A 72089-nucleotide genomic window follows, 5' to 3' on the forward strand; every position below is an offset into this window, starting at 1 on the left:
TTTGTTAACCAAATATCAGGTGTTGGCTTAAAAGCAACATTTCATATTTGAGACAAGCAACATGGTATAGTCTTTAAAGTCCACTATCATCCTTTTGCACTAGCTCCGAGTAAGACTAAGTGTATTAGGCTTAAACAAACTAAACCTCTGTGTTTCACTTGAATGTTAGTAGTATCTATCGGCCGGTAGGGTGCGACAAAATAAAATTAATATTTTTTTTTTCGGAACGATTTATTTCGGAATTTTTTTTATTGTTATAAGAAGAAAAACGGCCAAAAATAATAGAATAGGTTAACAGCTTCCGTTAGTGCACTGTAATTAAAGTTAATAGAACATTTCAAACAGCGCTCTTTATTTGGAATTTATTTTAAATAAGTAAAAATCTTTTAAAATAACCAAGTTTTAGTTTTCAATGTTTGTTTTATGGTTTAAAGAATTAAATTAATTAAATTATGATCACTAACTTATTTTATTTCCGTTCGAGCAACGTCTCAGAAAAATAAAACATAAATTATTTTTTTTTTCTAATTTTGTAATTTTCATTGTACATTTCTTCTTTCTTTTTGCTAGAATAAAACTACTCAGAAATCACCACATGGAGTTCCACCCACACCCTAATCATCCAACCATCCAATTTTTGGGTGTCGTATTTACATTACATTTACAACAATTTACTATGATCTTCTTTAGAGTAGGATTCTGTGTTTATTATTTTTTATTTTTTTAACTACTACACATTTAATGTCTGTTTTTTTTTTTCAAACGACGCATGAACGATATAGACTCCAGTGTTGCTCGGATATAGCCATCTCTTGATTCATACCCACATACTTTAAACGAGGCCTCTGTCAGAAGTTGGACGCATCCCTCCACAGCCTGGGTGTGACAGGAAAACATTTGTATTTCTCTGATGGGTGCAGTGTCTGAATTGACAAGTAATAATTAGAAACCGGAAAAATTCGCGGGTTCAATGACCTCCAGGATAGACTCCAATATCCTCTATGCACACGGACAAATGCCAGTTGTTCATTGGCTGCTGACTTGTGAGTCGTCTCGACTGGGTGGCCTGTGATTCGACACTTCTATGAGTGAGGGTCTCTAATTGGCCCTCAGTCCTCCAGATTAACAGTGAACCAATGACAGAAGCAGCACTAAGGTAAAATTATTTGAATTTTAGCCTAACACGAAATTAACCCGCGAATTTTTCAGGTCTCTAGTAATAATATCATCTTCACTTAGGTCCCGTAGCATTGGGGGAGGAAACACCATACAATAATTCCAATTAATAATTTCTATGTAACCGGAAGCTTGAGAGCTTATCTTCGGTGGTACGAAATTTCTAACAGTATTCTTCCTTGGGACGGTTTGTCCTGTTTTTAATTCCTCTGTAAACGAGCTCCCAAATATGTTCTCTTTCATCGACAAGCATTGCCAACAGAACATTCTCTGAGTGCGCAAAGAATGCATTATTATCGGTAGAGACCCGGAAATTTCGGGGATTCCTCTGGCCTCAGGATAGAATTCAAAGTTATAGGTGTGCTCGACACACGTTTACTTTCCCATTAGTTGACTTCTAAGCGAGAACATTTTTATCTTTGTAATTTGGCACTACCTGATTCACTTACTTCTCTCCTAGCTGGGCATCATTGGCTCACGGTCGTAGACGGGCGTGTCCAAAAAACTGCGAGCCAATCATGAACACAGTGAGCTTGCGACTGAATGAATCCGCGAGATTTTCGGGTCTCTAATTATCGGATTGATAAATTTAAATAATTCGTCGGATGATTGCCGTGATGTTTTGGATTGCTTGAAGAACATGTTTTGGTCCGTCAGGAAAATTTTGGCCATTTTTTTTATGGAACCCCACACAGGCATGTATGATAAGAAGATGAAGCCAATTATTTATTTTAAGATTCCGGATGTATTTGATGATCTTATATACAATGGGACAAAGGACGGGGTTCCCGATTTACGAAGTCTTCTGGACAATGTCCCAAGGTGTATGCATTTTAAACGTCCTACAAATACTTTTGGTATTGCTCAACAATTTAATGTCAGTATCAGGAATTAAACAATTTATAGGTACATAAGTATTAGTAGTAGTATTTAATGTTCCTCCGAGCCGAGGAGTAGGGGTTAGCTGGAGCCGGTGTCCGCCATCTTGGATTATGACGTCACAGCGGCCATATTGGTTTACCTTGACCTTAACCTTCAAAATTTGTCCAAGATGACTCCAAATTACTCCAATTTGGCCAAAAACCCTCCAAAATTTTCACTTTTTTTGGGAAAGATCCATCAAAAAATTTAAAAAGAAATAAAAAAATTAAAAAGAAATAAAAAATATTCATATTTCGAAAAAAAAATTCCCGTTTTGAGGGAAAATTTCCTGTTTTAATCCTTAAAAATTCCAGTGGCTTAAAAAGTCCGCAAAAAGGCTTAAAGTTCGCATGTACAAGCTTTCCTAAGTCTCTTAGGTCATAACCTTGAGAATTAGGATGCCATGGCCGCCATTTTGAATTATGTCACAGTTGCACTTTATGTTACGATTTGCCATCTTGAAATTCCAAATATTATGCTAGAAAATTTGGAATTTTTGTTAACATTTTATAATAAAAAATAATGTATTAAAAATTAATAAAAACCTTCCGCCATCTTGGATTATGATGTCAATGCCAACCATCTTCCAAATTCGTAGATAATTATTATTGGAAAAAATTGGCAAAATAGTTAAAATTTATAAAAAAACATTTAAATATAATTTTAATAACATTTTAATAAAAAATGTAAATATATGATGAAGTCCTCGGTTTGAACACAGTGAGGTCATTCGATTAAAAATGAAGACGGATCCTTCCTCCACAGAAGCCGGGTCTCTCGCCCTCTTCGCCGACGTCGCACTTCCATTCGCTCGGAACACCTCGCGGAACTCTCGCCGCATTCACCGTCTCGGAACTCCGTCGCCAAAAACTCTCGCGGAGGCCGGCGTCGCCGCATAAGTGCCTGGGCACCCTCCTCGAACCGACGAGAGCGGCTGTGACGGTTCGCGTCATCCCGAGCTGACCCGACGCCCGAACAGTCAAGAAGGGTGGCGTCCATTATCGCCACTACGCTCTGTGGCTTTCATAATTTCCAAGGTCACTCAGCGGTAGTGCCGAGGGATGACTATGCGCGGGGAGCGGTTTTGGGGAGGGGTGTAATAAGGACCCTTGTAATTCAACCAGGCGTGCGTGGAATATCCTACTTCAGTAAACCGCACGTGGTTGTGCAGGGCTGCCAGCCAGCTCCGAACCTGGCATCGCGTTCTGGTCTCTCCTGTTTGTAACAATATAATTTCTTGTGAATTTATTGCGACAGTTTTTTACAGCTTAACATTTATGCGCGGAAGATTCTTAGCAAATTTTATCTTTTCGTGTCATCGAGCATTAATGTTGTTCGAGAATATCTCGTAACAGTAACGACATCGATGCGCGATAGTTTTTGACGAATCACCAAAAATGGAAATCTCCAACAAGGGCGAAACGTCGTTCATCGAAGTTTCCTTTTTGCAGCCAGCACTGCAGAAAAAAAGTATATTCTGCTGGTGGAACCACGTCAATTGAAGTCTCCTCTTTGTTGTTGTTGACGTTTATGAACATTCCATCGGGATCTGCATCCTCGCTGAAGAGATCTCCGCTGTCGATGGTATATCTTCCATCAAGGTCTTCGTGGTTGTCGCCTGTGATGCCAACAGGATCTCATTCACCATCTTAGACGTTGCCAAAGGGATCTACGTTACCATCGTCGTCGCTGACGTCAGGGTTCCCGTAGACGATGGTACAACTTCCATCGAGTTCAACGTTAAAGACGGCAAATATGCCATCGAGTTCACAAGAATAGGTAATTACACAGTCTCGGACTCATTTATATACCAGCATCCGGTAGAATAATATGTTAGTCAAAACAAAAATATTTACTGTAATAAACGTGTCAAAACAACATTCAAATAAGGAAGCACATTTGGAAGAATATTAGACAAAAGAAATTGGCATGCAACAAACACACACAGTAGACTCGCAGTGGACACACAATAAACACAGAGGACGCGAAGAATACAAACAGTTACACACTGGCAACACTGAAAACACTGCCAACAAAAGCAACAAAAGAACAATTCAAATATTCCACCTCTGGCTTCACTGCCACAACTGCCAACAATGGTAACGCTGTCTAAATAAACCAAAATTGCTAACACTAGCCACAATGTAAACAATAGCCACAATAGAAACACTTATAACAATGCCAAAATTAACATTACAACCATTTCTGGCCACAATGCTATTATTCAAACAATGAAATGCTGGAAACAATGCAAAAATGGAAATAAAATATTCCAAAAACTGAATTTAATGTCAACACAGCCAATAATTTTTTTTAAGTTTCCATATTGTCAATGTTGGAAAATTGCCAGTGTTTAACGTGCTAACGGTTTTGGCAACGATTGAAGTTATTTCAGTGTTGCCATTGTAAGAATTCTATTTTTGGCAAATGTTTTTACAATATCAGCGTGCGCAGTGATGCCATTGTTGGCACGGTTTCCAGTTTTGGCAATATAAGGAGTGTTTATATTGTTGGTATTGTTAGTGGTTTTAAAGTAATGGTAGAGTTTCCGTTCTTACAGTGTTAGCTGTGTTGTCATTGTTGCCAGTGTGGGTAGTGTTGCCAGTGTATCTAGGTTGCTATTTAGGTCCATGTTGGCAGTATTTTTATATAGGCAGTGTTGTAAGTTATGCCTGTGGTAGTAAATTTGACATTGTTTGAATTGTTTTCAGTGTTGCGATAGTTTCCATTGTTTGCATTTTTGTTGCCAGTGTTGTCCATATCGGCAGTGTCGTCACTGTTAATAGTGTAGGCAGTGTTGCAAGTGTCATCACTTTTGCCAGTGATATCAAGTTTTGCAGTGTTGTTAGTATTGCCTAGATTGGCATTTTTGACAGTTTTGCCAATGTTAGCCGTGTCGGAAATTTTGGCACTGTTGCCAGGGTTGTACATGTTGGCAGTATTGGTAGTGTAGGCAAACATGTAAATGTTGTCAGTGTTGGAAGTTTTGATAAGTTTGCATTGTTTATATATCGACAGTGTTGGCAGTTTGGCAGTTTTGCCATTGTTGGCAGGGTAGTAACTGTTGCCAGTATTGGAAATTTTATTTTTAGTTTAATTTGCAGTGTTGGAATTTTAGTCATTATTGCAGTGATGGCATTGTTACCAGAATAATCTGTTTTGTTATATATGGCAGTGTTGCCTATGTTAACAGTGTTTCTAATGTTCTTATTGTTAGCATTTATACCAGTGTTGACATTTTTATCAGTTTTGCCATTGTGCTAGTGTTGCATATTTGGATGGTGTTGGCAGTTTTATTTAGGGTGGCGATGTGGGTTGAGTTTAATTTTATCCAGTGTTAGAATAGTTTGTAGAGTTTAGAGATTTGGCAGTGTTGGCAGTGTTTCCAGTGTTTCAAATGTCGGTTGTGTAGGCAGCGTTAGCATTATTGCCAGGGTGTCATTTTTTCCAGTGTTGCCAGTGTTTTCAGTGTTGCATGTGCTGTCAGTGTGGACATTTGTGGTAGTTTTGCCATTGTAGCCAGTGTTGATATTGTTGGCAGTGTTGAATGTGTTCCATTGTGTGCCGGAAATTAGGCATTTTGTCACCTTTTTTAATTTTCCTATAATTTTAAATTTTTTTGGCAAATCTTATTTTTTTAATTTATCTAGTTGTTAAGGGGGTGTTTTACTCTTTGTTAGGCCGGTGTACGCCACGTGTTTAAACTTTGTGCCAATGGACCGAAGCCCTCTTTCTCAGGGGGCCTATCTGATATTTTGCCATCTAATTGGGATGTGGGCAGCCCGGTTGAAATTTCTCTCGCCTGCAGTCACGTCCCGAGTTTGTAATATTATTTCTCTTCATGACCAAAATTGCATAGAGCAGCTTGTGGGCTGCAAGCTGCTACTTCTTACAGGCTTGCTGAGAATAGCAAGTCTCCTCACGAATGGGTCTCCTTACTTGCTATTTCTGTCCCCCCCTTCCTCGCTCTCCACCTCACCTTATTTCTGAGAAATCAAGTCGGGAGCAGTGACCTGACGTGAACTTAGCCAAGACGATGGCCTAATTCAAGGACCTTTTCCCTGGTCTGACAGAGACGTCCACGACTTCTAGCGGCGAAAAAAGTAACCGCGGGCCTGGTCGCCAGCGTGCAGAGCTCACCCTCGTGACACCTGGTGGCAAGTCAGCTCACCGCCTCAGTTAGTTCCAATTTACGCCGCTAGAGAGCAGCGCCGCGGCACCATAAGGCACTATGCTTTCTTCTCACGGCCTGTAGAAGTCGATTGTTTGTTGCCTTCTGTTCTGGCCGGTGGAGAGCGCGCAGGTCGTGTTGTTGTCACGCCCGCCTCGGGCACCTCCGCATGTTTTCGGCTTAGAACCGAACCTTCCCCCTCCTCCCTAGGGCTTTAGCGCCCGTTTTAAATTAGGAGCTGTGTCCACCATCACGGGACTCAGTACTCTGACCTCGGCTGCTGACCACGTCTTCTCGGCGTCCTCTGCGCTAAGAGGCTTTTCGCGGGAATGGCGATTTTCGGTTGCATAGAAGATGTATTCAGTTGCTTAAGGGATGTGATCCCATTTGTTCAGTAGCCAGGCAGATGTAGTTTTTATAAAAAGTCATGTGTAGTTAAATTTTTTATTTTTTTTTTTATTCTTTAAAAATTTTGGTTTCCTAACGCGCATCCGCGATTTCTCGGTGCGCGTCATCCTGATGTCGGCGCGAGACACCTCGGAAGCCCTGTGTACTCACCCTGTTTGGTGAGTAATCTGGCCTTTTGTTTTTTTTTTTCCCCCAAATTCCCGTTTGTTGGCCTTTCGCGCCGAGTGTGTATGACTTTCTGGAAGCAGGTCTGATTCGTTTTGAATTTGACTTGTGTTTCAGATAGGGTAAAAGTTTCCGGGGAGAGAAATTGCTCCCCGCATGATCTTCGGGACCTCCAGCTGATTCCCCCCTTTAGAAGAGATTTCCTCTCAGTCCGACGTCATCCTGGGAAGACCCGGGTGATATGAGCTTATATATATATATATATATATATATATATTCCACTTGCATAGAAGGAACTAAATTCATTAAAAAGATACCGGCGAGCAGTGCTTTAAAAACGTAATCCTCAAGAACATGTAAAATCAAGGAAACTCATATATATGTATTCGTTGGGAGAATCAAACTTTGGTGCTATACTTGAAATTTTGTTAATGTAATCATTTGTTTTTTAAGGTGTAATGTGTATTGTTTTAAATAATGTAGGGGCGCCCCCTTAACTTTGTTAATTACTAAGATCTTTATTATCATGTCGAAATAATGCTAAAACAAAATCCCTTAATAATAAACCAGGAAAACCTATAGACCAAGCTACCGATGTAGTTTATTTATTTATCAATTACCTTCTTCATTTTAATGATCCACGAACTCCCAAGTTACTAGTTTGCAGGGAGTGTAAATTTTTTTTTTCACCGCCTCGTGCCCCCTCTGGTAATTAATTTTAATTTTCTTAATATTTTGCCCAGCAGTTTCTAAAGTGTTTTTAATTAATTTAAAATAATATAATTTTGAGGCACGAGGGGCGTATCAATTGTTATCTCTATTACCAGAGTCGGCAGTGTTGGCAGTGTGTGCAGTGATGCTTTCGTTGTTAGTTTTTGAAATTTTGACATTGTTGTCAGGGTTGGTAGGGTTTGTTATTGGTTCATTATTAGCTGTTTGCCAGTGTTGTCATTAATGTGATTTTGGTAATGATTGAAACATGTAACTGTGGCGAGTGTTGGCATTGTGCTTCTGTTCCCAATTTTTTAATGTTAGCAGTAATTGCAATTATGCCATTGTTTGCATTGTTGCCAGTGTTGTCAATGTTGGCAGTGATGCCAATGTTTGCCACATTGGTGGTTTTGTAGTATTGGCAATATTGCCAGTCTTTGGGTTATGAGTTGTGCCATTTTTGGTAAGTGTTATCTATGTTGCTAGTGTTATAAGTGTTGAAATTGTTAGCAATGTTTGCATTGTTGATATGGTTGCCATTGTTTTCATTATTTTCATTTTTGTTTATATTGTAATTGTTGCTAGTGTTGCATTTTTGCAATGTTTACAGGGTTGGTATTATGCGCATTGTTTTCTTAAGTAGGCAGATTGTTCTTGGCATTGTTGTCAGTGTAAGCAGATGAAGAATGTTGCCATGTTGGAATTATTGCCTTTTTTAAAGCGTTACTAGTGTTTGCATTGTTTGTTTTGTTGCATATGTTGGTAAGTTGGCAGTATTTGCAGTATTTCCCATTGTTGGCTGTCTTGGCGGTGTTGGCTTTGGTTGCAGTGTTGGCTTTGGTGGCAGGGTTGTCATTGTATAAGTGTTGCAGTGTTTACAGTTATGTTTTTGATTATAATGTGGGCAATTGATGGCATTGTATTCAGTGTTTATAGTGTTGCCATTGGTGGCAGAGTTGCTTATGTTTGCATTTTTGGCAGAGTTGACATTGTGCCCTGTGTTGGCATTGTAACCAGTGTTTGCAGTATTGACAGTCTTGCTATTGATGGCAGTCCTGGCATTGTAGAAAATGTTGGCAGTTTTGTTTATGTGACAATAGTTGGCAGTGTTAGCAGTGTTGCCTGTGTTGGCATTATTGACATTTTTTTCATTTATGGCAGTTCTGGCAGCTTTGGCTTAGTTAGAAGTGTTTGCAATGTTGCCAGTGTTGTATATTGTTTTCAGTTTTGGCCGCTTTTATGTCGCTTTTATGGATTTCTATTAAATGTTGCCAGTGTTACCAAATTTGGCAGTGTTGGCATTGTTTGAGTTATGTCAATGTTGCAAATTTTGGCAATTTAATTGATGTTGGTATTTTTGTAAGTATTGCTAGTGTGTCAATTTTTGGCAGTGTCAGAAATTTTAGCAGTGTTACACTTGTTACAAGTTGAGTAGTGTTATATTATTGTAAGAGTTGACAAAAATGTGGAATTAAGGCCATTTTCCGTAGATTATTTTAGTTGGCAATGTTGCCAGTGTTCGCATAGTAACTAGTGATGGCAATGTAAGCAGTTTAGATATTGTTGTCAGCGTAGGCAGTTTTTGTTTTTGTTGCCATTGTTTGCAGTGTTTATAGTGTTTCAATTGTTTTTAATGTTATATATTTTTACTGTGTTGGCAGTTTTAATTATGTTTGAGTTTTGCCATTGTAGTCAGTATAACCAGGATTGCCAGTGTGAATTGTTCGCAGTGTTCAGCGTGTTACCATTGTTTACTTTGTTTGCAATGTTGTATATGTTATCATTTTTGCCAATGTGGCATATATACCAGTGACACCAGTGTTGTCATAGTTGGCAGTGTTGGAACGGTTTCAATTTATACATATGCAAAATCTACCAAATCTTGTTTTTTTTTTTTTTTTCAATTTCCTGAAGTTCTACTTTATAAAAGATTAAATATTGTAAATAAAGTTTTAACATTAAAAATAATATCTTCTTATATAAATAAATTAATGTATAATATTGGAAATGATAAAAAAACATAAATGGGTGTTATCTGTAAAGTCGGTTTACGAACGATAAATTTACGTGTTAGCGTAATATAAAAATTTTTAATTTGCTGCTTTTAATAAGCCCGCCTTAACCTGTTTGATATTATAGAAGATTTTCTCGCACGGTGGTTGGCTGGTTCTTGCAAGCTCGGCTCAGGCGGAACGTGACAATGAGTCATGCTTTTTCGTGCGTGCAGACAGAGTTCGTCAATTTATAAGACGTTATTACGTCAAAATAAAGCACAATAATTATTCATCACACTGAAAGAACCCAACCTAACATTTAAGGTCGGTAATCTTCAGAACTTTTCGGGCTGTGGTAATGTCTTTCATCCGTGTGAGCTGTTGGCTATCAAGCTAACAGGACCCAGAGCATGTGCACTGCTCGTTTTATTTTCAAAAATTGCGTTGTTTTTAGTGATGCCGCGCGCTGCAATCTCATTGACCTGAGCCTGGTGGGTCAAGGTGGTACTGGCCGGATCAAGCGAGCATTGCATTCGTGTTTCAAATGTTTCAGTTATAATCTTTGACCTGTTTATTTTTTATCCTCTTAATCTTTGACGGCTATCGCATGCTAAACAACTAGAACTTAATTTTTACTGAAAACGTCACATAAATAAAAAAACGATTCATCATTTCGTTGATAGCAATGTGTTAAACAAATTCAGTAGATTTTAATAATATATGACGATTTAAGAAAAATACTAAACCATTACTTAAAAGTAGTCATACAGAATAAAAATAATACAAATCTACAATTTGTGGTTGACCTATAATTTTAAGCAAAAAAAATGTTCATTTATGTTATTTAAGAAAACAATAGAATTTTTCATGTACAAAGATTGAAAACAAGCGAAGATACTTTGTTATTTAGAGATTTTTTAGTAATTTTTTTTTTGCATTATATATAAAACAATAAATTCATTTTTGAATGGTTCGATAATCCGATTGATAAATTCCTGTTGAGTTATCGTAGTTTTAGGTCTTATTTTAAAGTCAAAGGTAACGTTATAGACCACGAGACTTGACAGAAGAGTCTTTTTTTATACTGAAATCTTTCATTTAGACATTTTAAGCACTACAAATGATTAAATTTTTTAAAAAATATACCTTAATTTAGGAAATATTGAAATCGGAAAGTTTCTTGTAGCTTATTCTGAAACATTGTAGTGCTTTTTTAACCATCAAAAATATTTTCTGTTGGTGTAAACAAAATAAATATCTGTTTCTTCTTTTAAAAAAATTCTTAGTGTTTCTGACAACTCCAAACTCAAAAAATAATTGCCTCTGTTTGTTAAATATACCTATTCTGGCATTAAATTTTTATTAAATATTTATAATTGTTTTTTGTATTTTGGTTATGCGGTGTAATAGGGATAAAATTTTTATTATTGGGGCATTAAAAGAAAATAATTTACTTTTATGTAGACAAAACCCTTTACTGTTTAGCTTTATGACACTATACCTCTTCTTATCTCTATACTGCTGAGAAAACTTTTACAGAGGCCTTAAAAATTAATTAATTAATCATATACAATTAATACAAAAAAAAGATCACTTCGATATCGTATAATCACTCTTCATACCAACAAAGTCGAAAGCGTTCATCTAACCTATTATTTTCCAATTAAAAATTCCTTCACTATGTGAAAAAGTCACTTTCCATAATGTATATTAAAATTCTGTATTAGTTGATAGAAAAAAGGATGTTCTGGCAAAATGTATTTCTTATGTGACTACGGCTAGTTGCGTACTAGCCTACTAGCCTAATAGCCTACTAGCCTACTAGCCTACTAGCCTACTAGCCTACTAGCCTACTTGCCTACTTGCCTACTTGCCTACTTGCCTACTTGACTACTTGCATACTTACCTACTTGCCTACTTGCCTACTTGCCTACTTGCCTACTTGCCTACTTGCCTACTTGCCTACTTGCCTACTTGCCTACTAGCCTACTAGTCTACTAGCCTACTTGCCTACTTGCCTAGTTGCCTAGTTGCCTACTTGCCTACTTGCCTACTAGCCTACTAGCCTAATAGCCTACTTGCCTACATGCCTACTTGCCTACTAGCCTACTAGCCTACTAGCCTACTAGCCTACTAGCCTAATTGCCTACTTGCCTACTTGCCCACTTGGCTACTTGCCCACTTGGCTACTTGCCCACTTGGCTACTTGCCCACTTGGCTACTTGCCCACTTGGCTACTTGCCCACTTGGCTACTTGCCCACTTGGCTACTTCTCTACTTGGCTACTTGGCTCCTTGTTTTCTTGTTGGCTTGTTGGCATGTTTGCTTGTCGGTCTGTCGGCTTGTCGGCCTGTCGGCCTGTCGGCCTGTCGGCTTGTCGGCTTGTCGGCCTTTCGGCTTGTCGGCATGTCGGCCTTTCGGCTTGTCGGCATGTCGGCTTGTCGGCATGTCGGCTTGTCGGCTTGTCGACTTGTCGGCATGTCGGCTTGTTGGCTTATCGGCTTGTCGGCTTGTTGGCTTGATGGCTTGATGGCTAGATGGCTTCATGGCTTCATGGCTTCATGGCTTCATGGCTTCATGGCTTGACGGCTTGACGGCTTGACGGCTTCATGGCTTGACGGCTTCAGGGCTTGACGGCTTGACGGCTTGACGTTTTGACGGTTCGACGGCTTGACGGATTTGATTGCTTGACGGCTTGATGGCTTAATGGCATGATGGCTTGATGGCTTGATGGCTTGATGGTTTGATGGCTTGTTGGATTGTTGGCTTGTTGGCTTGAAGGCTTGATGGCTTGATGGCTTGTTGGCATGCCAATCTTGAGGAATCAGCATGGTGGAGCGGGTCTACCGCCATCTCCAGTGTTCGTTAATCAACATCATGTCTTGCTTTGCAAGTGTCGTCTTTTAAATAGTATTAGCATTCATAAAAACTGTCCAAATTCTAAAAAAGTGAAATGACTCGTGGAAAATAAGTATTATAAAAATGTTTCATGCTCTGTTTCAAGCGGGTTTTTGAACTACTTGCGCTCTGTTTTGTTGCACGTAAACAAAGTTATGACGCAAGTTGACATTGAACCCGTGCCCCAGGGCATGACTCTTCTTCAGCGATCACAGATAACAAGGCTGCAGTTTGTAACGGGGACGCACCACAACGCCGAAATACCACAACACTGAACGTACAATAACGCCGAAAACCATAACGCCGAATGCCAAATTGACTACAACGCCGACAGCTAGAAAACTGCTGTGTACCACAACGCCGAATTACCACAACGCCGAAAAATGTCACTGCAGGACTGGCACAAAGGTTAGGTTAGGTAAGCTTTGGTTAGGTTAGGTTAGGTAAGGTAAGGTTAGTTTAGGTTAGGTTAGCCTAGGTTAGGCTAGCCTAGGTTAGGTTATATTGTGGTATTTCGGCGATAAGATACATTTAAGAAACACACACAAATTCATTCAGTTGTCTTTCATTTTGCTCTTGTGCCCCCCCCCACCCGCATAAACATATTTCGTCGTTATGGTATTCGTCGTTATTGTACGTTCGGCGTTGTGGTATTTCGGCTTTGTGGTAACGACCCGTTTGTAACAGTAAACATTGGATTAAAATAGGGTGAGTTGCTGGTGCCGGTCAATGAAGGGACTGCCTGATGTCACGGTGACCAACTTACTTGGATCACCTTGACCTTGACCCAGGCGGCTTTTTTTGGATTCGCCATTTTGCATCCCGTCATTTCGTTTTCCGCCATTTTTTTAATTCTAGAATCTTCTGACATAGAACACGCCATTCCCTAGCATCGCGCTTTTCAATACGACCGCCATCTTGAAAACCTGTAATTACTATCCGATTTTAACAGAATTTTTTTTAAAAATTATGACAATTAATCATAAAAAAAACATTCTACAATCATGAAGTTCTAAAATTTTGCAAATTTTCGTTATTGCCATCATATTAAAAATTTGTATTTTTATGGTAGAAAATTGGGAAAACTTTTAAAATTAATAAAAAATTACCAATAAAGTTTCAATAAAATTTAACCTACATCCTTGGTTCGAACCCGGCGAGGGTAAAATAAAAAAAATGGCGCCGGATTTTCCCTCCACAGAAGCCATCCGCAGACTGAACTCCCACCACTAAGGCAAAGCAGATATTACGTCAGTTGGTATGACGTCATGACAGCCATCTTGTTTTCGTCAGATGTAAGTGGTCATCTTGTATCCGAATTATTGTTTTTCGTCTGTTAGATGGCATTGCCACCATATTAGTTCAATTTTTCCAGCTATATTACAGGAATCATTTATCTTAACATTTGGGTACCATATTGAAAATCTGCAAATTTGTACCTAGAAACTCGGAAAAAATTAACGCTTGTTAAAATAATGATTAATTTGATCACCTTAGTTCGATTGTTTCTTACAGGTGTGGCATGTTATAGCCTACCGACGTCTTAACTCTTTGAAGATCCATTTGAAATAATGTGAAGGTAGAAACTGATATTGTACTTTTAGAAGTGTATAAATTATATATTTCATTTTTATTTGTACATTTTTGTTGTATTTCTCGATTCAGCCATATTTTTAAAAAAATTATTTAAACTAAACTAACTTAATTGCACCAAGCAAGAATCGAACTAAGGTGATCGAATTAATCATTATTTTAACAAGCGTTATTAAAATTAATTTTGGAATATTTTTCGAATTTCTAGGCTAATTATTACAGATTTCCAATAGGGCACCCAAATTTCAAGATGGTGGGCACCTTGTAAATAAATGATTCCTGCACTCTAGTGGGTAAAAATGTAACTAATTTGGTGGCAATGCCATCTAAGAGACTAAAAACAATAAGTCGGACGCAAGATGACGGCCTCCATCAGACGAAAACAAGATGGCTTCCATGACGTCATACCAATGACGTAATATCTGCCTTGGCATTAGTGGTGGGAGGTTAGTCTGCCGGTGGCTTCCGTGGAGTAAGGATCCGTCACCATTTTTTATTTTGCCCTCGGCGGGTTCTAACCGAACATAATTTAATTTTTTCCCCCTTTTTTCTAGCATAAAAAATACAGATTTTCAAGATGATGGCCTTAACGAAAGTTGAAAAGTTTCTAGAATGCAAGATGGCAGAATGTTTTACTAAAATCTTATTAATTAATTATTTTTAATTTTAAAAATCCATTATAATCCAATAATAATTTCAGGTTTTAAATATGGCGGTCATAACGAAAAATGCAACGCTATAGAGCGGGGAGTACGATGACAGAAAAAATTCTAGAATTATAAATGGCGGAAAAACAAAATGGCCTAGTTAATAATGGCAGAAAAACCAAATGGCGGATTCATAATTGCCGCCGGGGTCAAGGAAAAAGTCAAATTCATCCAAGATGGCAGCTGTGAAGTCAGGGCGGTCGGTATTCAACCGACATCAGAATTTCACTCCGCCTTTAGTGCCAGAACAAGCGCGGCTCCAGAAGGGGGGCGGTGGCGGCGATAGCCCCTCCCGAGACCAATTTTATTGATTAGTGTATATTTATGTTTACTTAAATATTTAATTTCATATGTTAAACTTTTATCTCATCAAAAGTTGCATGGAGCTACTAAGGTTCTGTATTTGAAACCTGTAATTTGTAAATAATATTCCAAAGGCCAATATCTGACCACTTTCATTTTTTTTGCAACTACGACCTTTCTTTGTGCGATAGCCCCCCCCCCCCTTCCCCCACGAAACGTCTTCCTGAAGCCGCCGTTGTGCCAGAACCTACTTTTATATTACAGCTGCTTCCAAGTCATAAATAACTTTTAACATTAGAAATGCAATCGCTTAGGGCCTGTGCAGAATGAAACTGTTCTACCAATTCCGTGGAGTGACCGCAGGTTAACGCGAAATAATCGAATTCAGAAGGCCGTACAGAATCCAAACAACGACTTTCAACTAAAGAGTACTCGATCTTTCATTGGATCAAAACACACAAAAATTGAAGTTAGTATGTTGGTATGCACAGTCCAATTAGGCTTGAGCGCTTTGGAAGTGTTCAGTTTTAAAAAAAAGTCGCCTCACGTAAACTGTTCACACACTGGTAAATTCCCGTTATTATTTTTTGCAATTTAAATTGGAAGTAGTGTTTTTAAACATCTTAAAATAATATACATGTACACTGCAAATATTGCCAGCTTATATTAACTTATGTGGGCTCTTGATCGTTTGAAACGGGTTTAGCACGAGATTAACATTTTTATATTTATAAAAGGAGCAGTTTGGTTTTTCTCGATGCATGCTAACAGTTCATGCGGTTCATAAAACTATTAATATATATATATATATTTTAATTTTTGGTTGAGAGATACTTAAAATTTTTCTTTTAAATTACGAAATTGGAAATCACGTTACAAGAAGTCAGATTATAATATAATTAATTTGACACTTTATGATTAAAATTCATATTATTTTTTAAAAAGACAATAATTGTTTAATTAAAATTGGTTAGTAACAAAAAAAACCAAGGTGTATTTCGGTGACTTCAAAAAAACCCTTCCATGTGTACTTCACAAGTCGCAGTACACCAGAAGTGGGTCAAAAGCCAATTTGTGAATTTGTGTAAATTACTGAATGTTTGATTATTCTTTGCCCGTGGTCATGAGGCGGGCGCTATTGACGACGCAGTTATTGTGCAATCTCGACGACGGCTCTCCTAGCGGGCGCGGCGCGAACCAACCACACAGTATAAATACAGCGCCAACAACAGGAGTCGCTATCACACGATCATGAAGACCGCTGCTATAACCCTGTTGTCCGCCCTGCTGGTGAGTGGACGCAACTACATGCAGAATATATATATATACATATACATATACATATATATACACATATACATATACCAATGATTCCCTTGGAAACCAGTTGCCAAGAAATAATCTCTAATACAACAAGAAAATTGCTGTACATTTTACAACACATTGTTAGGTTTATTTTTGCATAGGTACGAATAGTTTAATCTGCAGGGCCTGGAGGGAGAAAATAAATATTTATTTTTGGGCTTACGAAAAAAGGCGAATTTTTTTAACTCACACTCACACACACACACACACACACACACACAAATATATATACATATATAAACATTAATGTTTTAAACTGTGGCAAAAATAATCAAATGTTCATCAATTTCACTTTATTTTTTTACTATGCTTATTTATGTGCGTAGTTAATACTGGAATGGTTTACCAATAACTTTATCTGTTATAGGTATCGGGACACCACCAAGAATAAATTCCCAGTATAACTCCAAACATTTTTTTTTTCTTTTTTGTAGCGATATTGTTTCTTTCATGTGAATGTTCAAATAACCGTAACTTTTTTATGTTCCATAAAAAAGAATTAGCCTACATTGCACTGCATTCCAGCTGTAGCCTAATCTGTGTCATGTAACATGTTTAAAAATTTGACCATTCTTAAATATAGTACCAATGACAGACACTCTTTAAGCATAACATGATGATGGTTCACGAACAAATATCACTGTCCATAGAGCAACACTAGAGTGAGGATACGTACACAGTTGATACTTTTTTTTTCGAACTGTGAAATTTTATACAAGTTAAATGAACGCCGTTATTGTCGACAACTAGACAAAATTTAACTTCGGCAAAGCCAATTATATATCTGATCCAGATAAAAAAAAATTGGATGTCTGTAAAGTCGGTTTACGGACGATAGTTTAACCTGACAACGTCATAACAAAACATTGATGAAATGATGCATATTTTATGAATAAATATGAATCATTTATATTTTAATAATAAAAGAATAAATACTTGAAATTATACTAGCAATCAGATTTTTAAAATGCAATAATAATTAACCTTTTTTTTTGCCGAAATTGTTGTTGTAATAAGCAATGAAAACCACATTAACCTTTCACTTCACTTTATAAACAGTTGAGTGGAAGAGAGTTTAATGCGGCGCAAGCGTACAATGGGCGTAACGGGACACAGCGTAACGGAAAAATGTGCGTAGCAGGACACTTTTTCGTGCGTGCAGCCGGCGTTCATCGATTTCTTAGACGTTGTCACGTCAAAAAATCAAGTTTTTCATAGTATGGCATATAACAAGAACTTTTGAGGTCATATTGGCTGGAATCAACTTAACTCTTCTTTTTTCAGTTTTTATTTTATTTACATACAATTTTGTGTGGAATTGTTTTTTTTTTTAATTAAGGTATAAGAAAATTAATGTATAATACCTATACCACTATTGTTACTTTGTACAGAAAATTACTTGCTTCTAGCGTGCAAAAATATTTTATAATTTAGTTGAAAACTGCAATATTTTCCCCTGAAAATATGTGTTAAAAGGCAATTTTATTATTATAATATTTTATTACCATTTTTGATTTTATATTTTATTATTGAAAGCATTATTTAGCGTTTATTAATATATAACAATTAATATTAAAGGAAAAAAATTATAATTGATTCTCGTTGTATTACACTAAATAATTATATTAGCTAACGAACCGAGTGATGAAATCATTTAGTAGAAAGTAAAGTAATATTCTGTTTGGACATTTAGAGTAAAGTACTTGTATACTGAATGTACTAAATAACTTACAATAATACAATCTGTATTAACGATGGCGTGAAAGAATAAATAATTTTCTTTAAAATTTTATTTGGCGTCGTATACCAGTTAATTTTCTTTATTATTTTAATAATATCGGTAAATTTTAAATACTATTTTTCTGAGGTGCTCATGTGCTGCAAGTTCTAATGTCTTGTACTCCAAATCTTGAGAAATTTATATGTACGTGAAACATGCAGTGACCTCCATTATTTAATGGAATATATAAATTGCTATTATTTTTGTTTATTGGTGAAAAACAATGAGATATTTCATTTGGGATTAATCAGTGAAACTCCAATTAAGGAAAATTCAAAAAAAAAAAAAATTAGCTAGGGATTTTTTTCACAAAATTGTTAATTTATTTATACAAGATGCATGTTTTAATTCACGAACGTACTGCGGCATGTATGTATATGTACTCATGTATTTACAAAATCAATGTGCTTTCATCCTTTCAGGTGGTATCGCTTCACGAAGCTTTTGGCAGCTTTTTGGGACGACATGAGCTGAGGAAACGAGATGCTGATTGCTCTGTACGACCAGAAATAGGAGATCGAGTAAGTATGTAAGCATCATCAAAAACAGACAACGTCGAAGCCAGGTTTACCACGCTATGTTGATCATTTGGTTTTTTTTGTCGAAAATTTTATACCAGGGGTTTTCCTGTAAATTTATGACAATAGCTTTTTGGCATATAACATAACGTTTCAAAATTATTTTTGTATATTATAAAAAATATGTATTAGTTCTCTTTATTATTCATAAATGTGTAAACTATAATAACTCGAAAATACTTTTAAAAAAATATGTTGTTATAAAATGTGTGATTCAGAAGGAAATGTAAAAGCGCTTTCGAAATAATTGTACAGAAAATGCTCATTATGTAAAAAAACATTTTAACGAAAAAATTGTCTTTTCTCTGAGTGTAAAACCAAGTTTTGCAAAGCTGCTACACGTGTTTAAAAAATTGGATAATTTTGCAATTATGGGCTTGTGATTGAAAAAAAAAATGTGAAAATGGTATTTTCATTATTTTTTTTATTGTAAATAACATTACATTTTTAGTTTGAATGCGAATCATAGTTTTCTAAAAGCAATGATAAACCAAAAAAATATATTTTAGTGTATCGCGTAGTGTGTTATTTGACAATCTATTTTGCGTTTTTTTTAATTCCTGCTATGGAAGGAAATTATTTTAAATAATTAATAACGAAAGCAGTTGTCAGTTCACAAAACGTAACAAGAGTTTTATTTATGTGTTAACATCTCAGCTCTCGGAATACTGCATTTGGTGGGGGTAATTTCGGTTAAATGAAACGGAAGTCGAAGAACGGAAATGTTACACAAAGTTTCTAGTAACATAAACACGTATATAGTCACTTTCGTAAACGTTAAAGTACATACCAAAATTATTTTTGTGCCAAATGAAACTTTAAGATATAGAAACTAACTTGAAATATTTATTGGTAAACTAAATCATTAACAAAAGTAATATAAATTATTAAAATACGTAAGATATATATCATTACACTACTTATTGTAAAGAGTCTCCTACTCAAACCCGAGTAGCATAGATGGCACAGTCATAGAACACGCTGTTGATGTTCTCAAGGGGTAAATTTTGATGCGGTTCAAATATGATCACTGGAAAATATACCAATTGTGCTTTAGACAAATATATATTAACTAGGAGGTTGAAAGTCACCTGAGGCGGCTATTGAAAGATGAAGAATATAACAAACACTTTAATTTAATGAATAATGCATGTTCCACTAATGTAACTGCATTTCAAATGTTACTCTATTGTTTTGCTTCCATTTTCTATTTTAAACACATCTCTACGTAGTAGGCTAAAATTTGTGTTTCATGATACGCTTGTCTCCAAGATATACATTTCTCTGTGGCGTTGCAGAGTCACTGAGTCAGTGATGAGCGTATATGTATTCTGATAAATACCTTCATTTTTCCAGCCCCTACTCAGTCGCACCTGTGTTTTCGTACCATGTGCGTCTCTGCCTGAGGACAGGAGCAGATAGCAGTCAATTATTTGCTTAGTAGTTGGAAAAGGGGGGTTCAAGCACAGGCGCAGGAGCCAGGAGCCGGCCGCCATCTTGGATGACGTCATTTTTGACCCAAAATTCCTCAAAAATGACTCAAAATGACTCAAAATTTCCCGTTTTCGAGGGAAAAATTCCCGTTTCGAGGGAAAAATTCCCGTTTCGAGGGAAAATTTCCCGTTTTATTCCGTAAAAATCCCAGTGGATAGAAAAGTCCTAAAAGTGGCTTAATCATCCCTAACGCAAGCCACTGTTAAGCCGCTATCAGGACTTGACCTTGACCTTTGACCTTGCCAATCTATGCTAATCTATGCCAATCTATGCCAATCTACGCTAATCTATGCTAATCTATGCCAATCTATGCTAATCTATGCCAATCTATGCTAATCCGTATGCTAATCTATGCTAATCTGTATGCTAATCCATGCTAATCTGTATGCCAATCCATGCTAATCCATCCGCCATTTTGTATTTCTAGAAATTTCCGCAAACTTCGAATAGTGACGTCACCGTTGCACTTTGTGTCACGGACGCCATCTTGGATTTGAATTTTTTTTTTTCGAACTTTGAAATTCGATGTAAACATCAACCACCATCTTGTTTTCGTCTGCCGGTGGCCGCCATATTGTTTTCGTCTGCTGGTGGCAGCCATCTTGTTTTCGTCTGCTGGTGGCCGCCATCTTGTTTTCGTCTGCTGGAGGCAGCCATCTTGTGAGAGTGCGCTCACGCCATGTTAGTTTAATTCTTACCCGCTAGAGTGCAGTAATCATTTATTATTACTGTGACACCCACCATCTTGTCATTTGGCCACCATCTTGAAAATCCATAATTATTTAGCTAGGAATTCGGGAAAGATTCCAAAATTTATTAAATAAATCACCCATTAATTTATTTATTGAATCGCTGGATTCCCGTCCTTTGTTCGATACCTGATCGATGCAATAATGTTTAATTTTATGTAAAATAATAATAATTTCAATAAACCATCTTCAACATTCTTAAAGAGACTTTAAAACCTCTACTACCATCATCCTATAAGCCATCAACACCGACATCTTGGAAAATTCGTAATTATATTGCTAGAGATTCGGGAAAAAGTTACAAATTCATTAAATAAATTTGCAAACAATAAAATGATTAATTAGGTCGACTCAGGCCCTTGACACGATTCGGAATGAAGATGGAAAAAAATAAACATAATATAATAGTGGCAGGTTCGAGAAAGAAAACAACACAAGTTCTTTCACAAAATAAACTTTATTACATAATTTCTACTTTACTACACGAACACTTGCGAAAGCCAGCAATCTTATAATCATTTAGGTCCGCAGCGGCGTGAAATGACTAATTCTTAGCTCCAATCGGCTTATACTAGAAAGAGTCCAGCCAGAACCTTTACAGACATAGTCCTCCTCTTCTTGACAGAGTTTCTGGATACCGTTTTTAACAGTATGCTTCACATCGTTAGAACTGTAAATTACTGCAGCCGATGTCTTGAATGCACACTTCTTCACTTCGTCTTCGAATGGATACGGCTTTCCATATATACAGTCCAACCACAAGTTGTATTTTAATGAACCGTTTGTTGCTACATCATCAGTAAGCTGATTGATTATGTTCTCTTTGATATCATCAAGAAAATTACAAATGTCTTTCGACTCACCTAACGTATTTGGATAATAGTAGTCTTTCAATGTCCCACGAAATGCAGACTGCGCCAAGTAGAACCCATTATCATTCACTTGTAATGCGCCGAACACAGTCTTAGGTTTATTTTCATGTTCAGACGTCATACCAATCGGTTGCTGCACATCGGTTTTCTTGCTTGTTCTCTTACGAGTTTCCAATCTAAAGCGAGGAGTCGAAGTTTCTACAGGTAGTTCTTCAGTAGACACACGGACTTTACCGTTGCATTTTTTTCACATGTCGTCGCAAACTGTCAATACGTGTAAACCATTCATGACACCCATCACAGCGAAACTTTATACGAGATGGATTCTTCTTGCATTTACTCCGCTCATGTCTTCGTGCATCATGAGAAAATGCGAACGACATATCACAGTAGCTGCAAGGATACCGTGGTGATGAAGACGATCCTTTCAGACCCGAACCAGATGATGTTGTTGCAGCAGTTACACCATCTCCAGGCATACTCTTATGAACATCAATACATCGTTGCTGCACCGAAACCTTTACTTTCTGCCGCACAGCAGGTCCTTTGCATGTCTTCATGTGCGTTTTCATATTATCTTGTCTTGCAAATTGCTTGTGACATTTCCCACAAACAAACATTTTACGATAAGGGTTCTTAGCGCATTCTCTCCTCTCGTGTCGTCGAGTATTGCTGCTGTTTGTGAAAATCTTGTCACAGTAACAGCACCGATGTTCGTTAGTCGGTGTTGAATCACCAGTCATTGAAGTTTCCATCGAGGGCGAAACGAAGTTCGACGAGTTTTCCTGCGTAGTCAGCACCAACGGCATTAAAGTCTCTCCTGCTGACGGTATCGCGACTGTTGAAATCTCCTCTTTTGATGACGTCGTCTTTGCCGACGGGATCTGCACCTTCTCCACCGTAGCTGACGTCAGGGTTCCCGTAGACGATGGTGCGTCGTCCATCAAGTTCGACGTTTTAGATGGTAAAGATGCCATCGAAGTCTCAAGAACAGGCAATTACACGACGTATGCACCAGTAGAATCAAACTAGGTGATCCTTACACCGACGACGTCAGTAACAAACTGAGCGACCTGCTGTCCAGGGCTCGCTTATATACACACACCGGTTGGAATAATACTCTAGTCAAATCAAGAACCAATTACTATAATACTCGAGTCAAAACACCATTGAAAGAAGAAGCGCACCAAAATAAGGTAACGCATTTGGAAACAAATTCATCAAATGAAATGAACACGCAATGCACGCACTTGCAGCTTTCATCTCAAGGTATCATTTAAATTTCATTCAAGCGAAGTATCAAGCCAATGTCACATCATATTATCATCCTATTGGTCATACTATCCTCAAAATATAACAGTCTTATAAATCACACCAGTTATAGAAGGACTTATAGTTTATAACACACATCATTTCAGCCATTGTTCTTTAACAAATTCGAATTTAAAAATGTAAAATGTAAGTACTTGTTAAGTTGAAGAACCAGGTACGTAAATATATTATATACTTTATGGACACTGTAGGCACAAAAACCCTGAAAGTACATATGTAAGAATGATATTTAATAAAACTAATATTAGCTCTATACCCACACGACTATGTGTTGACTGCTGTGTCTAGGGTGTTGACCTCAATTTATACCGCTAGGACCTCCCTCCAGTCCAGTCACGTGTACCGTTGCTTCCGTTGTTGTCCCCCGCCTTGCTGGCGGCCTCCAACATTCGAACGAGGTGATCAACCATCCAAGCCCTAAGCATGTTCGCATTGTGTCTTGAGATCGGACCTGGACATCCAAGTTACATAGAGTATAATATACTCTGAAATACATAATAAAGAGAAAATTGATATAAATAACATTATACTTTGCTTAATAGTTCCAGAAGTAATGAACGCACTGCTTGACCAGTGACAGGTGTAACTAAATATTAAATATATTTTATTTTCCATTACCTTTCGTGGAATTTATTAATCATTCACTCTACGAAAAACAACTCAAGACAATATACCTGACCATCGAATTAAAATACAGTACCGCTATGCCTTACATGAAAGTCTAATTATTCGATAATCTGAATAACCTATAAATCGTTCATGTACAAAGCCACACATACAGGCAAATTGTCTATGGACAATCAGACCGAGTCATGACAATATCAGACGTATAGGTTAGAATTTTCAGAACCGCAGGACCTTCTTCGTCTTTAGATAATTACAGTCATTTAGACCATCATGAAATCTTAATACATACTAAAGGACCAAGCGACCTTGAAAAATATTTTAGTAACACCAAGAGGTTTTGAACTAGTAAATATTCAGTCACTACATATTTTACTATGCGCAATCAACAAAAAGGAAGCACCATCAACGAAAAGGCAGCACATTTGGAAGCACATTCAACGAAAAAGGAAGCACAATCATAGAAACAACGCACAATCGGAAGCACAATCAACAAAAAGGAAGCACATTTTGGAAGCACCATCAACAAAAAGGAAGCACATTTTGGAAGCACCATCAAAAAGGCAGCACATTTTGGAAGCACAATCAAAAAAGGCAGCACATTTGGAAGCACCATCAACAAAAAGAAGAAAGCACATTTTGGAAGCACCATCAAAAGGCAGCACATTTGGAAACATAAGTTACGAGAACTAAGTCTTAGTTAGAAATCAGAATGCAAGAAATAAAAACATTAAATTTTTACTTTTAATATTTAATTTATTTCTTAAGATTATACAAATAGAAGTAAAATAAGCCATTATTGTATGTAGCCAGCTTTCCTCAGTTCTTCGAGTTCTATACCTACCACGTTAGCATGGAGATGTCGTCAGAGCCCCCCCACACCACTGGGCGACAGTTACGGTGACCCCAGAACTCGCTCGAAATATCCTGCACAACACATTCCAAAAACATGACGTAGCCTATGGTTGACGGCACAAACACCCTGAGTGGCTCTGTGTGTTTCCTCCTGCCCGAACACGCGCTGCTGTGAAAGCCTCATCCCGAGCACAGACGTCACTCCCGCAGCAGACAAAACAGGCGTATGCTACAGGAGCTAGAACAATTGAATAACCAAATATATTTAGACTACCCAACTACATAAATGACATGAGATAATTCCTGTGCGATAATCGTACTTTAAATAATGCAATGTATGTATAAACAATAATCATGACTAAGTACTTGAAAAAAAAAATGTAAATGAGGTGTTAATCACCTTTAGCGCTTCTCGATTTCTGTATCTGCTACCCACGAATTAAATTGAGACGGGAAACCCCACCATTTCACAAAAGGCCGGCCATTTCTTCGTTTGAGAACTTTTTCCACCAAATATGTGTCCGGATACATCGTAGGCTGGATCTCTTCAGCATAGAAGCCACCACGAATAGGCTTGTGGTCCAAGTCTTCGAGGTAGTAGGTCCTGGGTTCCGATTCACGAACATGTGTCACACGGAAAAGTTCAGAACTCCAATTCGCTGTGAAACCTTTCTCAAAGACACCTTTCTGCTTGGAGATTCTCACAATGTCACCAACATTAGCTTTATGCTTGCGTGTATCTTTCTTCTTCGTGTTGGTGAATACAGTTCCAAACAGACGATCATCCTTTACATATGTCGATGGTACATCCTCCATCGAGTACGACGTTAAAGTCGGTAAAGATGCCATCGAAGTCTCAAGAACAGGCAGTTACGCGACTTATGCACCAGAAGAAACAAACTAGGTGATCCGTACACCGTCGACGGCAGTAACAAATTGAGCGTCCTGCTGTCTAGGACTCGTTTTTATACATTAACCGGTTTTGAATAATACGCTAGTCAAATCAAGAACAATTTACTAAAATACTAGAGTCAAAACAACATTAAAAAAATAGAAGTACCATCAACAAAAAAGGCAGCAAATTTGGAAGCACCGACTACGAAAAGGCAGCACATTTGGAAGCACAGACTACGAAAAGGCAGCACAATAGGAAGCACCGACTACGAAAAAACAGCACATTTGGAAGCACCGACAACGAAAAGGCAGCACATTTGGAAGCACTGACTAAGAAAAGGCAGCACATTTGGCAGCACCGACAACGAAAAGGCAGCACATTTGACAGCACCAACAACGAAAAGGCAGCACATTTGGAAGCACCGACTACGAAAAGGCAGCACATTTGGAAGCACCGAATACGAAAAGGCAGCACATTTGACAGCACCGACAACGAAAAGGCAGCACATTTGGAAGCACCGACTACGAAAAGGCAGCACATTTGTAAACACCATCAACAAAAAGGAAGCACAATCGGAAGCACATTCATAGAAAAGGAAGCACAATCGGAAGCACAATCACAAAAAGGAAGCACATTTGGAAGCACAATCACAAAAAGGAAGCACATTTGGAAGCACAATCCACAAAAAGGAAGCACATTTGGAAGCACATTCAACGAAAAAGGAAGCACAATCATAGAAACAACACACAATCGGAAGCACAATCAACAAAAAGGAAGCACAATCGGAAGCACATTCATAGAAAAGGAAGCACAATCGGAAGCACAATCACAAAAAGGAAGCACATTTGGAAGCACAATCACAAAAAGGAAGCACATTTGGAAGCACAATCCACAAAAAGGAAGCACATTTGGAAGCACATTCAACGAAAAAGGAAGCACAATCATAGAAACAACACACAATCGGAAGCACAATCAACAAAAAGGAAGCACATTTTGGAAGCACCATCAACAAAAAGGAAGCACATTTTGGAAGCACCATCAAAAAGGCAGCACATTTTGGAAGCACAATCAAAAAAGGCAGCACATTTGGAAGCACCATCAACAAAAGAAGGAAGCACATTTTGGAAGCACAATCAAAAAAGGCAGAGAAAAAAAATATTTTAAAATAAAAATAAATTAATAAAAAATTTTAAATGACAAAAAAAATTAAAAAAATAAATAAACAGATTCTGCAAGCTTGTGAACTTATCATTGTTGAGCAAAGATATAGTTCTAGTACAAGCCAGAATTTTATTTATTTTTTTTAATTTTTTTGTCATTTAAAATTTTTTATTAATTTATTTTTATTTTAAAATATTTTTTTTCTCTGCCTTTTTTGATTGTGCTTCCAAAATGTGCTTCCTTCTTTTGTTGATGGTGCTTCCAAATGTGCTGCCTTTTTTGATTGTGCTTCCAAAATGTGCTGCCTTTTTGATGGTGCTTCCAAAATGTGCTTCCTTTTTGTTGATGGTGCTTCCAAAATGTGCTTCCTTTTTGTTGATTGTGCTTCCGATTGTGCGTTGTTTCTATGATTGTGCTTCCTTTTTCGTTGAATGTGCTTTCAAATGTGCTTCCTTTTTGTGGATTGTGCTTCCAAATGTGCTTCCTTTTTGTGATTGTGCTTCCAAATGTGCTTCCTTTTTGTGATTGTGCTTCCGATTGTGCTTCCTTTTCTATGAATGTGCTTCCGATTGTGCTTCCTTTTTGTTGATTGTGCTTCCGATTGTGTGTTGTTTCTATGATTGTGCTTCCTTTTTCGTTGAATGTGCTTCCAAATGTGCTTCCTTTTTGTGGATTGTGCTTCCAAATGTGCTTCCTTTTTGTGATTGTGCTTCCAAATGTGCTTCCTTTTTGTGATTGTGCTTCCGATTGTGCTTCCTTTTCTATGAATGTGCTTCCGATTGTGCTTCCTTTTTGTTGATGGTGTTTACAAATGTGCTGCCTTTTCGTAGTCGGTGCTTCCAAATGTGCTGCCTTTTCGTTGTCGGTGCTGTCAAATGAGCTGCCTTTTCGTATTCGGTGCTTCCAAATGTGCTGCCTTTTCGTAGTCGGTGCTTCCAAATTTGCTGCCTTTTTTGTTGATGGTACTTCTATTTTTTTAATGTTGTTTTGACTCTAGTATTTTAGTAAATTGTTCTTGATTTGACTAGCGTATTATTCAAAACCGGTTAATGTATAAAAACGAGTCCTAGACAGCAGGACGCTCAATTTGTTACTGCCGTCGACGGTGTACGGATCACCTAGTTTGTTTCTTCTGGTGCATAAGTCGCGTAACTGCCTGTTCTTGAGACTTCGATGGCATCTTTACCGACTTTAACGTCGTACTCGATGGAGGATGTACCATCGACAGATGTAAAGGATGATCGTCTGTTTGGAACTGTATTCACCAACACGAAGAAGAAAGATACACGCAAGCATAAAGCTAATGTTGGTGACATTGTGAGAATCTCCAAGCAGAAAGGTGTCTTTGAGAAAGGTTTCACAGCGAATTGGAGTTCTGAACTTTTCCGTGTGACACATGTTCGTGAATCGGAACCCAGGACCTACTACCTCGAAGACTTGGACCACAAGCCTATTCGTGGTGGCTTCTATGCTGAAGAGATCCAGCCTACGATGTATCCGGACACATATTTGGTGGAAAAAGTTCTCAAACGAAGAAATGGCCGGCCTTTTGTGAAATGGTGGGGTTTCCCGTCTCAATTTAATTCGTGGGTAGCAGATACAGAAATCGAGAAGCGCTAAAGGTGATTAACACCTCATTTACATTTTTTTTTTCAAGTACTTAGTCATGATTATTGTTTATACATACATTGCATTATTTAAAGTACGATTATCGCACAGGAATTATCTCATGTCATTTATGTAGTTGGGTAGTCTAAATATATTTGGTTATTCAATTGTTCTAGCTCCTGTAGCATACGCCTGTTTTGTCTGCTGCGGGAGTGACGTCTGTGCTCGGGATGAGGCTTTCACAGCAGCGCGTGTTCGGGCAGGAGGAAACACACAGAGCCACTCAGGGTGTTTGTGCCGTCAACCATAGGCTACGTCATGTTTTTGGAATGTGTTGTGCAGGATATTTCGAGCGAGTTCTGGGGTCACCGTAACTGTCGCCCAGTGGTGTGGGGGGGCTCTGACGACATCTCCATGCTAACGTGGTAGGTATAGAACTCGAAGAACTGAGGAAAGCTGGCTACATACAATAATGGCTTATTTTACTTCTATTTGTATAATCTTAAGAAATAAATTAAATATTAAAAGTAAAAATTTAATGTTTTTATTTCTTGCATTCTGATTTCTAACTAAGACTTAGTTCTCGTAACTTGTGTTTCCAAATGTGCTGCCTTTTGATGGTGCTTCCAAAATGTGCTTCCTTCTTTTTGTTGATGGTGCTTCCAAATGTGCTGCCTTTTTTGATTGTGCTTCCAAAATGTGCTGCCTTTTTGATGGTGCTTCCAAAATGTGCTTCCTTTTTGTTGATGGTGCTTCCAAAATGTGCTTCCTTTTTGTTGATTGTGCTTCCGATTGTGCGTTGTTTCTATGATTGTGCTTCCTTTTTCGTTGAATGTGCTTCCAAATGTGCTGCCTTTTCGTTGATGGTGCTTCCTTTTTGTTGATTGCGCATAGTAAAATATGTAGTGACTGAATATTTACTAGTTCAAAACCTCTTGGTGTTACTAAAATATTTTTCAAGGTCGCTTGGTCCTTTAGTATGTATTAAGATTTCATGATGGTCTAAATGACTGTAATTATCTAAAGACGAAGAAGGTCCTGCGGTTCTGAAAATTCTAACCTATACGTCTGATATTGTCATGACTCGGTCTGATTGTCCATAGACAATTTGCCTGTATGTGTGGCTTTGTACATGAACGATTTATAGGTTATTCAGATTATCGAATAATTAGACTTTCATGTAAGGCATAGCGGTACTGTATTTTAATTCGATGGTCAGGTATATTGTCTTGAGTTGTTTTTCGTAGAGTGAATGATTAATAAATTCCACGAAAGGTAATGGAAAATAAAATATATTTAATATTTAGTTACACCTGTCACTGGTCAAGCAGTGCGTTCATTACTTCTGGAACTATTAAGCAAAGTATAATGTTATTTATATCAATTTTCTCTTTATTATGTATTTCAGAGTATATTATACTCTATGTAACTTGGATGTCCAGGTCCGATCTCAAGACACAATGCGAACATGCTTAGGGCTTGGATGGTTGATCACCTCGTTCGAATGTTGGAGGCCGCCAGCAAGGCGGGGGACAACAACGGAAGCAACGGTACACGTGACTGGACTGGAGGGAGGTCCTAGCGGTATAAATTGAGGTCAACACCCTAGACACAGCAGTCAACACATAGTCGTGTGGGTATAGAGCTAATATTAGTTTTATTAAATATCATTCTTACATATGTACTTTCAGGGTTTTTGTGCCTACAGTGTCCATAAAGTATATAATATATTTACGTACCTGGTTCTTCAACTTAACAAGTACTTACATTTTACATTTTTAAATTCGAATTTGTTAAAGAACAATGGCTGAAATGATGTGTGTTATAAACTATAAGTCCTTCTATAACTGGTGTGATTTATAAGACTGTTATATTTTGAGGATAGTATGACCAATAGGATGATAATATGATGTGACATTGGCTTGATACTTCGCTTGAATGAAATTTAAATGATACCTTGAGATGAAAGCTGCAAGTGCGTGCATTGCGTGTTCATTTCATTTGATGAATTTGTTTCCAAATGCGTTACCTTATTTTGGTGCGCTTCTTCTTTCAATGGTGTTTTGACTCGAGTATTATAGTAATTGGTTCTTGATTTGACTAGAGTATTATTCCAACCGGTGTGTGTATATAAGCGAGCCCTGGACAGCAGGTCGCTCAGTTTGTTACTGACGTCGTCGGTGTAAGGATCACCTAGTTTGATTCTACTGGTGCATACGTCGTGTAATTGCCTGTTCTTGAGACTTCGATGGCATCTTTACCATCTAAAACGTCGAACTTGATGGACGACGCACCATCGTCTACGGGAACCCTGACGTCAGCTACGGTGGAGAAGGTGCAGATCCCGTCGGCAAAGACGACGTCATCAAAAGAGGAGATTTCAACAGTCGCGATACCGTCAGCAGGAGAGACTTTAATGCCGTTGGTGCTGACTACGCAGGAAAACTCGTCGAACTTCGTTTCGCCCTCGATGGAAACTTCAATGACTGGTGATTCAACACCGACTAACGAACATCGGTGCTGTTACTGTGACAAGATTTTCACAAACAGCAGCAATACTCGACGACACGAGAGGAGAGAATGCGCTAAGAACCCTTATCGTAAAATGTTTGTTTGTGGGAAATGTCACAAGCAATTTGCAAGACAAGATAATATGAAAACGCACATGAAGACATGCAAAGGACCTGCTGTGCGGCAGAAAGTAAAGGTTTCGGTGCAGCAACGATGTATTGATGTTCATAAGAGTATGCCTGGAGATGGTGTAACTGCTGCAACAACATCATCTGGTTCGGGTCTGAAAGGATCGTCTTCATCACCACGGTATCCTTGCAGCTACTGTGATATGTCGTTCGCATTTTCTCATGATGCACGAAGACATGAGCGGAGTAAATGCAAGAAGAATCCATCTCGTATAAAGTTTCGCTGTGATGGGTGTCATGAATGGTTTACACGTATTGACAGTTTGCGACGACATGTGAAAAAAATGCAACGGTAAAGTCCGTGTGTCTACTGAAGAACTACCTGTAGAAACTTCGACTCCTCGCTTTAGATTGGAAACTCGTAAGAGAACAAGCAAGAAAACCGATGTGCAGCAACCGATTGGTATGACGTCTGAACATGAAAATAAACCTAAGACTGTGTTCGGCGCATTACAAGTGAATGATAATGGGTTCTACTTGGCGCAGTCTGCATTTCGTGGGACATTGAAAGACTACTATTATCCAAATACGTTAGGTGAGTCGAAAGACATTTGTAATTTTCTTGATGATATCAAAGAGAACATAATCAATCAGCTTACTGATGATGTAGCAACAAACGGTTCATTAAAATACAACTTGTGGTTGGACTGTATATATGGAAAGCCGTATCCATTCGAAGACGAAGTGAAGAAGTGTGCATTCAAGACATCGGCTGCAGTAATTTACAGTTCTAACGATGTGAAGCATACTGTTAAAAACGGTATCCAGAAACTCTGTCAAGAAGAGGAGGACTATGTCTGTAAAGGTTCTGGCTGGACTCTTTCTAGTATAAGCCGATTGGAGCTAAGAATTAGTCATTTCACGCCGCTGCGGACCTAAATGATTATAAGATTGCTGGCTTTCGCAAGTGTTCGTGTAGTAAAGTAGAAATTATGTAATAAAGTTTATTTTGTGAAAGAACTTGTGTTGTTTTCTTTCTCGAACCTGCCACTATTATATTATGTTTATTTTTTTCCATCTTCATTCCGAATCGTGTCAAGGGCCTGAGTCGACCTAATTAATCATTTTATTGTTTGCAAATTTATTTAATGAATTTGTAACTTTTTCCCGAATCTCTAGCAATATAATTACGAATTTTCCAAGATGTCGGTGTTGATGGCTTATAGGATGATGGTAGTAGAGGTTTTAAAGTCTCTTTAAGAATGTTGAAGATGGTTTATTGAAATTATTATTATTTTACATAAAATTAAACATTATTGCATCGATCAGGTATCGAACAAAGGACGGGAATCCAGCGATTCAATAAATAAATTAATGGGTGATTTATTTAATAAATTTTGGAATCTTTCCCGAATTCCTAGCTAAATAATTATGGATTTTCAAGATGGTGGCCAAATGACAAGATGGTGGGTGTCACAGTAATAATAAATGATTACTGCACTCTAGCGGGTAAGAATTAAACTAACATGGCGTGAGCGCACTCTCACAAGATGGCTGCCTCCAGCAGACGAAAACAAGATGGCGGCCACCAGCAGACGAAAACAAGATGGCTGCCACCAGCAGACGAAAACAATATGGCGGCCACCGGCAGACGAAAACAAGATGGTGGTTGATGTTTACATCGAATTTCAAAGTTCGAAAAAAAAAAATTCAAATCCAAGATGGCGTCCGTGACACAAAGTGCAACGGTGACGTCACTATTCGAAGTTTGCGGAAATTTCTAGAAATACAAAATGGCGGATGGATTAGCATGGATTGGCATACAGATTAGCATGGATTAGCATACAGATTAGCATAGATTAGCATACGGATTAGCATAGATTGGCATAGATTAGCATAGATTGGCATAGATTAGCATAGATTAGCGTAGATTGGCATAGATTGGCATAGATTAGCATAGATTGGCAAGGTCAAAGGTCAAGGTCAAGTCCTGATAGCGGCTTAACAGTGGCTTGCGTTAGGGATGATTAAGCCACTTTTAGGACTTTTCTATCCACTGGGATTTTTACGGAATAAAACGGGAAATTTTCCCTCGAAACGGGAATTTTTCCCTCGAAACGGGAATTTTTCCCTCGAAAACGGGAAATTTTGAGTCATTTTGAGTCATTTTTGAGGAATTTTGGGTCAAAAATGACGTCATCCAAGATGGCGGCCGGCTCCTGGCTCCTGCGCCTGTGCTTGAACCCCCCTTTTCCAACTACTTTGCTTAATTTCTGTTTTTGTCTTTTGAGTATTTTTTAGTTTTCCTCTACAGAAAAAGTGCTTAGCAATGGCGTATGTCTAAAAGCTTACATCAAGTCATGCACTCCCATTCCACAAATCTTTCAAAGATAATATATGTATATTATATTAATATAAACACGTGTATAAAATTAGTAATTTAATTTAGGAAAATAGTCGAGAAAAATTTTAATTAATAATAAAAATAAATCGGTATTTTGAATGTTTATTCTAATCTTCTGTGTATGCTAAGTCAGAGAGTGCCTGCTACGCTACATAAGTCAATCTATGTCCTTCCTCGTGTCCTTTCTTGTGGGTAAACCATTCCATGCTCCATGGCTTTCACACTCCGAATAAATAATAATAAACTAAATTATTATAGAAATAAAATAATAAAAATGACTTGAGGGATATAATGAATACGGTTGGTAAAGTTTAATTTAATCAAATTCAATTTTTTTTGTATTAATACACATTAATAAATATAAATATAAATCCATGTATTAAATTAATTATGAAATTTAGTTTAATAATAGAGATAAATTTTATTTATTATTGAAAATCATTAAACACAAGGAATTTAAATTATAATGTAATAATATAAATTGTAATGCAAATAAATGATACGGGAAAATAACGTCACTAATATAAATATATTTGAAAAAATTTATAAACACGATTTCTATAACTTATTTTCACAATAAATAAGTCTTTTCAATTATACGGACCAGTATTCAATATCATTCAAAAATTGATATACGGTTTAAAATCACATATATATTTTTTATTTGTATGTAGGTTTTTTAACACCTGATCAATTATTTTTTTCATGCTGCCTGCTCATCGTATTAATTCACATTAATTTTCATAATGTGTATAAAGAAGTATAACATAACCTCACTTACGTATAATTTGTATGTAGCCTATTTCAGCCTCTCAATTATTTTTGTATGCTGCGCGCGCATCATAAAAATTCACTCATCATTTTACCATTACGCGTCCAAAGAAGTGTAACTTCAAAAATAAACATTTCATTAACTTTGAATTTAATATTTAAATTCCAGGCGTAATTTTAACTAGCGGAAAGGCGCTGTCATTCTTTTTTCTGAAACCATTCTTGTTTAACTTAGATTTTCGTTAGTAGCGTATAACAGTTATCAATCTCTTCTACGTTATTCCCCTTGAGAATTTTATGGGTTTTCTGCCATTCCCTTGGAAAATATTAATTAGTAATTAAAACACCGTATTATCCAATTTGAACGAAACATACTGAAAAAAGTTTAATTCATATTGCTTCATTACTTTACGAGGAGATGAAGAACATAGAAGATATTTTTGAGAAGAACTGTCACTCAATAATGTATTTATGTGATCCTTACTTCCTAATGTCTAAGAGTGATGACTGATATTCTCTATGTAAAATGATTTACTTAACTCTGTGGCCCATTCCTGCAGGTAACCATACAGATCTATTAGTTTAAAATCATATGTACACTTCACTTAATGTTTCACTTCCCATTGTAATTTCAGCTATCGGGTATAGTAATATTCTTAATATGTTGGATATCATAGGTCTTACCATAGACTAAACGTTGTTTTCGTTGGCACTGAGATTAAAGATCTACAATAGTCTAGTACCCAATGGAAAGAAATAAAGAATCTTTTATTTTAAGTACCTGGTGGTATCCCATAGGAAACTTAAACTCTACAGGGAACAAGTTATTTGTGTTTCACAAAGCAGTATTTAATACCAAAACTATTATTTTCTCTAGTGAATGTCACAGATGAGCATGGATTTATATTAAAATTTTAAAGTTATTCATTTGCTCAAATAAGATTACAAGGACTACAGACCATGTAGCACTGAACGGAAACTTTGACATAGGGCATATCTTGCTGTGAGCAGCAAAACAGCTTTGGCACATCTTGAAAAATGCGTTTCTAAAGTAATCCCAAGCTAAAATAAAATCAGGAAAATGTGTTAAGTCAGCTAAGAAACCCCAAATAACTGGGCCTAGGAGTGGTCTATGTCAGAGTATTCAGACACATGAAAATGTGTGCCGGACTCAACCGTAAATTGGAAAGAGCCGCACTCGTACAAACAACTCGATTATGGGCGATCGGTGGAGAAAAACAACAATCATTGCATGGTCAGGAACCATTTCAGCTTTCGCTATTCTTTTTCTCTCGAGAAACTACGGAGTACCGAAGCCATGGTGGCTGATCATGTTTCAGAAGCCAGGTCGTCCAAAATACGAGATAAAACGTGTTGCCAACGACGAAGAGTTGTGTTTGAAATTACTCCTGACACTAACACTGCTGATAAAGTCTCAGGGCTCAGGACACAGCCAACTGTCTGGTCAGCTGAGTGAGGTATGGGGCTGATGCGGTGAACATGCTGGGTTGTTGGTCAAAGCCGATTCCCGATCAAACAACAGGGAGTGATCCTTCACAGTTCTGTTTTTTTTTCTTAAAAGTTCTGGAATGTTTATGAAAAGCTTACTGGAACGCTACTCCCACCCTACCCTATTAGGGCGCATATGTGGGAGGGGAACGTGAGAATGCCGGCCGTAAAGTCGGAATAATCTGACGCTAACACACTGAATGAATTTGTTCGGTGAATGATGTGTTTCTTGCAGCATGTTATGGAGAGATGCTGCTCCAAGGCGGTGGGCCTGATCGAGAGCGGCGAAGATGAACGTGGACCCCATCATGGCGAGCACGAAGGACACGAAGAACATGGACACGAAGGACATGGGCCTCCTGGTGAGCACGGACACGAAGGACATGGACACGAAGGAAATGTAATCGAAGAACACGGACACGAAGGACACGGACCTCCTGGCGAACACCGACACGAAGGACATGGACACGAAGGACATGGACACCATGGATCATCGGAGGACTCTTCGGAGGAAGTGGCTCACGGACCTTCAGGACACGGCAAGTATAGTCCTGCTAAGATTTTCTGTGTGTTTTGTAACACGTGACCCTGACAGGGCGTTAGTTGACGCCGGTGTTGCATCATCGCGAATTATCCGTGCAAAATGGACTAACGTTCCCATTTTCCGGTCATATTTTCTGAAGTTTGACTATGTATTCCAAATTTTTTTTTTTTTTAATCTTGTGGGGCCTTAATTTGAAAATATTTTTTTAAAATTAATTTTCTAATGGCAGGATAAGACAGTTCAGTTATTCCTTTTGTACATTCACGTTGGTTTGGCAGTGTGTATAACGAGAATAGTTTGAGATCGAACTGTCTGTGCGGTGGCACATTTAGAGGTATGAATACACTGTCATTTATCCGGTGGCAATGTGATTTATTTATTTATTTTAATTATCGCACCACAGTTCTCTTGCCGCGCCCCAGAACACCCTGAGTCAGCAATGGGCGTAGCGACCCGATAATGTGCCGACCAATCCAAACGAGGGAAAGCCCCTGCACTTGGTATCTGCCAATGAACATGCTCAAGATGCTTGATTGAGAACATACAGTCGGGTCTAGGATGGATAGTAAGTGTAGAAAATGTTGAAGTGACTAATTATTATCAGAAACGTAATGTGTCAGGAGAGGTTCAAGTATCGTTGATGTCACGTGTTATATAAAGATGTTTGAAGTAAATCCAAGATATTTCGTAGATTTATTTTAACTTTCTATTTAAGTAAGGTATTAAAATATGTAGTTATTTTCAAGTACATTACTCGTTGAACCAATGAGCGCGTAATGTAATAATTTAATAGCTGTTTCGCATGAAAGAATTATTCATTTGATAACACTGAGCTACTTTACTAGCCACCCGCCTGCGATTTCATTCTTTGTAATCTACGCGCTATTAGCTTTCATACAGCAAATAATGTTCTACTTTAAGGCTACTATTATGCTATTACTTATTAATGCTTGTATTTCAAGTCTGTAATCAAATGTTAAGTGCAAACGTGTTGAAAAATTCACAAAATGGGAATATCATAACATTAAAAAATATATATACATATACAAAGCAAACATAAGCAACAAGAAATAAACGCATTTCAATGGTAAAATTTTAATCATGATGCAAAAATATACTAACCTGGTTTGATATAGGCACTCGGTGAGCTACTGTAAGCATTTGTTTTACCACGAAAATTAGTTGGATACATCCCTCAATTTAGTTTATTAGACCTTAAACGAGAGCCATCCTCATTACTACTATAATATGTTTAATCATATTCAAGTTTTTATTTTATATTTGATTATCGGATGCAGAGAGAAGCAAATTAATTCAAGCTATAGGTGAATGAAGCAGGTAATTACATCACTGCAAAGCAAACTCACCAAAATTTTCCTGAGTGGTGTTGAATTAACATGAAATATATCAGTTTGCCTACACTGAGAATTAAACTCGAGAGATGGCGAATATGACATCATTACAACCAACCGTATATTCTAGACAGTTTATATAGTTAATTGCAGTAGTTTGTTTAAACTATTATCCCTGTTACTTAAAATAATGTAGTTTTTGTTTAATAAATATGAATTAATGTTTTTTTTTCAGGTGACCGAGAGGAAAGGGCCAGGGTAAGAATACATATTTAAATTCTTAAACTAGACGAATTATGTCGTTAATCATTATTTATCAAACAAATTAAAAATACTAAATATGATTAATTAAATTATTTATTTGTTACCATGAGCTTAAAATTAGTCTTTAATGTTCACATAATCTAGTCATTAAAGCTGATGCGTCAACATTACATGAAACTTTTCTTATCTTAGAGCAATACAGTTCTTCTACTTGGAGACCATCCAGTGACTTTACGCGACTAAGAGCTACGTAAGCCTGTCCGGCAGTAAAGAGACGCTATCCCAAACAAACAACTGCATAATATACAGTGCAATTATGCACGGTAGATGCCCAACTCAGTATTAATGGCAACATTCGCCTTTCAGCAGTACCATAGCTGTATTACACTGGAAACTGATTGGCTATTGGTTTAGTTATATGTACACCATCTGTGTCGAAATCAACACGGACTGATGGAATGTCCGTATCATACACTTGATCACGCCAGAAGATTGGTCAGATAATTTCAGATATAGTACTCATATTGCCGTTAACGAACCCTGGGAACATATTCTGCCATATCCCGACTTTTAAGATCGGAAACACTCCTAATCGAAAAAGCATTGAGTTTTAAAATTTTTGAAATTTTGTGTCATTAACACCCCCCACCCCGGGGAAAATTCCCACCATGCCCCGACCTCATGGATACAAAAAAAAAGCCTGGTTATTACCCATAGCTCTAAATTAGTGGTTTTTTGACCCTCTGACCTCCCCACTTCCCTATAACAGAAATATCTTAAGTTACTACAATGATATTGCTTTGTCAGAGGTCCTTCATATATATACAAAATTTCAACACATTCGGACCACGAAAAGTATGGAAAAATTGAATGGAAAGATTTTATAACATAGTAATTTCATACATAGATACAGGTGAATCTAATAAAAGCGCGGTAAAAATTATTTATGTATAAATACATGTATTGAAAATGTAAATGATAAAAAACAACAATGTTTAATTTTTCTGTTTTATTTTAAAATAGGATATTCTAAGAGAAAAAATTAAACTTGTTATTTATATGTTCACAGTGCATCGTCGAAGAGTTAATGCAAAACGCATCTCTAGTGAGTAAAGGATTCTTCTATGCTTTTTTAGTTTCTTATATAATATGCAATTCAACAATCTATTTTGCTCATTTAAAAGAAAAAAAAAAATTTGTTTAAGATTTCTGAAACAAACTACAATAATTAATTAATTTTATTATTATTTCTTAAAAAATATTTTTTTCATTTTTATTCAAAACATAGATTACTTGTATACAAATTAAAATAACAAAAAAATATCAATGGCATTACGTATTTTAAATAATTTTTCACTGTAGAGTCGTTTACTGATTGTATATTGGACTTCAAAGAACGTTTTTAACTATATTCTTGGATATAAATTATAATATTATTTGACGAAGCCAACACAACTTTAAGAGTTTGTTGAGTCTGTGTCAGTTTGGGGAACAACTTTGGTTAAGAAATATATTCACAACATATAACTGTTTTAGTTTTATACTTCGAAAAGTTCGCCTAAAGTAATCCATTATTTTAGTCCGTTAACTGAATAAAAAAAATGATTGACTTAAATGCCTAAACTGTTTACGGCCGTAAAAATGACGGGTCAACCGACGTTTCAGCAAGATTTTTTGCTGTTATCTTTAAGAACTATTAAATATTGTTGACTGTCCTTTGAAGATGGCTGCATCCAGGAATGTCAAAGCTACGGGAACATTATCATTTTTTCAGGAAACTCCTCGAACATAGTTACTTAGAAGCGATTACTGACTCTGGACGTAAAAGCTTGACCTTTAGATCCATAGAGAATGTTTATTTATACTCGTCAGTATTTCATTCGTGTGATAAGGGCGCCGTCTGGTTTGAGCGCACGTGCTCTTAAAGTGCTGGTGCTCTAAGGGCGACACTAGCTCGAGAACCACATTTCTCATTGCCTCTACGCACCAGTCACCGAACTGAAGCGCGGTCTGATGCAACTCTGTGGTCTTTTGAGGGGAACACCTCATAACGTAGAAAGTCACAACTTAGAACTGTCTAACTTAGAAAATTCTAAGTTGTGTGTTTCTAAGTTGCGTGTTTCTAAGTTGTGTGTTTCTAAGTTATGACAGTACCCCGCCTTTGAGAAGTGATCCTCAAATAACTTAATGGCGAAACATTTAGAGTCAAGTCCCCCGGCACTTAACCTGTCGTACATTCAGTACCACGTTCACAATTTTTCGTATGGTTTTCCGCCAATGAAAAAAAAAAACCTTTCTAACATTTTTCGCTGTTTATAAATTACATGCTTATAAAGTAACCAAGGAACAAAACCATCGCAGGAAATATCAATGCCCGTTGCATGATACTACTCGTGATCAGACAGGGTTGCGAACGGTGCATCGACACAGGGCCCTTTGCTCGCCGTTTAACGGCCCGACCTGGAAGGCTACCTTAATGGGAAGCCTTCTTCTCACAGACGAGAGAGCCAAACGCCCGATCGTGCATCTTAGGGTTTTTTTTTTTTTTTGTTAATTGTAACTCATGATAACTAATGGTCAATTAGGTTAGGTAATCTACATTATAAATACGTACTTTAAAACATTGTGGACGATTGATTTGGTTAGGAGAACTACATTAAAGATACTGGGAAATCATGTGAACCGTTTCCTAGCCCTGGATAGCTACATATTATAAAGTTATTTGCTGAGCAACCATAAAATGATTTTACACTATTTTTAATGTAGCTATACTTACCTAATATAACCAACCATCCACAATGTTATAAAGTATTTATAATGTAGCTAACCTATCCTAATACACTGCAAAATTTAATGCCACACCGGTTTCTACAATGAGATAGAACGGGAAAAAAGCGAGCATGAACTTTGGGGAACTTCGGGTGTGGCTTTCTCGTCTATGAAATGAAGGCTTCCCCACCTTAATATGTCTGTAAAGAGGAACTTGTTTCCAGATGACAGACGGCAGACTCAACGGAGGCGCTCTGGTAGACCGCATTGTCGATCTGCTGACGCATAACGCGACCGCCTGGACTCATGACAAGATCCAGGAGATTGTCAGCCACTGCGTAGCGACTTCAGGTGAGTTAAAGGAACTGAACTGCCAAGAAAAAAAAATTGGTTGTCTGTAAAGTCGGTTTACGGACGATAGTTTAACGTGACAACGTCATAACAAAACATTGATGAAATGATTGGTCCTGAAGAAAATGAAATATCATATTCGGCCTGAGTCTGAACCGTAAAAGGTTTTTGCAACCAAACCATGTAGTCATTAAAAATATTATATTCTTTGAGGAAGAAATTTTTTTAACATTTTTCTATCTTTTGTATGATAAAATCTACCTCTGCATACTGTTATTAATAAAATTGAATCATTTTTTGTTGAATAATCACTATTTTGTATAGATACAAAGAAGGAGTGTAAAGAAATCTACAACTTAATTGATAAATTTACTTTTATTTGCATTCATCAATTCAAATATATTTATTACTTTTGTAGTGTCGAGCGCGCCGTATTTATTTTTACAAGTACATAAATGAAAGGATTCCAGCGGGTGGGATTCGATCCATCAACCTTTGGAATGGTAGTCAGCGATGCTAACCGCAAGGCCACGAGGCCATATTGGAATAAATTGTTTCAGATGTTATATATAACGTTATAAACATTTTGTTTGTGTTGTGGAAGTTTTAAAAACGTTTGTAGTCTGCCATGTTTATTTCTTATAGGGGTAGGCGGGAAATTAATAACCGTACCGGTTTGTGCTGAAAATCAGTGGACGATCGTTTAATTACATAATATTAATAACTTAATTGAAACGACAAAAATATGATTGAAAAGTCAAATCGATGGTTGTTCCAATCGAGTGGAAGAGAGATGCCACGCATGCGTACAATGAGCATAACAGGACACATCTGTAGTGGGACATCCGTAGTGGGACAATGTGCGTAACGGGACACTTTTTCGTGCGTACAGCCGGCGTTCATCGATTTATTAGACGTTGTCACGTCAAAAAAAGCCAGTCATGGGTACTGTCAACAGAAGTGAAAACTTAAAACTTTGTTTATAAATGTGAAGCCAGGCCTAGGCACTAGACACACGGCCTAACTCCAGTAGACATGCCACTATAAGAAATAAATAGGTTATAGAACCTAAGTTTTGCGGAGTCTAATAAGTATTTACTAGGAAAAATAGACTGTTTTTATAAACAATTCTTAACAGCTTTAACATAACAATGACAAATGCTTACAAATTACTTTAAGATAAACTGTGTAACAAATACTGTTATAAGCTCTTATATGGTAATTCTTAAAACGTTATAATACAAAAAAATAACTTCCGTATAAAGTCTTAAACAAATACAAGCTTGATATATTTTAGCTAACAGTACTTAAAGACTATATACGCATTTATGGGCGGAGTACATGGCTAGCGGGCAAGAGCCTACACAACTGTTAATCATAGGCGACGCGTCGCAATTTACTAAATATTCATAAGACATCGGGCACAGAAGGACAAGTTGACATATAATGCTAACCAGCGACAAACAGCGGAGAGCTAGGCTGAGCAGAGGGCTCTTAATCTTCTAGCAAGTGTAAGTGTGGCCTGACGTGAAGCGTCGCTGGCCATCGCTTGAGTCCCACACAAATTTATACGTGAAAACGGGGTAAGCCATTGAAATATAATTTGCATGAACAAGATAGCAAGATACTCGACGAAGCAAAATTAATCATGGAAAAATAGACAGACTAACCGGGACGCACAAACTGAACATATCTAATATGACTGGCCATATCTAGTATACCGAGTGACGCGGTAACGACGCACGAACAAGAATGTTAAGTATAATTTAAACATAGCTTCGCCGAATGTCGCGGATAAAGACCATAACGATGCCCGATGGACTGTCCACAGCTCCTAATGAATGAAGACAGCGACGAGAGCCGCCGCCGATCCATCATATTGCCATCCGGGGCAGTTAGTGTGTGCGAGACCAGAAACCGAAGTTTATATAACTCGCTTAGTGCATTGTAAATCAGGTGCACCCCACACTTTTGTAGAATCACTTGGATCAACGGGCGGGGCGCGTGTCTTGTGGGATAAGTTTGGCACACGGGCCTGTGTGTGCGCTGGTAGGTTGTGTAATGATATAAAAGTTACGTGTACCTAATTCGGCGGGGGAGAGAAGCTCCCCACCAGCTAGATCGGCTAACTGGCGTGATGTAGTGTCGTGTTGGTGTTCAATAGAGGCTTGTCGGTGTGCTGTAATTTCAAGTGACATAGTTATATTCGGGTGTGGCAACGACAGCTAAAAAACACGGGCTTTTATATCACTGAAAACTACGACACCAGAAGCGCTGGTGTAGCGGCGGGCAGAGAAGGAGAAGACAAGAGTGGGGAAAATAAGGGTGGTAAGGAGGCGGCAGGGTAGGGGAAGAGGGGAAAAGGGGATAGGAGCGCTGCGCTGCGGCTGGAAGCAGAAGCATCTGCTTCAAATGAGTAGTATTAAATCATTTCTACGTCAAATGTACGTAAGAAAATGATTTTGATATTATATCAGTACGATGGCTGCATGATATCATTTATCCTTACATTATTTTTAGTCACAGCAGATGTCAGTGGTATGTAAAATTTACGTAAAAATTAATTTACTAGCTTTGACTTACCAGCGATGTCAGACCTAGGTCATGTATTCACGTGGTCAAACTAACTTCATTTACTGCTACTACAGCATGTCGGTGATATATATGCGTATACCTACATGTACACAGGCCGGTGCGCGTTGCCAGTCTGGCGCAACACGTCACTAGCATGTCTGTGACGCGAACCCATAAGTTTTGCCCTTACCAAAAATTGCTCAACGCCGGTAAATAAGTTTTCACCTAAAAAGAAAAAAAATTATAAAATTTTGCAAAAATATTTTATACGTGCATTACCTTTATCGAATTATATTGAGGCTCATGTTAACCCTCTATTAAGGATGTGGATTATTTTGCCGTCTGAATAATTTATTAATACATCATTTGAAAGTCTTCAAATACTGTATGTTTTGTATGGGTTCCATATATGTGGAAATCACATAACGGGCCTTGTATTAGAAAATAACACGAAATAAATCATTCCTAAATTTAAAAAAAAAATATCGATTTTTGCCTGATTTATAAGAAATATATGGGCATAATATTTATATATTGTGACATTTTCCACGTGACACGTTAAAAATTTCCCTAAACAAAAAAAATGGAATAAAAATGGCAAAAATGTAGTCCTAGTTGCACACTGAAGAAAGATCACTAATTAATGCACCACAAAATATTTTATCATTACAGCATTTTCTGTCCACAGAAAAAAACACATTTTTAATTGATGAAAAAATTATTAGGAATAGGTATACAAATCGACCACCGGTGAATTTCCCACCGTGTCCCGGCCTCATGGATAAACAAAAATCATGGTTGTTGCACATAGCTCTAAAGTAGCAATTATTGTATTGTTATCCGGGTTACATATATACTTGCAAAGAAGTAGGTTAAAATCGAATTTCAAATTTTTAATTACATAGTTAGTTACATGTGAAGCTGATAAAAGTGTGATAAAAAATATCGCCTCGTTCGTAATTCTTTATAGACCCTAAATTGATTTAGTATATTTGATACCATGTTTGTTTCAACGCAAAAGAAAAAATATTTATAATTTTTTCAAGTAACTCTCGGGTTATATAGAGATAAAATGTGTACAACTTTTTAAGTCTCATTCATAAGCATTAAAACACAAAAAGTTTCATATAAATCAGTCCAGTAGTTTTTGCGTGATGCTTGAAAAAAACAGAGACGTGACGGATGCACAAAGCGATAACGCTTTTAAAATTTCCGACAAAGCCATCTATTCAGAAAATCAAAAACTGAACTGTTATTAGCGTCGTTAGTTCGCTGGCCACCGCGAGCTTCGGTAAGCGAACGGGTCTCGCCAAAGAGAAGTATAGGAAACAGCTGTGCAAAAATGGTTTTTTATGTAATATCTCCGGATACCTTCATCTTAGCAATATCAAATACATACCAGTTTTTAAATCAAAATATAAGCTTTTAAACACAATAAGTTTGACCAAAATCAGTCTGGTAGTTTTTGCGTAATGCTCGAACAAACAGACAGATACAGTTTTGGTATAGTATAGATACTACATAGAACAGACAAATAACTATATATGAACAATTGTATCAATTTGTCGGTAGTATTTGTACTATTTCAGAAGTGCCCAAAGAAAACGAAAAAAATGCCAATGAGACTAAACAGTTGGACAATCGAATAGTAGAGAGAGGAACTTGTATGTTAACAGGCTTAGCAGCTTTCAACAACATCAAGAAGGGAGCAGGGAAGATTACACACTTACTAAAGAAAAAAAAAATTACATTTCGGAACAACAAAGAGACAAGACACATTAACACATTATAATATGTGCCAAGTAGCGAGTTGCAAAGTAGTCAGTTCTTAAATGTGGTCCCAATGGTAAACCTATCAATTTTCCAAGGTTTTTCTGTTTTAATTTTTCAAAAACAATTTCATGCTGTTATCGTTGTTGGTGAAATACATTGTGTTTTTTAATATAAGTTTTAAAATATGTTACACTTGTACTTATTTTGACAACTGTCAAATTTGAGACATGTTACATGATAACATCTTGTATCTATTTTTTCTTTTTCAGGAAATAGACCCCAGAAAATTTTTTTTAAAAATTATAATGAAATTTTAGTGTTTCCTTATGCTTTTATTTAAATGTTTTAATAATATATTAAAATACGAGTAATAATATTTTATTCCTCAGTATAAATTTAATTATTATACTAAATATATATCGAGTTCATCCCCTGATATTACTGTCCGTTCTCAAACCGGCTGAATAAGGGTTTTTGCTTGTGTAGCACGTAATAATTTTGTAATATTTTGTTTTTCAGCACAACGATTGGTTGGGGTAAACACGAACTGCAGTTCAGGCGCTTTGGAGTGGACACGTTGTCTTCATCGCCAGATGATTGTGGTAAGACTATAGATTATTGGATTTACCATTCAACTTTATAAATACATTCGTACTTGTAGGAACGAAATATGGCATTGAGTTAGTTTAAAATTTCCATGGCGTATTTGCATGCGTTTTACAGTCAGCAACGTGTTCCATTTAATGTGTCAACTTTAGTTACAAATGTATCGCCAAAGACGTAAAGCTTAGGCTTGATGTAAACGAAAAGGGACAAAATAAAGAATCATAAATTTAAAAAAAATTTGCTAGTGAGCCAATGGTTTTATTATTGATTCATGACCAGATCTGGAATATTTCACGTATGTATGTTAATTTTGCACTTCCTGTTTTCAGTACAGGATGTTGCCTGTTCGTCTTAACTCTGCGATAGGCTATGATAGGCACCGCATGAACTCAGCTAGTTGAAACTAGACAAGCCTCGATTATTTTCCCCACGACGAAGGTTGATAATTATTCATAACACTGTCACATTTTAAAATATTTTATATGAGGCCGAAACTAACTTTCTGGAATATAAATAGGATGAGCCGTATCCTAAATCGCTCTTGCAACACACTTGATTGCACTAAATACCATTCGATTCTGTTATTACATTTATGAATAGTTTTTTTGATATTCTTTATGTCATGTTAGGTGGCATAAATCTTCAGAATGAAGCATGGTTTCAAGATTGACCTCAACGTCACACGTTAACATATTGCAATCGCTGACCCAGTGCAAATAACCGCTCTACGTGGTATTGCAAACAATAGTATAACGTTATAAAGCAAAGCCGACTACGAACGCACCCAAAGTGCAACTTAAGTTGAATTTTTGCAAGAATATTTAATAAAATAATTACAAGAATTAAAAATAATATCTGGGTCTTCTTTTATGCAAATAAGCATTTATAAAATTGTTAATCAACATTAAAAGTAATTATTTTGGTGCTTACGTAATAAGAAATTTTGAAATATTTGAGAAATTTTAAAAAGAACAATATTACAAAACGAAAAAGTAAAATCACAGTAAAGGCATTTATATTCTGGAATTCAATGAATTATTGAAATTATTTTATTTGTATATTTATATTTAATTAAATAAAAATTAAATTAGTAATTTAATACTATAAAACATAGTGCATTATAAAGTTTTTGGTTCTTTGTACTAAATAAATACTCAAATTGTATGCATCAATCATAAAAAATGTTAGGTTTTTAATATAAAATATCAGCAATAAATATAAATTTTTAAACAAAGTAATATTTGTCATAAATACATTCAAAAGTATTTTTTATTAAATATATTTACAAAAATTTTCTATTTCTATAAATAGCTCCATTTAAATATTTAATTCTGGTGTTTTGTTCGGTTATATTTTTAAAAATATAACTCCGATTCATTGCAAAGATCACTTTCAAAATTATGTAACGTTTTAAATGTAAACTGCAATAATTAATAGTGTAAATTAGAACAATTAATCATGCATTTGTAAAAAAAAGATAATTTGTGTGAAAAGGATACAGATTATTGCTATTTAAGGAAAATAATCTAAAAACAAAAATTACTGCAATACAGTTATTGAAACTCATTCATAAAAACTCTCAAGTATAATAACTAAGCTTTAAGAAGTATTCAATACATAACTTATGACAAATATTTTAGTACTTAAATTTTCAGATATTATAACAAAAAGTAATCAAATTAAATGCGTGAAGAAATGTGGTGTAATAAAAAGTTACTCTTAAAAAGCAAAATCAATCTTAGTTTAAACAAAACTATAAACGTTATATTCTAAAACATGTTGCTTAAATTATGTTTTGCACTGAATATGTTAGTTTACATTAAAAGAAAATTTCTATGCTTCTGCTATGTTATAGGAATAATCACATTTATTAATATACTTGTATATATTTGTTTCAGGAATGCCCGGACGAGTACTGGGAACACAGTAAGTTTGTCAATTATGTCTATTTATTAATAACCAAGTATCGGACAAAAACACTAATTCGAAAGTATTAACTAAAACTAACCCTACAGTCACTGTTATATTAGGGTACTAAATTCTAATCATCTCCAAATCTGAAAATCATCGCTCAATTGTACAGAGCTAATCAACCATTTTGTCAAACTTTTGATACCTTAGTTTTTAAATTTGAAATTTTTTCTCCCCAATGGCTAAACAACGATGTGTCGCCATTAAGTTTGATATTTTTTCTTGTATAGTCAATTTAATCTTATCCCTTTTACATCCAAGCAGATAATTGTTTTGTTGTAGGATAATGCTAAACTAAATATTTTAAAATTGTTTTTCAAAGGTACGCCTTAAAATCACATTAATTAAACTGAAAACACAAGCAAAATAATTCGCAGTAGTATTGTTTGTTGAATAATTATATTGTGCAAACATACACAGTTATTGATTTTAAAATAGTACATTTTATATTTTATCGTGTTGCAAACAAATTGTTTAATTTCGGACCAGAAAGTTTACAAGAGATTCTAGCAAGAGCTTTGATGACAAGGAAATGTAAAGGTATTTTATCACGTAATTTGCCTGACGAATGTGTGGACAACCGCGCATTTGTCAAACTACTAATAATGGAGATGTCTGAGACTAAACACATACCAACTTCCAAATTGCAAGTTTTTTTTAAGGTAGATATCATACAGAACACATACGATTTCCATTGATAATGTTGAAATGATAGGCTACTTTACAATTTAAAATAAATCAAACCGTATACTTTTAAAATACAGCGAATCACTACACTTTAAAGTTATCAATAAAAATCGTACAATTGGAATAAGAATTTCTTGAAGTTAACCAAATATTTATAATACAAAAAGTACAACTTTTATTTAAAACTTTTTAAAATCAAATTTGGTTATATAAATAAAGTAAAATTGGAAGGGATACTCTAAAAGGTTAACTAAAGTATATAAAAAGTTATAGATAAGACGTATCTAACAAATAATTAATGAATGTGAGATAGTCAAGTAAAAATAAGATGCTACGATTATGGCAGTGCATTAAGCTACACACTATATTAAATTATTAAGCTACGACAGAAATCCTACTATGATAATAATTTCAAATGGTAATAAATTTTAGTCAAGCTATCATCTTCAACACCTTTTTAGCTGTTTTTCATTAAAATTAGCCATCAAATATGTATTGCGTGTGTGAGAAAAAAATTATAATTTTATTGCATACTTCTAAGACAGAATTAAACAAGCTCAAGATATCGTAAAATTAGAATTCACACTCTAATCCCACTAATGTAATACAGGATGAAAAAAACTGTTAAGGGAATTACTCGCAATTTTGAAACGTGTTGGAAAACTCAGTGATACTAAAGTTTTTCTCGGAGTGATACCGTTTTCCCAACAAAGGAATTTTACGCTGAGTCATTTAATCTCTCGTCAATATATTGATGACCTTCAATGTCGAACGATATTGAAAACGTAATCACTTGCTCGTTTATCCCCAGGTTGGATGCTCGTTGTACCAATGTGTAACCCTTCTTCCTCCTCAATTGGAAGAGGGGTTGCGTCCCCGACTCACTCTGGGCGCGAAGGGAAAAAATAAATATTAAAACCAGGCATAAAAAGCTAAACAATATAAATTCCCCACACCACTGCCCAGGGGTCAGGCCAAAAAATTCAAAGGATATAATAGTAGAGTAACCATTAAACAAACAAGAGGCAAGACTTTGGACGTATGTTATTAAAAAATAGAAATTTGCAAAAATAATTTTTACTATACATAACCATACAAGCTTAGTTACAAAAGCTGACGTTAATAATGGCAGCATCTTATCCCCATTTGCGATACTAACAATAACCTTTAAAAAATCGTAAAAATATAAATACTGATAACAACAAGTATAAAAATATATAAGGGCGTGAGGCGTGGCCACTATAAAATATCAAAATTTACTGACTGCCCTAATACCAAAAATCAAACAAGACAATCAATACAAATATATAAAAAATCTACAAAAATAATACTGAAGTACAAACAAATTATTTAAATAAAGTTCTTAAACTCTCAATCAACGGTTTAGTCTTTCTTCAGATGTTCGTTGCTAAAGACTTGCCAAAAAAACAAAGTTAATATCCTAGGCGTGCGCTGGCTTCCTGACCTTCCTCACCAACTCCAGAGTCTAATGCCACGCCGGGCCATAGGTACGAATTCACAAAGGCGTGAACGATGACCAAAAAAAAAATTATCTTATTTTTTTTTTAAGGGAAATGTAGCAAAAACTCTTCACGTAACATAACTATGTTACCACCGAAGTTTTTATCATATACTTCAAACAAAGTCTTACTTCTTTATTAACTTGCCAATGATTTCATAAAAACGTAGAATGGCCGCACCAACCAACATCAGGCTGCGCATGTAGTCCAATACCGATCGCATACTTTTAATAATACTGCACAAGCTGATATATTAGCTAAATGCAACTTTAAGTATGCCAATTCCGAAGACAAAGTCTCAAAAACAAATTGCAAAATGTTCGTTTCTTCCAAACTTATACTTTTATTACAACTACAGGCAAACGGGCGACCTTTTTTAAAAAATCCCACACTGGAACAACGTGTGAAACAAATGGGCCTCTTCACCAAACTGGCTAATAAAAGTTCCGTCCAAATAAAATTTAGTATGGGAAAATACACAGTTCACTAGGTTTGCCAAAAACCAGTGCAGCACCACGAGGGTAAAAATCAAAATTGCGGCCTCTCTTTACCTTGATAAGTTCAGTATCACAGGGCAAACCATTGCCCTGTCACCCAGCGTGGAGCCTCCACCCCCATACTCTTCGCCGCCCGGCACACCAGTCTCGCCGTCACATGGCTCTGTCCTCGACGGTCGCTCGGCACAAACTCTCTCGCCGGCCCAGCTGATTTTTTCTTCCCGGCAAGCCGAATGTCTGACGTCATCAGCCAACCGCCGGGCGCTCACCAAGTGGTATTTACGTGAAACACAATCGATATTCTTAAACTCATAATCGATAGCTACCAAACGGCGTATAACTAATTAACAGAAACAAATATAATTAAAAAAATTTACAGATAAATTAACATTAATTAAAAAAGGCGTAAAAATACGTGAAATAAAAAACCATATAAAACTAGAGACCAGCAACAAAAATAAATTACAAGTAAAAATGTGGCCCTGCCGGCCACAACCTCCGCCTTGAACAAAAAAAAAATTTAAACAGCAAAGAAAATTTTAAAAATAACCACAACTACAAATTATATAAAAAAAAAAACATACCAGAGTAAGTTCCAAATAAAATAAAAATAAAAATATTTAGCCATATTCACCCTAAAAGGGTCATCCACATTCATTTTAGGAACTCCGCCTTACAAACATTTTCAAATGACTAACATGGGCCTTTTTTACCTTATTATTTCTTTCAACTTCTTCCAACAAGACAGTAACCGGCCCTAAAATCTTTACAATCTTATACGGTCCATCATACTTATTCTCTAACTTAGAGCTCTGATACCCTACTTTGTCACTCAAAACAAATTGCCTGCATAGCACTTCATCACCAATTTTAAATACATTATCCACTCGCCCCTTATTATAAAACTTACTCATTTTCTTTCTAACCTTTTGCAGATTTTCGGCTGCTTCTTCCCACATTTTTTCCAACAAACGGGGGCTTCGGGTTTCCAAAAGGGCTGGACGCAAACCCCAACAATTTAGTAAAGGATGGGGTACATTTCTTCCCAAAAAAATTTCCGATGGTGTGAATTTAGTACCACTGTGTATGGTCATGTTAAAAGCTAAATTTAATACGTGGATAACACTGTCCCACTTCCGTTGGTTACGTTGATGAAAAATCGTGAGGGCCACTTTGACATTTTTATTCACCCTTTCAACCAAATTAGGGTTGGGATAATAGGGGCTGGTAGTAATATGTTTTATACCCCAATCTAAACACATCACTTCAAAACACTTACTCTTAAAATATGTAGCATTATCTGATACTACTTGCTCCGGGCTACCAAACAAACCCCACACTTTAGTTTCTAAAGCCTTAATAATATTCTCGCTTTTCATATTACGCAAAGGCAAAAAAAAACAAAATTTAGAAAAACCATCTACCTCTATAAGTAAGCAATTATTCCCCCTTAATGATCTAGGTAGGGGCCCAAAAATGTCCAAATAAACCCTTTCCCAAGGTCTAGTCAGAGCTTCAACAGAGTATTTACCTATCTTACTATGTCTAGATTGCTTAGCGCGCTGGCAATCTTCACAGCTTAAAACATGATCTTTTACGTCTTTTTTCAAACCTGGCCAAAAAAATTCTTTAGAGATTTTATCTATAGTTTTTTCGATTCCGCCATGCGCGCCTATATTAGAATCATGGTAATACCGCATTATCATTTTCCTTACCCCCTTAGGAACAAAAACTTTATGTTCTCCATCTTTCATCCAACACAAAAGCCCGTCTTTCATTCCTAAGTCTATAGTAGTATCCTGTCCCAAACGCGTTATTAAATCTTTAGTCTCAGGATCCTCTTTTTGTATTTCGCGCAAATCAATAAATCCTTGAGGGAATTCCCTCAGGATGTTACATTCTTCCTTGTCTTCAGTTCTCATTTCGTCTTTACACTGAAACTCATGTTCATCAAACATGCGCGATAAGGCATCGGCCACTACATTATCCTGTCCTTTCATATGTTTGAGGTCAAAACGAAAACGCGTCAACCGCATGATCCACCGCCCTATTTTCCCTAGTTGCCGCGGGTGGGAAAAAAGCCATGTCAAAGCCTGGTTGTCAGTCCATAATTCAAATTTCTCATGTTCAAGAAAACTCTCAAATCTCTCCAACGCAAATATGCACGCTAATGCTTCCTTCTCATATACACTGTATTTTAACTCGTGCTTATTTAGGGATTTACTAGCATACATAACCGGTTTTAAACCTCCCTCACGTTCTTGCAACAAAACCGCCCCCAGACCTACTCCCGAAGCGTCCACTTGCACAATAAATGTTTGCTCAAAATCCGGAAGTATTAAAATGGGGGGTTGAGCTATGGCTTTCTTTAAATTCCTAAAGGCCTGTTCTTCCTCTTCCCCCCATACAAACTTAACATCTTTCCTTTTCAAATTATTTAAAGGCGCGCATAGGTTAGCGTAATTCGGTATAAAACGGGAAAAATAACCAAGCATTCCTAAAAAGCGCATCACTCCCTTAACATTACGGGGGGCCGGGAAATTAACTATGGGGTTTATCTTATCTTGGTCCATGACCAATTCACCTTCTCGGATTATGTATCCTAAAAATTTTATCTCGCTACGGGCCCAAACTATTTTTTCCGGATTTACGGTAAAGCCGGCTCCCTTTAGTTTCTCAAGTACTTTTCTTATATGTTCTATATGTTCTTCAAAACTATTTGAAAAAACACAAATATCATCCAAGAAACTTATTACAAATTTATACTGATATTCTTGTAATATGTGCCCTAAAATTCGTGACAAACATTGGGCCCCAAAATTCACCCCAAAAGGCACTCTAGTCCATTCAAAGTGCCCCCAAGGAGTGACAAACCCGGTAAATTTCTGACTACTTGCTTCTAATTCACATTGATGAAACGCCGAGTTCAAATCAAGCACCGTAAAAAACTTGGCTTTTCCCAAATATTGCAAAACAATTTCAACTTTAGGCATGGGAAACGGATCTAGTTTTACCCTGTCATTAAGGAGGCGATAGTCAAGGACCAAACGATATTTGCCCTTATTTTTCTTATCTACTAAAAAGGCAGGTGAGGCAAAATTGGATTTAGAAGGGACTATTACCTTATTATCAAGTAAATCATTAATAATTTCTCGAAAGGCTTTCATTTTAGGCGGGGCACATTGATACGGCACACATTTAATAGGGGTTTCATCTACCAGCACGATCTTGTATGGCATTAGCGTACATTTGCCAATTTTAGTAGTGATAACATCCTTATATTCCTCGCTTAATTGCTGTATCTGCAATTTTTCCTTCTCACCCAACCTTTGCTCTAACCCTTCGATACCACCACAAACCACCTTTCTTTTTTTTCATTCTCCCACAATTTTATCTTAATTTTATCATTAAAATCGAACCTCATTACTTTCTCGCCGCACACTATTATAGCCTTACTATCATTTAAAAAATCCATTCCCAAAACTACTTCATGGATCAAATCGGGCATTACCCAGAATTCACGTGTCCAAGATAAATGTTCCAATTTAAAATGTAAAAATACTTTTACCTTTACCTGAACCTTTTGCCCGTCCGCCATGGCCACATTAATGCCTTGACTACTTACGATCTTAGTTTTCAAAAATTTATGATCGCGCACCAAATTACTCAAAAATTTCTGCTGGATGAAACTACAACTAGCCCCCGTATCAAGTAAAGCTTCTATCTCACGATCATACAACCAAACTTTGACACATAAACCTCTTTTTGCCTGAATGACCGCCAAACTATGCTTATTGTTAAATCGATATTTCTTAACTTCCTTACGGAAATTACATTTCCCGCTATTATGACCATCTTTATTACAAAAACCACAAACTAATTTTTTCTTGCGATTACATTTTTTTATCAAATGGTCCATGCTGCCACACCTAAAACATGTCTTGTGTCTTTCCTGCTCCGGTTTCTTTTTAAAGCAAAATTTTTCTAAATGACCATATTTGCCACAAAAACCACAAACAAATTTATTAACCTCCGAAACCGAGCAATCCTTAGCAAAATGCCCTACCTTATTACACTTAAAACAAGTCTTATCAATTTTTTCATTACCCGGCGTTTTAAAACAAACCGGTTTAAAATTGATTTTGCCTTTACACTTATCGAATTCACATTTAGCGTAAAAAATATTATCTACCTGGATAGCCCAAGTGTTGAGTTCCTCCACACTATTAGGTCTGCCAATAAATGCGCATTCGTGTCTGATGGCAGGATTTAGATTTTCCAAAATAATAGCTACAAAACGGTGATCATCTAACTGCAGACCAAATACATTAACGTGATTTCTAATATACTGTATAAATTCTAAGGTGCTTTCATTTTCCCGTTGAAAACGGAAAATCAATTCCTTAATTAGATCGTCCTTCACCCTCTTAGGGCACAAATATTCCCACAAATTCTCTTTCACTACCGACCATCCAACAGACTTATTTATACCTGACGTAATCACGTCTCTAGCGATCCCGCTACATTTAGTCGAAATACACCTTAACAATTCTTGCTCATTTTGTAAACAACAATTAGTTTTCAAACTATCTACTCCCAAGCAAAACTTTATTAAATCACTTGGCCCACCGGAACATAAAGATGGCAACCTATCCAGTTCTTTGAAAAGTAATTTACTTTGCATAGCAGTATTCAATGAATTTACTTGGCTGATCTCCGAATTCTCCACATTTTCCTCAACAGGTTTTTTCCTCCCTTCTTTAATGTGGGTACTTAATTTCCTGCGTAAGGTATCAATGTCATCCTCCAGACCACTCTCTACTCCCGCTGCTTGCAAATTAGCGTAAACCTGTTCTTTGGGAAGTTTATAAATCCAAGAAACTGACATTATTAAAAAAATCAAAAAAGTCAGCAAAATCGCAAAAGTCCAAAGTCTCTGCCTAGCAGAGTGGCGCAGGTTGTAACCCTTCTTCCTCCTCAATTGGAAGAGGGGTTGCGTCCCCGACTCACTCTGGGCGCGAAGGGAAAAAATAAATATTAAAACCAGGCATAAAAAGCTAAACAATATAAATTCCCCACACCACTGCCCAGGGGTCAGGCCAAAAAATTCAAAGGATATAATAGTAGAGTAACCATTAAACAAACAAGAGGCAAGACTTTGGACGTATGTTATTAAAAAATAGAAATTTGCAAAAATAATTTTTACTATACATAACCATACAAGCTTAGTTACAAAAGCTGACGTTAATAATGGCAGCATCTTATCCCCATTTGCGATACTAACAATAACCTTTAAAAAATCGTAAAAATATAAATACTGATAACAACAAGTATAAAAATATATAAGGGCGTGAGGCGTGGCCACTATAAAATATCAAAATTTACTGACTGCCCTAATACCAAAAATCAAACAAGACAATCAATACAAATATATAAAAAATCTACAAAAATAATACTGAAGTACAAACAAATTATTTAAATAAAGTTCTTAAACTCTCAATCAACGGTTTAGTCTTTCTTCAGATGTTCGTTGCTAAAGACTTGCCAAAAAAACAAAGTTAATATCCTAGGCGTGCGCTGGCTTCCTGACCTTCCTCACCAACTCCAGAGTCTAATGCCACGCCGGGCCATAGGTACGAATTCACAAAGGCGTGAACGATGACCAAAAAAAAAATTATCTTATTTTTTTTTTAAGGGAAATGTAGCAAAAACTCTTCACGTAACATAACTATGTTACCACCGAAGTTTTTATCATATACTTCAAACAAAGTCTTACTTCTTTATTAACTTGCCAATGATTTCATAAAAACGTAGAATGGCCGCACCAACCAACATCAGGCTGCGCATGTAGTCCAATACCGATCGCATACTTTTAATAATACTGCACAAGCTGATATATTAGCTAAATGCAACTTTAAGTATGCCAATTCCGAAGACAAAGTCTCAAAAACAAATTGCAAAATGTTCGTTTCTTCCAAACTTATACTTTTATTACAACTACAGGCAAACGGGCGACCTTTTTTAAAAAATCCCACACTGGAACAACGTGTGAAACAAATGGGCCTCTTCACCAAACTGGCTAATAAAAGTTCCGTCCAAATAAAATTTAGTATGGGAAAATACACAGTTCACTAGGTTTGCCAAAAACCAGTGCAGCACCACGAGGGTAAAAATCAAAATTGCGGCCTCTCTTTACCTTGATAAGTTCAGTATCACAGGGCAAACCATTGCCCTGTCACCCAGCGTGGAGCCTCCACCCCCATACTCTTCGCCGCCCGGCACACCAGTCTCGCCGTCACATGGCTCTGTCCTCGACGGTCGCTCGGCACAAACTCTCTCGCCGGCCCAGCTGATTTTTTCTTCCCAGCAAGCCGAATGTCTGACGTCATCAGCCAACCGCCGGGCGCTCACCAAGTGGTATTTACGTGAAACACAATCGATATTCTTAAACTCATAATCGATAGCTACCAAACGGCGTATAACTAATTAACAGAAACAAATATAATTAAAAAAATTTACAGATAAATTAACATTAATTAAAAAAGGCGTAAAAATACGTGAAATAAAAAACCATATAAAACTAGAGACCAGCAACAAAAATAAATTACAAGTAAAAATGTGGCCCTGCCGGCCACAAATGGACAAATGAAACTTCTTGAAAAATTACTGTTCGAGGTGATAAGTGCAAAATCCTCATTTTTAAAACCCAAATGGAGCGCTCGGTGTTTCAGGTCACCAATGAAACAGTTTGAAAGCTTGGTGTTCCAGGTGACCAATACAGCAGCTTAAAACTTGATGTATCAGGTGACCAGTGCCACGCCTCGAGTGCTTGGTGTTCAAAAAGACAACTGCCCTAGCTGAGGGCTTGATGTTCCAGGTGACCGGTGCAGAATTTAGAGTTCTTGGTTTTCCAAGTGACCAATACAGCAGATTAAACTCTTGTTGCTTCAAGTGTACAATGTAAAGGCTTAAATGCTTAAATCTCCCGGTGATCAATGCAACGGGTTCAAAAACCTGCTGTTCCAGGAGAGCAAACAGCTAGAATGTTACTTTTCCAGGTGACCAGTGCCACATCTTGAACGCTTGCTGTTCCAGGTGACCAGTGCAACAGCCTCAACGCTTGTTGTTCTAGGTGACCAGTGCAACATCTTGAACGCTTGCTGTTCCAGGTGACCAGTGCAACATCTTGAACGCTTGATGTTCCAGGTGACCAGTGCCACATCTTGAACGCTTGCTGTTCCAGGTGACCAGTGCAACAGCCTGAACGCTTGTTGTTCTAGGTGACCAGTGCAACATCTTGAACGCTTGCTGTTCCAGGTGACCAGTGCAACAGCCTGAACGCTTGTTGTTCTAGGTGACCAGTGCAACATCTTGAATGCCAGCTGTTCCAGGTGACCAGTGCAACATCTTGAACGCTTGATGTTCCAGGTGACCAGTGCAACAGCTTAAAAGCTTGTTGTTCTAGGTGACCAGTGCAACATCTTGAAATCTTGCTGTTGCAGGTGACCAGTGCAACAGCCTGAAGGGCTACCTGATCTCGTGTCCCGACGGCCCACCGCCACCCGCGCCTGGGGCAGACGGTGTCGCTCACAGTCGCCCGTTGAACAGACGCAGACCAGACATGTTGCCCCCCGGGATAAGGGGAATTTTAAAAGATCTGCGAAAAGAAAGAGTAGTAAAAATAGTGTCTCCAAAGTGATCAACGCTTATGAGCCATGGCAGAAATAAATCTAAATGAAAAGATCTTGCGCCATTCAAAAGTGCAATTACATAATTTGAAACTTGTTAATTTTTATTTCTGTGCAATAAAATATATTAAGTTTTTCTGTCATCGCATTCGTTTCTTATTTCAGTACTTAGGCTTCAACAGATTACCAAATCCTTTTCGAACCAACAAAAAAAAAATGTATACCACAAAGCTGAATAATCAAAGGTTTTTTTAAAACATATTTACAGATTTTTATTTTGAAACACAATAATTCACTGCATTGATAGAAAACTCGGTGTTTTGTCTGGAAATGTAAAAGATTGTGAAATACACAAAAAAACTTAACAATTATAACGATGCACTACTAACAATAGGATTGGCAGCAAGCATGCACGAGAGCATAACTCATCATTGTGATCGTCGAATAACAACTTTTACTTCGTCACCGAAAGATGCAGTGCTACCCCATCATGGCAGGCAGCAAACTTGAAAATCTTGGCGTAAATCTCAAGCAATGTGTGAAGTCAAGAAATTACATTTCTTTTCTAACACTATACGCTGAAATTAACACACACTATAAACATGTTCAAACATTACCAGACGCCTTGAAATGTCCAACTTAAACAATCGTATGGTAGTGGGTAGAGCTTCACCACTAGAAGAATGAACTGTAGCCACTCTGGCAAGACCATTCATTTTTCCTAGGGTTGAGTTTTAAGATGCGTCCCAACTGCCAATGTAGAGTTGGGAGGCATTCTTCTTTGAGGAGATAAAATTGGTTGGTGGTGAAATAGCTCTCTGCTGAATCCATTTCTGCTGCTATTGGAGCGTGTGTGTGTAATCACTGTACCAAACGATTCCAAAAGTTTTGTCGAAGGCATTCCACAAGTTGCCAAATTTGGAGGCGGTCTAGTTGAACATCCCTCAAGTCAGGCTCTGGTAATGAGACCAAGTGGCTCCATAATCCAAAAAAGCTAAGGGTCAGAGCACTGATGTTATTAAGATCAGAACTCAAACGACGCAGGGTAATCGAGTACAAAGTAGCTCCCACCTGCACTGAAAGATTATAAAGCTCGTCAAATATGAACACCTGTTCAGCAATTACCTTGCTTAAGTGATTATTATATGACTTTACTTCAACCACCCACAAACCACCGAAATGAGGAACAGCAGAAGAATTGAAATACCGCGTGTTGCCAAGCTGGAACAGTGCATGTGACAACCTGCCAGTGTGATGATGGTGCCAGGAGTTGCTGAAGTTCCTTCAGACGACTGTGTGCTCTGACAAAGTTGGTCTCACAATCACTGCAGATGTCAGATGTTCTCCCAACTCTGGCAAGAAAATGCTTGTAGGCTCCAATAAAATTGTCAGTGGACTGTTCCGAGGCTAGTTCTGCACGAACAACCTTCGTATCATCGCAGACAAAAATACGATGGTAGGCCTTCAGAACCTTAACCCCACAGGCGGGAACAAATTTAACCATAAATCAAACTCCTACTTTAGCGAATGGTTTAACTTGCTGCACTCTCATCGCAAGTAGATCGCCCATGATAGGTGTACTGGATACTTGTTTTTTTCTTGAAACATGGAATCCAGTGATATGAGCACTGGAATCATTTTCTGCCAGAATCCAGAATTTCTCTCTAAGTGTTCCTCTTAAGTGATTGTACGCTATGATGACGTTTTTTCTCATTTTAGTGGTTTGTAATAATATAAGTAAAATTGCGAGACTTTGGAAGCATCCCCAGGCGCTTCTGCTCAAAAGTTAAAACTGAAGTGAGACCAACGACCACCTACACTTATCAGGTCATTGTCATCATCATTTTCCGAATTTGAGAGGAAGTGCAATGCTTTTTTCTCCAGGGCGATTAATTTCTCCTTTAAATGATTTGACTGCACCTATAGAAACCAAAATTTAAAGCCTTTGTCAACTCATCAGTAGTCATATTGCCAGTTTTACGTTCTGATATTTAAATGAGACTGTTGTAAGCAAAGAACAATAGATAGCATGTGAAATGCAAGAGGTTTGTTGGACAAATTACTAAGATCATCAGATGTCGTTTAAGTAAATTAGTAACATAATTTATTAGTTTAAGCTCTAAGTAACATTTAAGGCATCTCTATAGGTGCAGCCACCTATTTTTTTCTTGAGATATAGAGATATCCATAACAGGTTTTGACTGGCGAATGGCAGAGACACACTATACCAGCCTTCTAGATATCGAATTTGAGTTTCAGAAAACAAAGTTTCGCCACAATAATTATCAGCAGACTTGTGTCCTACAACTGGGAAATATTATATTTTCCAAAACTTCTTGACGATATCATACAATGGAGGGTAGAAATTGAACAGGGTGACAAAACACGAAGCTAAGCCTGATGATGGAGGTTTTGCTTCCACCTTTTCCATGAGAATATAAACTAAAGCAGAGTAAAGAGCCATTGGAGACCCATCGATCTTTCCTCCAGTTATGAGAAGAGGAAATATGTCTGCACCAATTAGAAGGTCAACTGGACCAAAGGTGATCAAAAATAAGCTCAGAAAACTTCAGATTACCTACTGATCGACATACATCAGATGAGATTTTGGCCATCGGCAAGCTATTGGTTATGCGTGGCAACACAAATACATCTAGAGAAAACTTAGCATCCGAATTGCCCACTTCAGAAATGACAATTGATGTGGAGTATCTGGCCGCACTTACATATGTACTCTTCAAACCATGTATGGAAAGATGAGCCTGTCTGCGAACCAGGCAGAGCATTTGAAGACACTGTTCTGTAAAAAAGCCGGTATCACTGGCAGTAACAAGTAATGCATATACAATACAAGGCACTCCAGAACTATCGAATGTTTACACTTGGGCAGACGACAGCAATATTGTTGTGGTTTATGCAGGTCTTTTAGCCATTATTGTCATGGAAGCAGGATTAGAGTCAGATGACAGTGGCTCCTTGTCCGAACTGTGTGGTAGTATAGTACCTCCATCGGATCTCTGACCCCCCAAAATGCAACACGGAATGTTGATGTAGCATACAATAATGACATGAAGAATTAGAGGGACACCAATTTGATCTATTTTATGGCAAAGACCAGCCAGTGCCATTTTTATTTGGTATATCGTTTATTGGGGCTACTCTGCAAGATAATGGATGAAGACCTGAGTACACGAGTGTCACTACGCAAGAGATAGATGTGTGACTGTGAGAATTTACTATTATATGTACTGACTGACCTCGAAACTGCCTCCAGATTTTTTGTGTTACTTGAGCCATCGGTTAGGGAACCTGATTTCCCAATCTCCTAGCACGGGAAGCTATCTCAGCCACATGGGCATGACAATATTTTTTTCAAGAAATGTTGTGAAACTGTGTGATACTTCGTCTGCCAGTGGAATTTCCCACTGTATTTTTAAGGCAGTATGTAAATTCTTGCACAGAATGGGCCGCAGCATCATATCCCATTGATTTATAAGAACGGACAGGGTCATGAGAGAGCAGACACATTTTCTGTGACGGTGTTTAATAGTTGACGCAATGCTTTGGGAGAGTCCGCTGAAGCAGAGGGTGTTTGTAACAGAGCCTTTACATGCACAGAAATAATGAGCCATTTGCTCTAATATTTACCAACAAGAATTTTCCAGGACACATCAAGTTTACTTCAGACATGGGCAAGACCTAAATAATGCTGAGGGATTCACTACTGGCGGCATTTTTTTTATTTTTTTAGATTTTCAGTTTCTCCAGAGACTAAGATTAGCAACAAGAGTGCAAAATAAATTGGTGAGTTAGCCCAATGCTGAATGCTAACCTCAAAACTTGGAAGTATAATTTTAGGTAAATTAACCAGAGAATTGCTCCACTTGGGTTTTAAAAATGAGGAGGACTTACTCGAACAACCATCCATGTCACTTATATATCATTATGACATCAAAATAATTATCTTTGCATTTGCCCATGCATTCCGCCAGTTCGGCAAGGTTGATGATTTAGGAATTGTATAATGCTCCGAGAGCCAAAAAATCCACCTCGAAATTTTCACGAACATAGGGTGGGTCACGAACTGTGGCACGAAACTAGAATTTTTTTGGCGAATCGTCCCCAAAACTCTGAGAGAGGTGGAAAGCTGTTTGATACAAGCATCAGCTAGACGGTTACGAATAAGAGCCCAGCTTATATCCGCCATTGTAACAAACAACATAACTAAGGACGAAATCACGAAAACTTCCCGAAAACAAAGAAATAGACACAATGCAGAAAATATATAACATAGGTGAAACACAGCAATTTAAAAAAATATATTCAGCAAAGACGACTAAGACAATAGAAACACGAACAGACATCAAAAAATACAACATAACACCAAACTAGTGGGACTACCTAACAGAAACAAAGACTACATAACTTAAATACTCTCCAAATTTCTTCTAAGACACGTTGCCGAAGTGATATGAAAAATAATGATAATCTTGCACAGTGGAAGTATTGCACACTAAATAACATAAACGAAGTATCTATTATTATTCACCAGCGCACACTAATCAACAAGTTTATTACGAAAAATCTGGAACCGGGCTGCCCTGAGAACCAAATGTTTTGTTTGGAAACGTATCAGATTGAAAAAACCACAAAAAACTCAACTAATAACAAATCACTACGAATAATACCATTGACAGCAAGCATGCACAAGAGCACAACTCACCCCCATGATGGTTGAACAACAACTGCTGCTTCGAAACTGGAACCTGCAGGGCTAACCACCTCGGCTTTATTCAACTAAAAGGACACAAATTTAACAAAAAATTACACCCATTCGTGTTCTAGGAAAAAATATTTCGACACATATTCGTCCACACATTCGTAAACTACAACATACAATTGGACACATCATCGTAATCTGGGACACACATTGAACACCTATTCAACAAAAAAGGTTACACAATTATAAGAAACATATTAGGACACACTATCATCATCTAGAACACACAATTAGACACACATTTATTGCATAGAACAAACATTTTGACACTCATTCATCTAGGGCACACAGTTTGGATGCTAACTTAGCATAATAAAATTACTTTTTTTAGTAGGTAATAGAAGAATATGGTAATTCTATTTAATTTGTTTTTTTATATACATCACAAATATAAAAAAATATTTTTTTAACTAAAAATTTAGTATTTTTATTTTATGAATCTCAATTCTCTCAGGGCTTCATGTATGCAGATTATCTCATCCGTGCGAGAATAATCTCCGGCATAGAGAAGCAATCAAGTGTCTCACCCTGTCAACCATTCCATTCTGATTGTCCCATAATAAAAAAATCTGTCTCTACTGCTGCTTCCAAATTCATTACACCTATACGTTTGATTATCGGAAAATTTCTATAGTCTTCTGTTTAATCACCAGCCTGAAAGTCACTATCATCATCGTATCTATCAGAATCTTAATCTAAATTACAGTAAGAATTCGAAATATTTTATGTCCATACGCATCCTTTTTAGTGTTCAACATTTTTCCAAAGTTCGGAGGATACACTTAAAATACGCTTGAATGTATTCTCACTTTTCACGGTAATGATACATCCATTACCTTCTGTCTTGCTTAAACTTTCATCGTCATATTCAAGTTTTTTTTGTAGAGATCAGGAGGCCTATGAACATAATCATGTTCAGGATTAGAAAAAATAGGCATACGGATAATTTTCAATCGAAACAAGCATTTTTTCTTCGAAAAAGAGAATTTTTTTGTTGATTTGTTGGCAGATTTTGTTTCCAAAAAACTAGAACTGTTGGCGAATTTTGGGCAAATTTTAGCAAAATTTAAAGGTCAAGGTCATCCAAGATGGCCGCCTTGACGTCACAAATTCAAGATGGTGGCCGTACACTCGCTCCTCAGCCAGAAGCCGTGTGCCAGGACATACATTTACATACTACTAACAGAGTTAAGTGATTGCATTTAGTTTAAGAAGCAAATAATTTCAATCATATGCCATTTACGATTCACTAAGAACCTATATCTCAAATATTAGCTAAATAAATAGTAAGACTTAAAAACCACTGAGTATATCAGCTGAAGCATTTTATCGTGTTTGAGGCGTAGTACATTAAAATTATTCATGATATATCCTGATTAAGATTTTAAAAATGTAATCGAGGAATTGAATTTAGCTTTAATATCACACTAGAGGAAGAAATAATTTTGAGCTGTATGCTGAAACACCTTCTAGTAACACCTACGCTAGATTAGTAATGATAAACATGGTCTATCTTTTTTTAAATTTGTAATTGATATATTTATAGCGATAGTATTTTCTCTATAGTTCATTTTTTATAATGCTTTTGAAACCTGCCTTATGATATTGTGTGTTAAAAATATTAAATGCATGTCGCTTTTCAAAAACTTTGCATTTCTTAAAGTCAGAGTATCTACCAAACACTGTTTTTGTTTAAATATTTGAGTGAATATTGTTTGCGAAAAGCATTTATATAGCGTAAATTAGATATATAGATTCATATACAAGGGACGATATTGAAATCAAAATCTATTATGTGAGATATTAAACCAATCGTTCTTTGGTGCGAAAAATCAAATGCAAAATCTTCCAAGCAGCATAGAGTCAACATTACGGATAATTAGTGTGTATGAAGGGATAAGTAGCTAATGACTTAAGTAGATAGAAATAGGGGCTTCGGGGGCAATGCATTTCCTATGGGAGTATGGCTTGGAGGCTTACTAAGTTGTGGCTTGCCAATCGTAAGGATTCGGGCATGTTCGTACGTTTCCGTCGCTGAATGCCTATTATTGGGACCTAGTCGACAATCTTCGGCAACATATGTCTTTTCCATCCTCAATCCTGCACAGTGGTTAGCAGTTGACACTTGCACAACTGCGAATTGCACTACAGTCGTAGATAGTCAATTTTTCATATTCAGGGTAATTATAAATTATAAAGTCTGTGAAACATTTCAAAAAATCGGTACAGTGGAATGGCTAAGAATTATGTAAAAAATTATATACCACGTAAATCAAAAACTCTCAATTTTTTTTCACTAGTTATAAATGTTCTATGTGTCCACCTTGCGTCACACGACACACATCTAATCGATAGTCCAATTCTGCCCATACCCGACCCAGTATATCAGGAGTGATGGTAAGAGCAGATGCTACGATGTGGTGTCTCAATTCGTCAAGGTTCTGTGGTAGAAGTGGAACATAAACACTAACCTTGATGTATCCCCACAAGAAAAAATCGCAAGGTGTCAAGTCCGGTGATCGTGGTGGCCACGGGAGTAGCACTTGGTCAGCGGCCGCCCCACGGCCCATCCAGCGATGTGGCAACGTCTCATTCAGATAATCTCGTACCACATTGTTGGAATATGAAGTCCCTGCTATCAGCCTCAAGTTGTGGCATAAGCCACAATTTCAGCATTTCGAGGTAGGTGATACCAGTGACAATTCTCTCAGCGAAGAAGGGGCCATAAACTGTCTTGTTTGACATGGCACAGAACACGTTAACTTTTGGCGAATCTCGGACGTGTTCGAGAGTTGCATGTGGATTCTCTGTCTCCCTTATGCGTGTGTTGTGTCGGTTGACTCTTCCTGAGAGATAAAAAGTGGCTTCGTCACTGAAAATTAATTTGCTTGCAAAGTCAACGCCTTCAAGACGGTTCTGCATGGCAATGCATAACTGCAGTCTGAGCAATTTTTCATCGTGGCCGATGGCTTGCAGAAGCTGCAATTTGTACGGCTTCACTCTTAATCGCTTACGAAGAATTTTCCACACTGTTGGCTGAGGGATGTTCAATTATGCACTAGCCCGATAAGTTGACTTCTTGAGATTCCGCACCATCACGTCCCGTACACAATCCACTGTCTGTTGTGACACGCCTGGCCGACCCGACCGTTTTGCGTTGCACAAACAGCCGTCTTCCTCGAATTTCTTGTACCACTTCATTATGCTATTGTAAACTGGTGGTGTCTTGTTAAACTTGCCACGGAAAGCTCTTTGGACACTCAATACTGATTCGCTAAGGGCGTATTCAAGCACACAAAAGGATTTTTCTGTCTGGTTCACAGCCATTTTCAGCAACAACATGCACTAGCGCCCCTGTCGATTGTTTTTTAAAATAGCTTTTTGGCAATACATTAAAAAAAATTTGAGAGTTGTTCTTTCACGTGGTATATAATTTGTTACTTTATTCTTTTCAACTTTGCTGTACCGATTTTATGAAATGTTTCACTGACTTTATAATGACCCTGTATTTTTCTTCATATTGGTTACTTCTACTGTAAAAATCGTTTCATGTAAGTTCTTATGGTGGTTCCTTAAAATATTTAAATAAGTTAAAAGTGTTCCGGAAGTAAAACTTAGGCGGTTTCTAACTCACAACCGTCAGATTACCAACTCAGTGCTTTGCCCACTCGGCTACAGGGTCGATCATTTCCGAGAGTAGGTTAAAAATGTATACTAGCTATAATTTAAAAACCTTGACCACTCGGATCTCTGGATTGAAAAACTTACGCCTTTGCACGAAGGCCATCGATACATTTACTAGAACGAGAGTTAAATAAGGTATGCAAAAAAAATAACACACATTCGGACAATAATAGCATCACTTGCTAGAGAGCGCTACCAACATATTAGTTTGAATTTAACTTGCTAGAGTGCAGTGTCATCGTACAGTCAACTGTCGTGACATCCGCCATCTTGTCGGTCGTCTTTGTCGATATCTCGAAATTCTGTAAACTTTAGCTAGAAATTCGGTAAAATTTCTAAAAATAATAAAAAATGATTGCTTATTAAAATAATGATTTATTAAAATGATATCCGTCCTCGGTTAGTTTCTTGCTCGATGCATAATCTTAGTTTAGGCAAAAAACACTAATTTAATAAAAAATAGGGAAAAACTTAAAAGAGGCATAGCTACATTTCTCATCTAACAGCCTTCAATTGATTCGATCGATTCATGTCCTTGCTCGATCCTTGGTAAATGCAAAATGTTTACTTAAAAAAACTGTCTTAAAAACTGCGTGAATTCCTCATCCACTAGCCGTCAGTAAGCTACCGATGCCATCTTGTGTCTTAAATATTCGTAATTATTAACCCATAAATTCGGGAAAATTCCAAATTTCACCAATAAAATCACTTATTAAAATATTGACTGAATCGATCTATATCCGTCCTTGGTTAAATTCTTTACCAGTGATAAGAGTAACTATAGCTTAAAATTATTCCAAATTCTGTTTCCTATTACATTTCGTGAAGTATATTTATAATTCTCTTTATGAAAAATGACTCGATACAAAATACCTGTCCAACGAAATAAATATGCTGTCGCTTTGCGTGCCATGGAAGTCTAATTTTTAGATGCATTTAATACTTTACAACAAGTCCATGTACAATGTTAGGCACATAGGCGTGCGCAGGACTTTAGTAGTGGTGGTGCCAGATTACACAACAGCCCTATCATTCATGGACCCGAGCCTAAGGCGGGGGGTCCGTGGGTCCTCCCCCGGAAAAATTTGGATTTGAAAGCGCAAAATGGTGCTATTTAAGGTGTTTCCGAACAAAAACATTAAATACACATATGTAAAAATCTTAACATTTTTTATTACAAATTATGGCTTTGAACGTTATAATCACCAGTAAAACTACTAAATTATTTACAGTTTTAAGCTTTGTTGAGCCATAAAGTAAATTGCACAAATTGTTTGCACGGAATTCATGCTGGTGGTTTTGAAAAACCGTACTTACATGTTTTCTGAAGACGCCAAATAAATGCAGTCAACAAATCAAGGGAGTTTTTGTAATATACCTCAAATATGTAAAATATTAAAATAATAAAAATACACAAATAAGAGTGGGCAAAAGTTTTAACTTTTGGAATACAACAAAAATGTTTTGTCGGCGACTGCATATAAGTCATCGAGTAAGCCTATCCTTTTAACTAACTAAACTCTCTCTTTTTTTTTTAAATAAACCCTGGCGGACGGCGGCTATTATTCCGTGCGCCTGCCGAGTGGAGTGAACAGTGGACACCGAGCGCGCATTCTATGTAATTCGTGAAGAACTAGGAGAAGTATTTACATTTCAGAAGTTTCGTAGCCGCGGCCCGCGTGTACATCACAAGTAATTGCACCTGGCTTGTTTCCGTGTGTATAGTTGGTTCGATTGATAATTTATATACTGATAGTGTTATGAGCACATATCTGTAACTCGACACGATTGGAAAACATATTTTTTTTGGAAATAATATGGTTTTTTGTAAGTATGTATTATTTCTGCTTGTGAAAAATAAAATAACGTTAACCCTAATGGTGGTGCCAAGGCACCTGTGGCACCTACCGTGCGCACGCCTATGGTTAGGCACATAGGCCAAGAGTCTCCGAACCAATAAATATTATTCGTAGATACGCAACCAATATTTTAAACAGGTCATGTTCAATGTCAGGTATATAGACCAGTCGTCTTCGAACAACGAGTTCAATCATGTCCTAAATAAATACTTTTCGATGCACATTCGACAAAAATGAAGCACATTTAACGAAAAGGACGCAGCTTTGAACAAAAATTCAACTCAGTAGGATACGATCTCATCACAGGAATACGGTCCCATCAGACCGATACGATATAATCACTAGGATAGGATCGGTCATAAGATGCACTAAGATACAATGTCTCCAACTGTCTTTGAAAAAGCATTCTTTCGTTCCAATTGTCTTTGGCTCCAAACGTTTTTGGTTCAAAGGTCCAATTTCTCCAATGCACCAATGTTTCAATGATCCAAGTGCTTCAAAGATCCAAAGCTCCGAATTTCCAATTGCTCCAATTCGTCAATGTTCCAAGTGCTCCAATGCTCAAAAGATCAAATTGATTCAATGTTCCAATCCTCTAAGTTGTAAAAAGCTTAAAATGCCCCTATGCTCAAATTGCCCAAGTGCTTCAATGTTTCAAAGCGCCAATTGCTCCAATGTGATAATGGTCCAAGTGCTCTCCAATGCTACAAAGGTCCAGTTGCTCTATAGCATCAATTCTTCAATTTCTCTTATTGCTCCAATGCTTCATAGCTCCGCTGGGCAGCGAAAATTAATTTATCCCATAGAAGAAACTTGACGCAAGTAGTCCCAATTCTTGCAACAGTTTGTGCCATGTTTTGAGTTGAGGTAAATCAAATTTATTTTTCATGTGGGATGCGGGATGCTCACTCATGATAGAAAGAGAAGGATGGCTTCCCTTGACATTAAGGAGAAGGAAGTTCGTTTAGATAGTGTTTCTCAGTTTTTTAGGCATAGTAATCGACAGAGTAGTATTTATTTTATTCCACCTGATTTAAATATTTTAAATTCTTATTTAGTACATAAAACGAATTCAGCAATTTAAAAGAAACTCTGAATAAAATTGCTTGTCTCAATACGAAAAAAAGGTAACATGCAGGGAATGTTTACTCAAGAATAACTAGAAGCACTCGGAGAATGTTAGCGCAAGGCTGACCAGGAAATATCAGGAGCACATGGAGAAAACCAACAGAAGATTCGTAGGAATGACCAGAAGCACCCGGAGAAACCATCAAAATATTGACAGGAATAATCAGAAGCACACAAAGAAAATAATAAATCAGAATAATCAGGATCACACGGAGAAAATCAAAAATAAATATTGTTAGGAATAATAGGAGTACAGAGACAAACCAACAAAATATTGGCAGGAATAATCCGGAGCACACGGAGAAAACATATGCACGTTTTGCACACTCAAGATCAGTAATTCACAAAAATAAAATAATAAAACATTTACAAAAAAAAAAGCGTTTGTCAGCTCGTGAACTTTTTGTTAAGCAAGGATAGAGTTCTAGCACAAGCCATATACATACACCTAAGTCGTCAGAATTTGTCGTGCTACTTCCTGAGGAATAAGCTTCAACCTCATTTTACTCATTAATTCCCATTTCTGCTCGTTTTCTCAAGCAGCAAACAGAAGTGTGGTGTCGTAATATGTTTGTGATACAGTTTTTAAATACAAGCAAACAACAACAAAACCCTACAAAAAAAAAAAAAACAAGCAATCGAGTACATTTGTCGTTTTCGAGGACCCACGTCTGTAGTGATAATTTTTTCTCCTCTTTAATGTTTTTGAAGTGGTTATAAAATATAAACCACACACTTAGCAGAATGTTGTTTAATGTGCATGTATAAGAATGGGTATGGTAAAAATTAGCTATAATATAGAATATAGTCAGACGCCTTTGCTAAAACATCCACCTTAGCATATAGATTTATATCTCTATATATAAATAAACTAAGTAAATCACCACAGTGCTAATTCTTGTTATTAAGACATATAGTGAAATTAATCTGAAATATTGTTGTAATCAACTCAGATGTGTCAAGTAAAAGACAAAGCAAATGGTTTTAAATAAATAGACACAAAGGAAATCTAAACTTATTTTACGAATGAATAAAAATTTACTCTCATGTAACTAAACACACATAATGACACAGTTTTAAGTTATGTCTAATATCTTTACAAATAAACTGATAATTGTTTGCTCTTCAAATTTGCAAATATCCATTAGAACATTAAAAATAAATAAACAATATAACTGAATAATATTTTTAATGTGTGAATAACATGTAAAATAACAGTATTAAATTATCTTTTCAATGCTATTCAAGTAGCTTACTAAGTCTCAATTGGTTTCAACAAGAATAATTTAAATTAGGAATGTCCGGTAGCAAGTTCAGTCTTTGACCTTGATCTCTAAAGAATCCAAGACCACTGAGTTACAAATGACTCAATTGAATGGTAAGTTTATTTTAAAACGCAAATTGTGTCAATGACAACATATGTCTTTACATCCAATACAAAAATCTGTATCTTTTCAATTTTTAAAACATGAAAATGTTAATTATTCGATTTTTTTTAATCATATTCGTCACTCATATTCAGTACAAAATAAATGTTTTTAAAAAATATCTATCATTCAAAGCATTACTTCTATAAAACATTCTTTTCTGTAATGAATAGCCATGGTGAAAATATATGACTAAATTGAATTACTTCAAATTTCATTAAGTAATATTATAACTTAGATGACAAAATCACAATTTCTATCAATATTCAGCATTTAAGGGATCTTGCTGAACTATCCATCTTTTTAGACCAACTATTACTCATAATACTATGTTTGAATATTGTTACAAATCTCTAAAAATTTTCTCATTGGCTCTCATATTAAGTCAAAGACCATAGAGACTACACGTTAAAAGTAAATACTCATCACTAAAATAAATAAAGTCACTATTTCAGAGATAACATATGTGGTAAAGTTCTACCTATGATAAAAGAAACACTCATAATTTCGTGTTATTGATAATAAGTCTTTGGAGGAATCCAAAGAATACAATTGAACAGCCGCTCCATTTGCGCAGAGTCTTTGTCACACAGAATAGTTCATTACGCCCCTCATTTTTATATCGCAATGCCTTGAAACATACATTAATATTATTAAAACAGATTTTGTAAATAATATAAACAATTTAACAACATCTCTTATGCTGTAACGATAAAATAGTGTTACATTTTTAATCAATTTCAAACGAATTTCAGGAACTTGTTTATAACCGTAGTTTAAAATGGGTCCAAAGCCGGGATATGGTATTTTTTCTATGTATTTTTTTCCTTTTTATCGGAGCCGTTCCATTTTCAATTTTTAAATGGTGGTCTGATAATAAAATGATTCGATAGACGACGTAGCTGCTTCGGCAGCGAATTCTAGCGGTGGTT

At 36.8% G+C, this 72089-nt stretch overlaps 1 protein-coding gene across 3 annotated transcripts; it reads left to right on the forward strand.

Annotated features, from left to right (window-relative positions):
* Positions 1–16256: 16256 nt before the first annotated feature.
* Positions 16257–58422, forward strand: LOC134540759 (probable zinc transporter protein DDB_G0282067). 3 transcript variants are annotated; one of them, XM_063383662.1, is made up of 9 exons: positions 16257–16337; positions 18615–18713; positions 35919–36222; positions 37815–37837; positions 38913–38948; positions 40837–40963; positions 45830–45912; positions 47815–47842; positions 58094–58422. In XM_063383662.1, the coding sequence occupies exons 1-9, from the start codon at positions 16299–16301 to the stop codon at positions 58288–58290; spliced, it is 936 nt and encodes a 311-aa protein (XP_063239732.1). In that variant the 5' UTR covers positions 16257–16298; the 3' UTR covers positions 58291–58422. The 3 variants fall into 3 exon arrangements, with proteins under 3 accessions (XP_063239732.1, XP_063239734.1, XP_063239733.1); XM_063383664.1 differs by lacking the exon at positions 58094–58422 and adding an exon at positions 57835–57890 and having other exon boundaries at positions 16271–16337; XM_063383663.1 differs by lacking the exon at positions 58094–58422 and adding an exon at positions 57687–57742 and having other exon boundaries at positions 16271–16337.
* The last annotated feature ends 13667 nt before the right edge of the window (positions 58423–72089 follow it).

Source organism: Bacillus rossius, chromosome 17 (assembly GCF_032445375.1).
Source record: "Bacillus rossius redtenbacheri isolate Brsri chromosome 17, Brsri_v3, whole genome shotgun sequence".
NCBI lineage: Eukaryota > Metazoa > Arthropoda > Insecta > Phasmatodea > Bacillidae > Bacillus > Bacillus rossius.

Bases quoted from the DNA above. Each gene is read 5' to 3' on its own strand.
- LOC134540759 (XM_063383662.1), top strand. From the start codon at position 16,299: ATGAAGACCGCTGCTATAACCCTGTTGTCCGCCCTGCTG. The intron at 16,338-18,614 runs GTGAGTGGACGC...TCATCCTTTCAG, and splicing joins CCCTGTTGTCCGCCCTGCTG to GTGGTATCGCTTCACGAAGC. The intron at 37,838-38,912 runs GTAAGAATACAT...ATATGTTCACAG, and splicing joins ACCGAGAGGAAAGGGCCAGG to TGCATCGTCGAAGAGTTAAT.